Genomic DNA, 64,769 nt, shown 5'->3' with positions numbered 1-64,769 from the left:
GGCATTTTTTTACCTCAGAGCAGATCATGGAATTGTCAAAACAAAAATCTATTGTCGAATTCCAAACAACCGAAAATGTGTGGATCTGCAGTCGCTATTTTTTCCTTAAATGAATTCCAATTTTTAAAAATCGCTACTTTTTAAATCTCTTTCTTGAGACGAATTTACAAACACTACAATTTTGACAAATCGTCGCCTGAGAATTGTTTTGTCGTATACGCCAATTTTGGAATTTTGGGAAATCGCATTTTAAGGTTTGAGATTTTATTAAAAAAAAACTGGCCGATAGATTTTTTTCAATTTTTAATAAAATATTTTGTGCGATATTTTCTTCATATTTATGTTGTCAAAATTGTCACATCTATTTTAGTCTTCAAATTATCAAGGTTTTTGTCCAAAATCAGTTTGTCGTAAACGCCACCAAAATCAACTTTTTTTTCCATCCCATACACGTACGACAAAGTAGGCGCACGTACGACATTCCAATACTAAAAAATAAATAAAACAATTTTCACAGTTCGTTTTTATTTATTAATTAAACATTTAAAAAATAGTTTCTTATTACATAGAAGTAGTATTGGTTTGACTTAGAGGCTCAATTATCAAAATAAATAGATTAAAAATAAAGAAAAACCAAAAAATATGACCATAAACATAAAAAAAAATTTAAAAAATGTCTTAACAAAAAATAAAAGTCATCCTATGGCTATGAAATATGAAAGAAATAAAATAAAAATAAACCAAGTTTGGTTAAATTAATAAATTAATATATGGTCATAAATAAAAGTAAATTAAATAAATATCAAACTAAAGAATTTATTCTAATTTTTTGATTTGAATAACGCTTCATAATATTCTTGGTCTGATTTAGGCATAAATGTGCCCTTAATTATGAAAGTGGACTAAGTCACTCCTAAAAATGGCATCAAATCTAGCCTAAAAATAATTATTGTTTAAGGGGTAAAGTTCATTTGAAAGCGAAATTGCAGTAAATAATCTTCTTTATTGCTCCTCTAGTGATTTCATAAAAGAAATATAATTAAATCGTTATAAGAAAATTATTATGTAAGTTTTTCTTCAAGCAATGCAAAAAGTGACTTAGTCACTTTCATAATCATGGGCACAAATATGAAAAGGCTTTTACTATCAATAATCTTATCCTTAGTTATCGAGTTAGATTTTTTAGTAATTTGAAGACATTGGCTCAACAAATTTACAGGAGTTGCTATGGTAGACTTTTTATATGTTTTAAATATTGATGAACTTTTATATTCCACTTTTCTGCCGCTCGCTTTATAAAATACTGTAAAAGTATCATCAGTATCATCAATTTGCAAAACAATAACGCAAATTTAGCGAAGAACAATGGCGCCTTAAAAAAATAATTTTCGACCAGCAGGTGTTTTTTGCGAGCGGGTGCAATAACAAAACTCACAGCAACCCTTTTTCGCTTAAGCAATAAAACAGCAACCTTTTTTTCACTTTACTTCGTTGAAGACAGCGCGCGCGAACGAAGTGACAAGATCAATAAGTGTACAACAATAAAACAATAAAACTGCGACCTTTTTTCACTTCGCTCAAGAAAACGCGCTTGAACGAAGCGGCGCCCGATAGAAGATCAACAAGTGTACATATTTATAAGCGGTACTTGCGTACTAACGGCAGGAACAAACGACAAGAACCATGACAAAATTAAATACAACATTTGAGATGTCCCTCAGATGCACTTTTTTCTTCCTTGCACCTCTAGGAATTGTGCAAAACCTCAAGTAACGCAAAGCTTAATGCAGGCCTTAGTTTTTAAATTCGTTGTCCTTATAGCATTGAAGTCCTTATTTTCAATAAATACTTTTCTAGTAGGTTTATTATATTTGTTTATATTCTATTTGGGTCATATACCTACATACATGTAAGACAAAACAAGTTCGAAATTTTCTACCGTATCTGTTTTGTACGACGTACGACAAACCAATACTGAAGAAAAAAAAGCTGAAAAATACATAGAATTTTTGTCGTAAACGCCAAAAGTTGGCGCTTACGACAAACCAACGCTAATCCGATGCTTATTTTGTGGATATACGACAAAATGCACACTAATTATCTCAGTAACGGTAAACGATAGGACAATTCTGAAATGAAAAGAGAACGTTCTAAAACCTATTACTACATATCCAGTTTAAAAAAGTGCATTTTGGCGTTTACGACAAAACAACTCTCGGGCGACGAAATGCAAAACGTCAAACCAAACTATAATATGTGAAAAAAATATATATATAAAGCAAAGAAACCTTAAGGTCTAATCATATCTATTAGATGGAGTTAGTGAGCTTGCTGGAACACTGCTGCAAGGAGGGTAAGAAGTAAGCTTTTTGTGTTTTTTTTTATATTGATTGTCTTCTTAAGGATTGTGAAAGTTTATATTTAGGAAAAACTGCCAAATTGATCACCATGGTGTATACGTACTTTTTTGTTTTTTGTATAACTTTTTTTTTAAGTCGATTCGTAACATCCCCCAACCTAAATCTTCATGTTTAAACGCTGTAGTTGAACATTTTAGTTTTATTTGTTATTATTTTACATGAAAACAGATTATTTTTTTGCATCTTTCTTATTCTAATTATATTTGAATCTTAACATGACGTAAAAAATTAATACTGTATTCTTCAATAAAGAAGAAGTACCTAAGAATATTTGCTTTACAGTTTTTTTCATTACAATACCTTTATTGTGATAATGTTATTTGTTTGTAAGCAGTTATTCTTATGTTTAAAAAAATAATAATTTTTTGCCAAATATTTTTTTTACCAACTGCTTTGATTTTTTTCATGAAACAAAAAGGATTCAATTTTGATAAGATTTTGTGCAAATGTACATTTTTATATTTCAAGTAATCCTTTATTTTTGTTAAAGGCAACATATTTATTATTCAATACCTTGTGACTTTTTTTTTACTCGGTACAACATTTTTACAAAATAAGTCGTAAAAATCGAAAAGTTCATATTTTGCTGTTAACAAAAATTAAAGATTATATGAAATCGGTTACATTTTTGTTTAAAAATAAAAAATATTTTTGAGGTTATGATCGCAATAAAATTTGTAAATATTTAAACTATCTACAACGTTTATATAAGATAGATCTACTTCTACCAGCCATCTTAAAAAAAAAAATGTTTACCCATCTCCTTTTTTCTCGTTTGAACTCAATTAATTACTGTACAGCGAATCATCTTGAACAAGTCATCTTGAACAAATCACAGGAAACATTATTCATGAAGGGAAACATTTTTTTTTAATAAAAAAACAACATCCATAAAAAAGTGTGACTTTCAAAAAGAACATTCAAATAAATTATTATAATTAATTTGTTACAATCGAATCTCAAGAAAACTTTTCTTATGATGGGCTGCCTATGATGAGTTGTAATATGATGATATGTGCTGTGATATGTTGATATGTCCGCTTTTTCCCTCTTTTATATTATGTGGCTTTTAAAAAAAGCTCAAACATAGGCTGAGTTCATTACCACTTCAAAAACTTGCATCAAAAATATTTCTTTTAAACGTGGTGCCTTGTAGGTAAGGCAGTGTTTTCTTTACAAAAAAGATGTGTTGTAAAAGCAGCTATGCGTTAATGAATTCAGCCACATTAGATAAAAAAAATATTGGCATAAATATATTCTAAACAAATGGGGAGGGCTCAAAGAAAACCATAATCCATAACTGGACAAATAAAACATTTGAGAATTTTTTAAATTACTACATGTTCGTAAGTATCTTAAATCAGAAATTATAGGGCTTTTCGACTCCAAGGCATGACTGAAGTTATTCAATTATAGTAGGTAGCATGCGCAAAGATCTAAAATTTATTAATTTGATTATAAGATACCGGAACAGCTATGTATGCTACGTTTTTGGATAGGAACAATTTATTTTTGTCTACAAAATAATTTTATAATTTGTGCATTGCATGTGAAGGTGGTGCACTGGTGACGTATGGAATTTGACGTTGCATATCGATGCACGCAAATCCAAAAAGTATAATTAGTTTACTATCATCACAACAGTTATCTATTTTTAATATATGTAAATTGAATGTGTATGTATGTCTGACATATTATTAATTAAAGAATGTCCTTGAGATTGAAAAACTCTTGTTAAATGAAGAACATTGCCTTAACACGCAAATCTTCATTCATTGAAAAATGCCATGTAATATAAATAGTGGAGTAACTAAAGCTCAAAAATTGGCAATATTAGGGAACCCTGCCGAACAGCTTAGATTTTGATGATCTTTTTTTTCAAACGTAGGTAATTAAAAATACTTTAAAGTCTATAGATTAAAAATTGCCGGTGTTGCCGTTTTGATTTTTTAAATTTAATTGAAGATTTTTGTGAACAAAAACAAATTTTTTTCAAAAATTTTTCTTAAATTTCATAAATTAATTGAGGCCAAAAGATTGTCTAAGAAATTCAAGGAAAAAAATATATGGGAGGGAGGGACAATCTTCCATAGTTCAAGCGATAGATGCAATTTTCTTATAAATTGACTTCAAACACAAAAAAAAAATATTTGAACACAACGGCAACACCTACAATATTCAAATATGCATTTTTAAAAGCTAGAAGCTTAGTCATATATGAAAAATTAAAATTAAGTTAATTGAATTAACGGCTTTTGAAAGAATGGTAATTGAAAAAAAATTATTGAAAAAACTTTAACATGTCGTTTTTTAAACTTGGTCGTAATAAAATGCATTTATTTTCAAATTTTTTTGGCCGCATTTATTATGATTTCAAATTATAAAAGGAAATGTCAATATGTATTACGGTTTATAAAAAAAAATAAAAAGTATTTCATTTTCGAAGAACTTTTTTTAATAAAAGTTTTGATAAAAAAATGTAACTTATTTTTTTTTTTTAAGTTCAACATCATTTAATAACCCTTACTGTTGAAAGTTAAATAGCAAAAATTTAAAGTTCCTATTTACCACAGTCTTTGAGAAAATTAATTATTTCAATGCAAAAATTGAAGTAATTTTTCATTTTTTTTTAAAGTGTGATATATTTTACCTTTTTTGCTTCGAAATTCAACTGATAATATTTATGGCCAAAATTTTTTTTAAATAAATTCATATTTTATTAGAAAAAGTTTGGAAAAAAGTCATTTCAAATTTTTCTAATAACATTTTTTTTTTTAATTCTGAGTTTGAGGACCATTTTTTTCAAAAAGTCTTGATTAAATTTAGTGGATTTAAATTTAAGAGATAAGAATGAGCTTCTGGCTTTTTAAAAATGTATTTTAAAATATGTTAGGTGTTGCCGTTGTTTTCAAAATATTTTTTTTGTGTTTGAGGTCAGAATGTTAGAAAATTGCATTTATCGCTTAAACGATGGAAGATTGTCCCTTACTGCCTTTTATATATTTTCCTTAAATTACCTAGTAAATCTTTTGCTATCATTTATTTTATGGAAATTAAGCAAAAAAAAATGGTTTTGTAAAAAAAAAATTAATTTTAATTTTAAAAAACAATACGGCAACACCGGCAATTTTTAATCTATAGGCTTTAAAGTATTTTTAATTACCTACGTTTGAAACAAGAAACCGTCAAAATCAGAGCTGTTCGGCCGGGTTTCCTAATAATTTGCTTTAGTTACTCTACTATAAGGATTCAACATTTTTTTTAAACTATTTTTCCATTTGTTTATTAAGGATAAACTATGCAAACGAAAATCTTTGATTGCCTTAGTGATAATGTTAATTGATATTGCAAGGGATAACGTAATTAGGTATTTAATTACATATTTAATTTGATTTATTTAGTGTAAATGTTAATGTTGCCTTAAGGCCTGTTTTGTCAGTTAAATTTTGAATCCAATCAAACGTAAAGCATCTACAAAGTATCGCTAACTTATAATTTCTGCTTCATTATGTTCATAGGCATTCATTCTCAAACGTAAACATTTGCCACATTTTCGTGACACCACAATTTAATTTCTTTTATTACGTAGGTACCTACATGCTTAATAACGCACAGTAGAACAATTTGTTTAACATGTACATACTTAAAAAAAGAGTGAAGAACCTATTTTTTCTAGAATATTTGAAGACTTTTAGTCCAGTAATTTTAGGTTTTATCTGCGGAAAAATTCCTACTAGGCTGAATTTTGGTATACAGCTTAATGATGGCTTTATTATGAAGATGTGAAAAATCGACATTGATATCGTGTCCGCGTTAAGAGTTATAGGGGTCAAAAGGTCACAAAAACTGGTTTTTCACGATTTTCAGCAAAACGGTAAGTCTTATCAAAAAATTTTCAATGCAAGAATTGTAGACCAGATTATTATATATAAAAAGTGTCATGACACTTTTTTTCCTAAGACCCACCGTTTCTTAGGTATAACGATTCAAAAAGTTGAAGTTTAGTTGTAATCGTCATAATCCTATTCCTGAAAAAAAAACTCCTAACTGAAAAGTTCCTGAAATTTCATTATTTTTTTAGCTTGAATTTCGTTCCTCAACTGTTAAGAATATGGGGAAACCAAAAAAAATGGAAATTTTCACCATTTTTCCGATTGGGGCCCTTCTCCCGAAACCATTTCCCTGGGAATTTTTGTTTAGAATATGTCTGAAAATATACAGGGTGTGCAATAGAGAATGAACAACCCTAAAACGGCTTATAGCTACACTTATGATTGTTCTTAAAACAGATAGAAAAAAGTTCTATCGCAACCAGTTCATAAAATATGGACTTTTTTTCGTTCAGTGTATTTTAAATTTTATCATCTTATGTTTTCTTTCACTACAACCACGAATGAATGAATTTTATTTATTTCTTTTTTTTTATAATTTTCTACAATAATTGGATGAGTACATAAACACTTTAAAAATTTCATAGCTATTGCACATTTTCGTAAAAAAAATTTTGAAATCTGTTTTTTGATGCAAAATGTAAAAAAGGTATTTTATGAAAAATTTTAAACACCTGTGGTATAAAATAAATCTATAGAAACCTAGGTGGCCATCTTTCTTAAAAATATTCTCCTTATACCAGAATATTTTAAAGAAAGTTGGCCACCTAGGTTTCTATAGATTTATTTTATACCACAGGTGTTTAAATTTTTTCATAAAATACCTTTTTTACATTTTGCATCAAAAAACAGATTTCAAAATTTTTTTTACGAAAATGTGCAATAGCTATGAAATTTTTAAAGTGTTTATGTACTCATCCAATTATTGTAGAAAATTATAAAAAAAAGAAATAAATAAAATTCATTCATTCGTGGTTGTAGTGAACGAAAACATAAGATGATAAAATTTAAAATACACTGAACGAAAAAAAGTCCATATTTTATGAACTGGTTGCGATAGAACTTTTTTCTATCTGTTTTTAGAACAATCATAAGTGTAGCTTTAAGCCGTTTTAGGGTTGTTCATTCTCTATTGCACACCCTGTATATTTTCAGACATATTCTAAACAAAAATTCCCAGGGAAATGGTTTCGGGAGAAGGGCCCCAATCGGAAAAATGGCGAAAATTTTAATTTTTTTTTGGTTTCCCCATATTCTTAACAGTTGAGGAACGAAATTCAAGCTAAAAAAATAATGAAATTTCAGGAACTTTTCAGTTAGGAGTTTTTTTTTCAGGAATAGGATTATGACGATTACAACTAAACTTCAACTTTTTGAATCGTTATACCTAAGAAACGGTGGGTCTTAGGAAAAAAAGTGTCATGACACTTTATATATATAATAATCTGGTCTACAATTCTTGCATTGAAAATTTTTTGATGAGACTTACCGTTTTGCTGAAAATCGTGAAAAACCAGTTTTTGTGACCTTTTGACCCCTATAACTCTTAACGCGGACACGATATCAATGTCGATTTTTCACATCTTCATAACAAAGCCGTCATTAAGCTGTATACCAAAATTCAGCCCAGTAGGAATTTTTCCGCAGATTGGGCTTAAAAATGACTAAAATGACTGGGCTATTTATAAACATTTGAAAAATAAAAAAAAATTTAAAAAAACCATATTTGATTACTTTACTCAATGAAAGAAATTTATAACATTTGGAAGTTAAGGAAAAATATTTGTCAATTTTATTCTGAATACATTGTAACTGCACGGTGCACGTGCTGTGAATTCTGTCAAAAAAATGCATAGGTACTATCCCACAAAGCTAAGGAGAAAGGGGTTGGGGTCAAAATTCTGTTTTTCAAAATTCCGTTTTACAAAATTCTGTAAAAAATTCAAAAAGGGTTGGGAAATGTTAAAAAGCGCACTTTTTAGATTTTCCGAAACCCTTTATTATTTTTTGCAGAATTTGCATATGCTATAAAAAACAGAATTGGCAGAATTTTTCTGTTCAAATTATAGAATTTTGAAAAGCAAATTTTTAAAAAGCAGAATTTTGAAAGATAAAAGAGATAAAAGCAGAATTTTGACCCGCTTCCGGAGAAAGTTATAGCGATCAGGAAAATAGAAACAGTATGAAAATAAGCCCGTTTTTTGATAACTTACTACTTACCTCAGTAAACATTTTACACTAAACACAACAATAAACGATTGCTTCTATTTACATATTTGTTGAAGGGCCAAAAACTTATTACTATGTAGTTAAGCAAAAAATTTACTGTCTAAAGCCTCGAGCTAAATTTTAGCTCCCATACAAAATTATCTCAAAAATTTAACAGAGTTGTTGTCTGGGGTCTATTGCTTAATACGAAACGGGCGGCAAGTAAACGATACTGAAATAAACGATAATCACGACAAAGGGCGATAATGTATAACGAGAGAGTCCTAACTAAACGGAAAAAAATATTTTTTTGAGCCTCAGATGCACGAAAACGAGAGTCAAATAATAGGCAAATGGTAATCATTTTGCAAAATATGTCGAGAAAAACAGAAAAACTAAAATCAGCTAAAATTAAGCGCGATCTGCGTACTAGGCTTAAACCACACCAAACAAAAAATTTTGTATATCTTTGGCAAACGTTTATTGTTGTTTACCAAATAAAATCTTACTAACTTTAGAATTTACATAGTTACTAAGTAACACGGCTACATAAATTTGTCAAACACTTGGAAGACAATGGTTCCAAAGTTATAATAATAATAATAATTTTATTTTTAAAATGTAAATGTTTTAACAATTTTATATATTCGAAATAAATTATGGCCTTGGTTTGAAACCGTCTGCCAGATGCCAACTTTTTTTTTTTCTGTTTAGAGTTATATTTCTTTATATTTGTCATTATTTACACTTAATTTTCATAGTGTTTAACTTTTTTGTTTCTAAATAAATACAAACATATGGAATTTTATTCTTTTTTTAGATACATACAATTTATTATTAATTTCCAAAGTATTATTCCACGTTTATAAACTTTCTACCCCAATATGAAACGTTAAAAAAGGGGTTGTTATTTTGTTCTTGACTGACTTGAGTAAACTTAAGTGCATTAACTACTGATTTTTATAATAATTTTTGTAGCTATATCTCATCAGTTCTTAAACAGAATTTTTTTGATTCGTATAGGGTAAAGTTAAAAGTATCATTGTAAGAAATTGTCTACTTTTTGTGGCAAAGCTTAAAAAATTTATAATTTACATGTGTGTTCCCAGTTTCAATAAAGCAACATGATTGAAATGAAAAAAATTCTCTTCAACTTAGACGGATTTAGTCGATATCAAAAAATTTTACTACTCTTGTTTTGTATCATAAATGTATTGTCATCAATTCATTACTATTCTCAAACAATAATAAGTTTTGTTCCGGATTTTTGGTGTAAAGATCACAATTACGAAAATTCAAATGAATTAATTTCGAAGATGCGTGGGAATATGTCTTCATGTTATTCGTACTGGGATAGTGACAAAAATGAAACATGCACGGAATTTGTTTATGATCATTATATGGGATATAAAAGTCTTACAAGTGAAGTATGTATGTTTTATAAGGAAAATAAGTGTGATAAATTAATTAATCATTCAAATCAAAAGCTTAATTGGATCTGTGGAGCAGCTTGGAAAATTACTCTTGGACAATCAATGTTTTTTGTTGGATCTGTAGTAGGGACATTCGGATTTGGAATATTAGCTGACATTTTTGGTATGACTATTCACAAATATTATTTGTTCAATATTTGGAAACTTAACAATTTTTTGTACCTAGGTCGTGTACCCATTTTAATTATATCCAACTTGACTGCCATGATGGGAAATCTATTTTCTACTGCAACTTATTCATTGGCTTCTTTCTGTATGTTTCGATTTGTATCTGGACTAGCAACGGATACGAATTTTGTGATGATGTACATTTTGGGTGAGATTTAGCGATTTTTTCACATAATTCATACAAAAGGGCACACAAATTGAACGATTTTTCTATGATGATGGAAGGGAAGTTGGTTACAAATGAATTAAAAAAAAATATAGTTTCTTTGTTAAAAGCCATTTATTCAAAGTAACTTTATTACAAATAAGTCATATTTAGGACTAGTTAGTTAGTACTCGCGTATACGTACACTGTGGCGTATACGTACTTTTTATGGGATATTTTTTAAGCAGCATAATTATTAAAGAGTAGGGGAAAAGAAGCTTACAAAAATTAAGGAGTGAAATGGGGCCGAAACAACCATTCTAAAAAAGTTTATAATTGTTTTTATAGAAAGATGCAACAAGCTTAAACAAAAAATAGATACCAGCTAAAACAAACACTGTTCCTCTTAGAACTAAGAGTTCCATGAAAGCGAAAAAAACTCGTCTTTTAAATAGCTATCGAATAATCTCCTTCAGTTCTAAATTAGAGTAAAGGAAGTTTGTTCTTAGGAAATTGCAAAAAAAGCACTTTTTTGTTTTTTGAAAACCAAAACTTGTTTCCAGATTTTGGTTCGCAGATCTACCTCTGAATTAAAGAAAAAAATGTTTGGATGCAAATAACTCAGCAACTAGATCTCCAAGAAACGTTTAGTTTTAAGTTATAAATAAAGCTCCAAAAGACTTTTCTTTTGATGTCTCACTCGATGAGTTTGGAGGAAATTAAAAAAAAAATTTTTCGGCAAGGGGTTAACCTTGATTTTTTCTGGAAAATAAAAAAAAATCATATACATTTTTTATGGATTCAAATAACTGAGCAACCAGACGGAACCAGAGGAAAATTTTTAAAATTCACTTTTTTCGACAAGGAATTAACCTTGATTTTTTCTCGAAAATCAAAAAAAAAATTATATTTATTTTTATTGATGCAAATAACTCAGCAACTAGACCTCCAAGAAACTTTGGGTTTTCAGTTATGAATAGAGCTTTCTTTTGATGTCTCACTCGATGAGTTTGGAGGAAATTTTTTAAAATTCATTTTTTTTTTGGCAAGGGGTTAACCTTGATTTTTTTTCTCTAAAATCCAAAAAAAATTTATATAAGTTTTTTGGATGCAAATTATTCAGCAACTAGACCTCGAAAAAAACTTTTGGTTTTCAGTTTTGAATAGAGCTCCAAAAGACCTTTCTTTTGATGTCTCACCCAATAAGTTTGGAGGAAATTTTTTAAAATTCATTTTTTTTCGACAAGGGGTTAAACTTGTTTTTTTTCTCGAAAATAAAAAAAAAAAAAATGTGGTTTTCAGTTTTGAATAGAGGTTCAAAAGACCTCTCTTTTGATGTCTCACTAGATAAATTTTTGAAATCCTTTTTTTTTTCGGCAAGGGGTTAACCTTTATTTTTTCTCGAAAATATAAAAAAAGGATATATTACACGTTGTAACACTCAAAATATACGCGGGTGGAGACCTCTCAGGTTTTGTAGAGCTAGTCGCACTGAATACGAAACGGTATTTGAAAATCCCCTAACACCCCCAAAATCTGGAGTTACGGGCAAAAAACGGTTTTTCGGACCTTCACCCATTGAAAAAATTCTAGCTTCGACAATTTTTTACCCGATTTTTTTACAGTTTCTGATAGAAGATAAATATACCTTTTTAACAATGTATAAAACATGTAACTCGGTTAAACCACTTAGAATTTATAAGCTGTCAAAGTTCAAAAATTCAATTTTTTTTGTCATTTGCCCAACTTCGGCATCAATTTAAAGTATATGTTTTCAAAAAAACATGCTATTTAAAAAATATATTGTAAAACTATATCTATTTCCCAATTAATCGAGGTATTAGAAAAAAAAATTTTTTCAATTTCAACCCAGATACAGAAATTCGAACTTTTAAGTATAGAACAAAAATGTTGTTTCGGCACGTAGTAGGATAACTTGGGCGCCAAGATTTGATAACGGGTTTTTGTAGAGGAGCTCAATGCAAACATTTTTTTCTTTGAGAGGGGGGTCTATCTCTCCCCGTTTAGGTGGGAGGGGCATTTTTCTAAAAAAAATGTATCAAAATAAAAAAAAATTATTAAAAAACAACGGCAACACTTACAGTAATAAATGATACCATTTCCGAAAGGCAAAATTGTACATTTGATTTTAATTTTTAAATCAATATAATATAACCAATAGTTTTTGATATAATTGATTTCAAAGTTAAAAATAGGCGAAAAAAAAATTTTTTAAACTCATTTTATACTATTTTTGCCCAGACTGTGAATTTTAGTAAAAAAAATTACTCACTCAAAAAACTGCCTCAATTGATTCCTTATCGAACCGTGAAAACTATATGTTTCTATGTCTTCTAGTTTTTGAGAAAATTGAAAAATTATTTTATCAGATTTTTCTTTTTTCAAAATATTTTTTGTTTTTATTTGTTTTTATTTTTCAATTTTCTCATAAACTAGAAGACATAGAAACATATAGTTTTCACTGTTCGATAAGGAATCAATTGAGGCAGTTTCCTGAGTGAGTAATTTTTTTACTAAAATTCACAGTCTGGACAAAAATAGTATAAAATGAGTTTAAAATTTTTTTTTCGCCTATTTTTAACTTTGAAATCAATTATTTCAAAAACTATTGGTTATATTATATTGATTTAAAAATTAAAATCAAATGTACAATTTTGCCTTTCGGAAATGGTATCATTTATTACTGTAAGTGTTGCCGTTGTTTTTTAATAATTTTTTTTTATTTTGATACATTTTTTTTAGAAAAATGCCCCTCCCACCTAAACGGGGAGAGATAGACCCCCCTCTCAAAGAAAAAAATGTTTGTATTGAGCTCCTCTACAAAAACCCGTTTTCAAATCCTGGCGCCCAAGTTATCCTACTACGTGCCGAAACAACATTTTTGTTCTATACCTAAAAGTTCGAATTTCTGTATCTGGGTTGAAATTGAAAAATTTTTTTTTCTAAGCCAATTTTGAAGTGATTTTCATAAAAAAATACCTCGATTAATTGGGAAATAGATATTGTTTTACAATATATTTTTTAAATAGCATGTTGTTTTGAAAACATATACTTTAAATTGATGCCGAAGTTGGGCAAATGACAAAAAAATTGAATTTTTGAACTTTGACAGCTTATAAATTCTAAGTGGTTTAACCGAGTTACATGTTTTATACATTGTTAAAAAGGTATATTTATCTTCTATCAGAAACTGTAAAAAAATTGGGTAAAAAATTGTCGAAGCTAGAATTTTTTCAATGGGTGAAGGTCCAAAAAACCGTTTTTTGCCCGTAACTCCAGATTTTGGGGGTGTTAGGGGATTTTCAAATACCGTTTCGTATTCAGTGCGACTTGCTCTACAAAACCTGATAGGTCTCCGCCCGCGTATATTTTAAAACCTCATTTTTGTAACACCGTGTTATTTTCAAACAGTGACAACTCATGCTTATACAAAAGTTATTATTTTCAGTCATGGAGTATATCAATCCTGCTTTTCGGACAATGGGTGTAAGCATTTGCATTGGAATATTTTATTGTCTTGGATCAATAGCATCTCCATGGATCGCTGTACTTACACAATCTTGGAAGATGTTTCTAATTGTTACATCATTACCGTTTGCCATTGTACCATTATTCTATTTTATCATACCAGAAAGCATTCAGTGGCTTGTTTCTAAACAAAAATACACACAAGCTGCCAAGTCTTTTGAAAGAATTGCAAAAATAAATCATGAGCAGATTAGCAATTCCGAAATAAATAGATTCATTGAGGAGAGTCGGAAAACATCAGAAACTGAACAAAAAGTTAGAGCCAGTATGTTGGGACTTTTTAAGACTCCAAGGCTCCGTAAAAATACTTTAATATTATTTTTTAAATCGTAAGTCTTATCCAATTATATTTTTTAAGATTTTATTTAGTGATTCATTATTCAGAATGGTTATTACACTCTGCTATGATGCTGTATCACGAAATGTTCAAGGGAAAGGAGTGTCCCCATTCATAATGTTTTCTCTAAGTGCAACAACAATATTGCCAGCGTGTCTTCTTCTTATACTACTGCAGGACAGGATTGGGAGAAAGGCGATGTCATCTTTGTCACTTTTAACAAGTGGAATGTTTATTTCAGCAAGCGGTATCATACTAATGAATACAAACAAATCAGAAAATAGTAAGTTCTTAAAAAGACACCCTGTATAGATAGATTGGGTTGTTACGACTTTAGAGTACATTTTTTGCTGTTATTTCAGTATTTAAAGTTATGTTTTTTGTTTTATTTCTTTTGCAGACGCAACTTTATTAGTTTTTCTTGCGATAATTGGAAGATTTGGAGTAACAGTAGCATACAATTCTGGCGCCCAATACGCGACCGAGCTGATACCAACATGTGTTCGAGGTCAAGGCATTGCAGCTGTTCATGTTATTGGTTATGCTTTCACATTTTTAAGCTCATACATTCTGCATACTCGTGTCATTTATACTGCTTTACCTGAGATTTTACTTGGACTGATGTCGTTTCTTGGTGCAGCTTTATGTCTTTTTCTACCTGAAACAACAAATCGGTAATTGACACCCAGTAAATAAAATAAATAAAAAACACTAATTTGTATTATTTTAAACAATTTGATAGAAAGCTTCCAGATTCTTTGGAGGATGGAGAAAACTTTGGGAAGGGTGAAAAATGTTTTTCATTTATTTGCATACAAAATGTTTCATAGTTCAAATTTACGCAACTTGGTCAAGTCACGAATTAAAATCAAAATTTTAAGTTACTTTTTGATAATATCTGAAGATTCATTTTTCTAACCTTTGTGTCATCAAAGTAATAAGTGCAATAGAAATACAACTTATTAAGGCTAATATTTAAGCGTAGAGTAAATGTTCAAATAAAAACTAAAAATTATAAAATGTGTGTTTTTTACTTTTTTTCCCTGCAATTTTAAACATTGCGAAAAAATCTGCGACTCGAATCTGAGACTAAAATCTGCGACTCAAGACGGCGACTCAAGTCGGTGACTCAAGTTGGCGACTCAAGTCGGCGACTAAAATCGTCGATTAAAAGTCGTCGACAAAAGTCGTCGACTAAAATCGTCGATTAAAATCGTCGACAAAAGTCGTCGACAAAAGTCGTCGACTAAAGTCGTCGACAAAAGTCGTCGACTAAAGTCGTCGACAAAAGTCGTCGACTAAAATCGTCGACTAAAATCGTCGACAAAAGTCGTCGACAAAAGTCGTCGACAAAAGTCGTCGCCAAAAGTCGTCGACTAAAATCGTCGACTAAAATTGTCGACTAAAGTCGTCGACAAAAGTCGTCGACAAAAGTCGTCGACTAAAATCGTCGATTAAAATCGTCGACAAAAGTCGTCGACAAAAGTCGTCGATTAAAATCGTCGACTAAAATCGTCTATAAAAGTCGTCGACGACTTTTGTCGACGACTTTTGTCGACGACTTTTGTCGACGATTTTAATCGACGATTTTAGTCGACGACTTTTGTCGACGACTTTTGTCGACGACTTTAGTCGACAATTTTAGTCGACGATTTTAGTCGACGACTTTTGGCGACGACTTTTGTCGACGACTTTTGTCGACGACTTTTGTCGACGATTTTAGTCGACGACTTTAGTCGACGATTTTTGTCGACGACTTTAGTCGACGACTTTTGTCGACGACTTTTGTCGACGATTTTAATCGACGATTTTAGTCGACGACTTTTGTCGACGACTTTTGTCGACGACTTTAGTCGACAATTTTAGTCGACGATTTTAGTCGACGACTTTTGGCGACGACTTTTGGCGACGACTTTTGTCGACGACTTTTGTCGACGACTTTTGTCGACGATTTTAGTCGACGATTTTAGTCGACGACTTTTGTCGACGACTTTAGTCGACGACTTTTGTCGACGACTTTTGTCGACGATTTTAATCGACGATTTTAGTCGACGACTTTTGTCGACGACTTTTAATCGACGATTTTAGTCGACGATTTTAGTCGACGACTTTTGTCGACGACTTTAGTCGACGACTTTTGTCGACGACTTTAGTCGACGATTTTAGTCGACGATTTTAGTCGACGACTTTAGTCGACGACTTTAGTCGACGACTTTAGTCGACGACTTTTGTCGACGACTTTTGTCGACGACTTTTGTCGACGACTTTTGTCGTCGATTTTTGTCGACAATTTTAGTCGACGACTTTAGTCGACGATTTTAGTCGACGATTTTAGTCGACGACTTTAGTCGACGACTTTAGTCGACGACTTTAGTCGACGACTTTAGTCGACGACTTTAGTCGACGACTTTAGTCGAAGACTTTTGTCGACGATTTTAGTCGATGATTTTAGTCGACGATTTTTGTCGACAACTTTAGTCGACGACTTTAGTCGACGACTTTAGTCGACGACTTTAGTCGACGACTTTAGTCGACGACTTTAGTCGACGACTTTAGTCGACGACTTTAGTCGACGACTTTAGTCGACGACTTTTTCGACGATTTTAGTCGAAGATTTTAGTCGACGACTTTTGTCGACGTTTGTCGACGACTTTTGTCGACGACTTTAGTCGACGGCTTTAGTCGACGGCTTTTGTCGACGACTTTTGTCGACGACTTTTGTCGACGACTTTTGTCGACGACTTTAGTCGACGACTTTTGTCGACGATTTTAGTCGACGATTTTAGTCGACGACTTTTGTCGACGTTTGTCGACGACTTTTGTCGACGACTTTAGTCGACGACTTTTGTCGACGACTTTTGTCGACGACTTTTGTCGACGACTTTAGTCGACGGCTTTTGTCGACGATTTTAGTCGACGATTTTAGTCGACGACTTTTGTCGACGTTTGTCGACGACTTTTGTCGACGACTTTAGTCGACGACTTTTGTCGACGACTTTTGTCGACGACTTTAGTCGACGACTTTTGTCGACGATTTTAGTCGACGATTTTAGTCGACGACTTTTGTCGACGTTTGTCGACGACTTTTGTCGACGACTTTAGTCGACGGCTTTTGTCGACGATTTTAGTCGACGATTTTAGTCGACGACTTTTGTCGACGACTTTAGTCGACGGCTTTTGTCGACGATTTTAGTCGACGATTTTAGTCGACGACTTTTGTCGACGTTTGTCGACGACTTTTGTCGACGACTTTAGTCGACGACTTTTGTCGACGACTTTTGTCTACGACTTTTGTCGACGACTTTAGTCGACGACTTTTGTCGACGATTTTAGTCGACGATTTTAGTCGACGACTTTTGTCGACGTTTGTCGACGACTTTTGTCGACGATTTTTGTCGACGATTTTAGTCGACGATTTTAGTCGACGACTTTAGTCGACGACTTTTGTCGACGACTTTAGTCGACGACTTTAGTCGACGACTCTAGTCGACGATTTTAGTCGACGACTTTTGTCGACGATTTTAGTCGACGACTTTTGTCGACGACTTTACTCGACGACTTTTGTCAACGACTTTTGTCGACGACTTTTGTCGACGACTTTTGTCGACGACTTTTGTCGACGATTTTAGTCGACGATTATAATCGACGACTTTTGTCGACGACTTTAGTCGACGACTTTTGTCGACGACTTTTGTCGACGATTTTAGTCGACGACTTTTGTCGGCGACTTTTGTCGACGATTTTAGTCGACGACTTTTGTCGGCGACTTTTGTCGACGAATTTTGTCGACGACTTTTGTCGACGATTTTAGTCGACGACTTTTGTCGGCGACTTTTGTCGACGACTTTTGTCGACGATTTTAGTCGACGACTTTTGTCGACGACTTTAGTCGACGACTTTTGTCGACGACTTTTGTCGACGACATAGTCGACGACTTTTGTCGATGACTTTTGTCGACGACTTTTGTCGACGACTTTAGTCGACGACTTTTGTCGACGACTTTTGTCGACGACTTTAGTCGACGACTTTTGTCGAAGACTTAGTCGACGACTTTTGTCGACGACTTTAGTCGACGACTTTTGTAAACGATTTAAGTCGACGACTTTTGTCGGCGACTTTAGTCGACGACTTTAGTCGACGACTTTAGTCGACGACTTTTGTCGACGACTTTTGTCGACGACTTTTGTCGACGACTTTAGTCGACGACTTTTGTCGACCATTTTAGTCGACGACTTATGTCGACGACTTTTGTCGACGACTTTAGTCGACGACTTTAGTCGACGATTTTAGTCGACGACTTTTGTCGACGACTTTTGTCGACGACTTTTGTCGACGACTTTTGTCGACGACTTTAGTTGACGACTTTAGTCGATGACTTTAGTCGACGATTTTAGTCGACGACTTTTGTCGACGACTTTTGTCGACGACTTTAGGCGACTTTTGTCGACGACTTTTGTCGACGACTTTAGTTGACGACTTTAGTCGATGACTTTAGTCGACGATTTTAGTCGACGACTTTTGTCGACGACTTTTGTCGACGACTTTTGTCGACGACTTTTGTCGACGATTTTAGTCGACGATTTTAGTCGACGACTTTTGTCGACGACTTTAGTCGACGACTTTAGTCGACGACTTTTGTCGACGACTTTTGTCGACGACTTTTGTCGACGACTTTAGTCGACGACTTTTGTCGACGATTTTAGCCGACGACTTTTGTCGGCGACTTTTGTCGACGACTTTTGTCGGCGACTTTTGTCGACGACTTTTGTCGACGATTTTAGTCGACGACTTTTGTCGACGACTTTAGTCGACGACTTTTGTCGACGACTTTTGTCGACGACTTTTGTCGACGACTTAGTCGACGACTTTTGTCGATGACTTTTGTCCACGACTTTTGTCGAAGACTTAGTCGACGACTTTAGTCGACGACTTTTGTCGCCGATTTTAGTCGACGATTTTAGTCGACGACATTTGTCGACGACTTTAGTCGACGACTTTTGTCGACGATTTTAGTCGACGACTTTTGTCGACGACTTTTGTCGGCGACTTTTGTCGGCGACATTAGACGAAGACTAAGTCGACGACATTTGTCGACGACTTTTGTCGACGACTTTTGTCGGCGACTTTTGTCGACGACTTTTGTCGACGACTTTAGTTGACGACTAAGTCGACGACATTTGTCGGCGACTTTTGTCGACGACTTTTGTCGACGATTTTAGTCGACGACTTTTGTCGACGACTTTTGTCGACGACTTTAGTCGACGACTAAGTCGACGACTTTTGTCGACGACTTTTGTCGACGACTTTAGTCGACGACTAAGTCGACGACTTTTGTCGACGACTTTTGTCGACGACTTTTGTCGACGACTTTTGTCGACGACTTTTGTCGGCGACTTTTGTCGACGACTTTTGTCGACGGCTTTAGTTGACGACTTTAGTCGATGACTTTAGTCGACGATTTTAGTCGACGACTTTTGTCGACGACTTTTGTCGACGACTTTTGTCGACGACTTTTGTCGACGATTTTAGTCGACGATTTTAGTCGACGACTTTTGTCGACGACTTTAGTCGACGACTTTTGTCGACGACTTTTGTCGACGACTTTTGTCGACGACTTTTGTCGACGACTTTAGTCGACGATTTTAGTCGACGACTTTTGTCGACGACTTTTGTCGACGATTTTAGCCGACGACTTTTGTCGGCGACTTTTGTCGGCGACTTTTGTCGACGACTTTTGTCGACGATTTTAGTCGACGACTTTTGTCGACGACTTTAGTCGACGACTTTTGTCAACGACTTTTGTCGACGACTTTTGTCTACGACTTAGTCGACGACTTTTGTCGATGACTTTTGTCGACGACTTTTGTCGACGACTTTAGTCGACGACTTTTGTCGAAGACTTAGTCGACGACTTTTGTCGACGACTTTAGTCGACGACTTTTGTCGCCGATTTTAGTCGACGATTTTAGTCGACGACATTTGTCGACGACTTTTGTCGACGACTTTAGTCGACGACTTTTGTCGACGATTTTAGTCGACGACTTTTGTCGACGACTTTTGTCGGCGACTTTTGTCGGCGACTTTAGACGAAGACTAAGTCGACGACATTTGTCGACGACTTTTGTCGACGACTTTTGTCGACGACTTTTGTCGGCGACTTTTGTCGACGACTTTAGTTGACGACTTTAGTCGACGACTTTAGTCGACGATTTTAGTCGACGACTTTTGTCGACGACTTTTGTCGACGACTTTTGTCGACGACTTTTGTCGACGACTTTTGTCGACGACTTAAGTCCACGATTTTAGTCGACGATTTTAGTCGACGACATTTGTCGACGACTTTTGTCGACGACTTTAGTAGACGATTTTAGTCGACGACTTTTGTCGACGACTTTTGTCGACGACTTTTGTCGACGATTTTAGTCGACGATTTTAGTCGACGACTTTTGTCGACGACTTTTGTCGACGACTTTTGTCGACGACTTTTGTCGACGACTTTTGTCGGCGACTTTTGTCGACGAATTTTGTCGACGACTTTAGTTGACGACTTTAGTCGACGACTTTTGTCGACGACTTTAGTCGACGACTTTTGTCGACGACTTTTGACGACGACTTTAGTCGACGACTAAGTCGACGACTTTTGTCGACGACTTTTGTCGACGACTTTAGTCGACGACTTTAGTCGACGACTTTAGTCGACGACTTGTGTCGACGACTTTTGTCGGCGACTTTTGTCGACGACTTTAGTTGACGACTTTAGTCGACGACTTTTGTCGACGACTTTTGTCGACGACTTTAGTCGACGACTTTTGTCGACGACTTTAGTCGACGATTTTAGTCGACGACTTTTGTCGACGACTTTTGTCGACGACTTTAGTCGACGACTTTAGTCGACGACTTTAGTCGACTACTTTAGTCGACGACTTTAGTCGACGACTTTAGTCGACGACTTTAGTCGACGATTTTAGTCGACGACTTTTGTCGACGACTTTTGTCGACGATTTTAGTCGACGACTTTTGTCGACGACTTTTGTCGACGACTTTTGTCGACGACTTTTGTCGACGACTTTTGTCGACGATTTTAGTCGACGACTTTAGTCGACGACTTTAGTCGACGACTTTAGTCGACTACTTTAGTCGACGACTTTAGTCGACGACTTTAGTCGACGACTTTAGTCGACGATTTTAGTCGACGACTTTTGTCGACGACTTTTGTCGACGACTTTTGTCGACGACTTTTGTCGACGACTTTAGTCGACGATTTTAGTCGACGATTTTAGTCGACGACTTTTGTCGACGACTTTAGTCGACGACTAAGTCGACGACTTTTGTCGACGACTTTAGTCGACGACTAAGTTGACGACTTTTGTCGACGACTTTAGCCGACGACTAAGTCGACGACTAAGTCGACGACTTTTGTCGACGACTTTAGTCGACGACTTTAGTTGACGACTTTAGTCGACGATTTTAGTCGACGACTTTTGTCGACGACTTTAGTCGACGACTTTTGTCGACGACTTTAGTCGACGACTAAGTCGACGACTTTTGTCGACGACTTTAGTCGACGACTTTTGTCGACGACTTTAGTCGACGACTTTAGTCGACGACTTTAGTCGACGACTTTTGTCGACGACTTTAGTCGACGACTTAAGTCCACGATTTTAGTCGACGACTTTTGTCGACGACTTTTGTCGACGACTTTTGTCGACGATTTTAGTCGACGATTTTAGTCGACGACTTTAGTCGACGACTTTTGTCGACGACTTTAGTCGACGACTTTTGTCGACGACTTTTGTCGACGACTTTTGTCGACGACTTTAGTCGACGATTTTAGTCGACGATTTTAGTCGACGACTTTTGTCGACGACTTTAGTCGACGACTTTAGTCAACGACTTTTGTCGACGACTTTTGTTTACGACTTTAGTCGACGACTTTAGTCGACGACTTTAGTCGACGACTTTTGTCGACGACTTTAGTCGACGACTTTAGTCGACGACTTTTGTCGACGACTTTTGTCGACGACTTTTGTCGCAGACTTTTGTCGCAGACTTTAGTCGCAGACTTTAGTCGCAGACTTTAGTCGCAGACTTTAGTCGCAGACTTTAGTCGCAGACTTTAGTCGCAGACTTTAGTCGCAGACTTTAGTCGCAGACTTTAGTCGCAGATTTGAGTCGCAGATTTGAGTCGCAAATTTAAGTTGCAGTTACCTTTTGATTAGTAGGATGAAAATACATTCCACAGTTAAAATCAGCTTATGTTTCAAATAAAAAAGTTAATGGGTACTGAGACGAATTCACTATTCAAAAGAATTAATTTATTATTTTAAATAAAACGAAATTAAATACAAAAGTTTCATTCAATTTTTTTTTTACTATGTTCTTAAACTTATTTACATATATCTGTGAACGAACAAGGAATACATTAAATAAATTCGGCTTCTTAACGACGATAATGGTGTCCAAGGTGTGGTCCTGCTGGGTATGGAACTGGATATGCTGGAGGACCCGGATAGGTAGCAGGGAGATGAGGCAATGGAGGCGCAGGTACTGGGGCATAATGCAATGGTGCAGGAGCTGGAGCAGGAGCTGGTGCTATAGCCTTGGCAAAAAGCGGTTCTTTGCGAACAACTGCGTTAAATCCATTATGTGGATCAGCCGTATAATCAACAGTGCGCTTTGTACCGTCCGGGTCAACCAAGGAGTAACTTCCTTTAACAACATCACCATGACGTGTTTCATGTTGGCTTTTGGAATCTCCAGTGTATCCATCTTGAACATCATATGCAAAGGAATATTTAGGATTCACATCATAAGGTTCTGGAGCTGGAGCTACACAAAAGGAAAAAAAAGAAAATGTACTTCAATAGTTATGGCATTTTTAAAACGTTAAAATTGAAAAGGAAATTTTGTAAAGTTTATGTCTAGTGGTCAACCAAATTAGTATTTTTTTACCAGAAATATTAGATTTGCCTCCGTTTTTGAAATATTAGCGTTATTATAAAATGCAAGAAAAAAAGTTATTTTTACTGTTTTTGAGGTTATTCAACGTTATTTAAAACGGTGTCTATAAAGAAGGTTTTCTTTTTTTTTTCAAAAACTGTTTAGATATTATCAGATATCTATTTATTGTGCGAGATAGCGCATCTTTAGTCAATTAACCCAATACTATCTAAACTTAATCTAAAGTTTAAGCTTTTAAGCAAAGACTTACTTCTAGACATCACTAAAATACGACACATTTTATAACGATTTATTATTTTAAGTATAAATCATACCTGGACTTATATAATGTGCAGGAGCTGGTCCTGGAGCATAGTGTGCCAGTGGGGCCGGGCCTGGTATTCCAGCGTGGCCATATCCATAAGGTAAGACACCACAGTTTACTACGCTTACTAAACTTAAAATTAAAAGAAAAAGCTGTAAGCAAAAAAAGAAACAAAATTTTAAATTTTATATTTACAACTTGTGATGCTAAACTATAAAATTTAAAAATAAAATTTTTAAAAGTCCGCTGAAAACAAAATGAATCTTATAGTGACGATGACAATATTTCCTTATAATTGCTTAAATAAATTAACATATTGCAGGTGGCCATGGCACATAGGAAAAGGTGAAAGTAGAACCGGCATCGTGAGTTCAAGCCCAAGTCGGATCAGAAGGTTTTCTAAATCGCCAGCTTAACTGAAGCCACTTTTGCGATAACTTGAGACAATTTTCAACTATGTCTCACCTATGTGCTACGTAGTTATGTGTTATATGTTCTTCTGTTTTTCTTCCTCTTCTTGGTCTTTCTGTGTTGCATTAATGAGTCGGATGCAATTAAAATGAGCTCAAGCTCTTATCTCAATTTTTAGTTCATTTTCTTGAGATCTAACTCATTTTCTTGAGATAGATTTTTCTTTGTAACAAAAAATTGTTGTATTTTACTATAAAAGTAACAGAAATGCTACATTCATGGACAGTATTTTCGTATAAATTTATATTAAAATTGACAAAAAATATCTGGAAATTTTTCTGAGTGTAACGTAATTTACCATGGAATTTTTTTCTTTTTTTTACCAACATTCCGAAACCAATATCTTTTGATCCAAGCTTCGAAATTGGTTTTGAATTATAATCAACAGCCCTATGCATTTAGGTAAAAATATACACATTTATATTATTTGGATTTTCGAAAAATATCCACATAAAAGTACATCTTTAAAAATTTCTTCCAAATCCGTCGAGTGAGATATCAAAAGAAAGGTCTATTCATGACTAAAAACCAAAAGATTTCTGGAGGAACATTTTTTTTTTTCTTTTTCGAAAGGCGATATCTTTTGACCAAAGTCTCAAAACAGGTTTTGAGTTAAAGATATGTACTCATAACACTGGTTTACAGCCAAAATGGACACTCAATCCCACTATTTTTTCTTACGCACTTTGACCTCTGGGACTCGCAAATCACTTTAAATAAAATTACTAAGGATACGTTTTCAAGATATGATTTTTCAAAGTTTTTTGTCGTTGTTTTTTCCAGCCTACTTAGTATTCGGGCTATATATTGAGTAATAAACGACTAATCTGAACAGAAAAGCTGGCGACTGAAAGCTGAGTAAATAAGTAACAAACGCTAGAACAACTTTTCTGGGTCACTCCAGATGTTTAAGTGCAATGTATTAAAACATTTTTAAAAAATCGAGTTTTTAAAGAAAATTTCTGCAAAAAAAACTTTTATTTATTATTTATTTTTATTTTATTACTGAAAGAAAAAATCAAAATCTTTCAAATCCTCATAGTTTTAAATTTTTTGTGTATAGTACTCTTTCTGGTAAAAAGATAATTTTCTTCAAGTTCTATGGATAAATTATAAAGATATGACCATTGTAACGATCAGTATTTTCGACTTTTTCTGTTACTTTTTGAGTTTTTGTCTATAACTTAAAAATCAAGCCGAATTTGAAAATTTGTTGTAATTTCTTGTAGATTATTGAATTTCCTATCGAAGTGTATCCTTTAAAAAAAATTAAAATTGAACTATTGTAAAAAAAAACTTAAGAAACACTGTTCATAAATGCGAGTAGTCTATTTTTATCATTTGAGCATTTATACATAAGATATTGAACATGTAAATGAGAAAAGGAGATACTTTAGTTTTCAACATAATGGTCACAAAAATTGAATACGGCTAAAATTGGAATGAAGATGGACTTTCAAAATCTACTGTTTTTGGTCTTTTCTGGTCAGATTAGTCGTTTATTACTCAAGATATAGCCCGAATACTAAGTAGCAGCGTTGCCACAAAGTGCCCGATCGGGCCATTTGGCCCCCTATTTTATAATTTGGCCCTTTGCCCGGGCCAATCAGAAATGGCCCACGAATCCAAATTTTAGTAGATTTATCTTCATATCGTGCTTAGTAATAATTAGAAGGCCTTACAAAATTAAATATAAATCATCACTATGCATCGAAACTACAATATGTTTCCACTACAAATAAATAGGTATGTATTTGTACACTCAATTCATTAATTTATCTCCTTTAGTAATTTGATTTTTCTCAAGTCACGCATAGGAGTATTTCGATCACAAACCTGGACAAAATTATTTTTTAAAGTAAAACAATTTATTTTTGCTAAAAATTATTATTTATGCAATGAAATGATTTTTTTTGTCAGCAAAACTTTAAGAACGCTTGTGATAAGAAAAACTGAAAAAATAGTATGAAATTTCATACACCCAATATGTGAAAAATTAAAATATCTAAAGTATTAGAGCTTCTAGAAAGGAACCATTGTGATTTTTAGGCTTAGTGAATCCAAATGCATTAAGTTCAATTAAAAACTTTCTTAAAAATGTTGACAACCAGTAAATAAAAACGTAGGGCGTATGAGTGATTTTTACTAAAAGTGAAAATTTCATTTGCAAATTATTTTGTTAATCGCAAAAATTCGCACCCGAATTTTGATATTAAATTAAAAAAATAGTCAATGTTATCATAAATCTATGTTTCGAAGCAGAATAGTAGGGTAAACTATAACAAAGCACTTAGACTTAAAAAAAAGCAATAAAAATATCTATATGTGGCAGACTTTTTTCTACTGTCATTTAACTGAACAAAAAACATGCCATTAATGCATTAAACAAACAAAAAAAAATGAACAGAATTTTAAATAAATTGTAGATATTTTGGCCCACACTTTTGTAAAATGGCCCTCAAAAAATTCCGAAATGGCCCTCTCTGCTTTTTTCTTCGCGGCAACACTGCTAAGTAGGCTGGAAAAAACAACAACAAAAATCATTTCTCGAAAACCTATCCATAAATATTATTTTAGATAAGATTTTCGAGTTTTCTGGGCTCAAATCTATAAGAAAAGTATAAAGGCACTTGGTGTCCAAAAATTTTTTATTTTTTTTTTTGTAAACTAGTGTAATCAACAGGCCAATGACTTTTGAAAAAAATCACATATTTTCAAAAATTTAATCCAAATCCATCAAGTCAGACATCAAACGAAAGGTTCGATTAAGCTTTGTTCATAAATAAACCCAAAAGTTGCTTTGAGAAATATCAAATAAAATTACCAAATTTTCTTTGAGAGGCATACTTGTACAAGTGACAGAGGCGTACGTTGAGTTGCAGGGGCCCCGGGGCAAGACTAAATTTTTGCGGCCCCTTCGATATTTGAGGCTCCTTTGACGTAGAAAGTAAGAAAAAAAATACGTATACGCCATATACGCCTTTTTCTGAACCGTTTTCCTAAATAAAATAATAATGGTTTTTTGATAAAAACTTTAAAATAAAGAGGTTATCGGAAAATATTTCATGCTGACTAGTGACTATATACCTAACATTTAGTTGTTTTAAACACTAAATTTAATGACACTTTTTTATCCATAAGGGTCATAGTTATGAGATATAGCAACATGAATAATTTTAAAAAGTTATGGCCTTGATGGTTTTAAAGTATTATGAATCAAGCCAACAATTGAAGATACAAAGGCATTGAAAGCATAACAAAAAAATTTTAATCGAAATGACCATTCTAGTATATGAGAACTTAAACCGTTCCATTCCAAATCTTATTCGACGAAGTGGGTTAAAAAGGAGTACAAAATTATAAATTAGTTAAGAAATTTCCTTAATTTCGATATATTATTATTAATTCATAGTTTTAATATTCAATTCAATTAATCACTAAAAAAAGGAGTCCCAGTTTTCTAAAGGATACTTGTTCACAAATTTAAAAGCGCAGTGTTTAAAACAATTGACTTGTCGGTTATAATTCACTCCTTTCCTGTTTCAATGTTTTTATTGTTTTCCACTTTTATTTAAACAAAGATAACTGTAACATTAACAATAAAATATGTTCAACTGCTTAGATGAACTAATGTAGCTTATATTGTAATTATCTGAACCAGCTTCATTTAAATTTGAATTATATTCAAATCACTCCACTTAAAACGAAAATAATTTTCATTATTTTTTTGTTCGTTTTCATTGAATTACTTTCAACTTAAAACTAAGTGACCAGGCATTTTGAAGATTTAAAATCCTTTTTTATGTTTTCACATATTTCACAATTATTTAGAATTTTTTCTTGCACATAAAAAAAAAATTAAATTATGTTGTCTTGATTTTTTTTTTATTCGCACCTGAACTTGCATCTTCACAGTAAATGATATATTCCAAATAAACGGCAGAATTACCAACTACCGATAGAAAGTATCGCAGACTGTAATTTAATTGAAAAAATTTTGGTCTTTTTATACCCACATCAGTTAAATGCATTATTACGACAACAAAACAAGAAGTCTGGCTCAAGTTTGTGAATGAAAATATGTATCCTATAGCCAGTGTATAAAAATAGCTCTCAATTGTTGCAAAAGATTCAAAGAACCAAAGAGTCTTACTTTAAGTAAGTTAGTAGTATTATAGACTCCCACGATTTTACATAATGTTAAAGGTTAAAAAGACCGAAGTTTTTCGCCACTAAATATAGTTAACTGGAAGAGTGAATAACCTAACTTGCATTTATATCTACAGGGAATAAGCTGCAGTTTAAGACCTTTAGGGCTTTTGAGAATGGTTTGATCTCGATGGGCAAAAACTCTAAGAAAAACTTTGGTGAGAGTGGTTAATTTGGATAGGCTCAACAAAAAAAAGAAGAAACATTTGTTGTTAAACTTCGTTGTCAAATGTCAACTTTAAAGGTTACTGCAGCAAAGGTCAGTTAATATATTTTTTTATACAATACTGGTTTTTGTTCCTTTTTAAGAGCTGTGTGTAGATAGTTTTATCAATTCAATTGTTTCTCAGAAAATGAAATGGTTCCTACATTTCAAAAATATACGTGCCTATTATTACACCTCTTTTTCATAATCTGCTTTTATAATCAAAATAAAGAAATTAACTTAAATAAAGAAATTAACCTTGAATCAGTTCCTTTTATTATTTTAATAGGAAAAATCAGACTGTTTTTTTAATACTAGTTCCTACATGTTTTTAAATGTGGAATATTTCTAAGATAAATTATTTAATAATCTCATACAAATTTATTCCACATCGGTTTATTTATGATTTAAATAATACTACATTCAAAGTCAAAGCGTCATTTGACCTTGCAAAAGGACTATCCGAATAGACCTAGCCAATGGACTATCCTTTTTATCTTTTCTTTTCTTTTCACAATATTTTCTATCGTTTGGATGCAATTTTATTTCAATATAAAATGGAACCTTCAGAATTGTACAAGTACAAGTATGGAACATCTGATCTGAAAAAAAAGCTCTCACTTGCTTTTTAAACAATATTTTTTTGGTACCAGACCAGTTGAAAGAAGCATTTAGTGTTTCTAATTAATAAACAAGGTTGTTCTTCTGAGTACCAACCCTGCCATTATTTCACAAAAAAAGTTTATTTTTTAAAGTTATACTTCTTTTGCGGCGTTTGAGTATGAAAAATTACAACAAGTAGCACCATCTAGTGCTCATATTATGTAAATCAGTTTTGGTTATAGCATGAACCTACTTAGTGAATTTTAACTGTAGTGTAAAACATTAGGTCCAGAGATGGCAAAAATTGGATTTTTTTTGATTTCCTACATTTGTTACGTCTACTACATAAATGAGGTAGTTAACGTAGTTTAACGTAGTTAACGTAATTAAATGTAGCAGACGTAGCGCTAGACGTCAAAATGTAGTTTGAAATGCCAATTTTACCACCAAATTGTCAAAGTCTTATTCAAATCGAAATACATAGCTGTGATAGTGTAAATTTGAATAGAATATTTGAAACCAGATGGACTTGGGGTGGTTTCTTTGAAAAGGTTTTACTTTACGAAACCAAATTCTCACGAAAACACAGCTATTTATTTTTTAATATTTTTTAAATATAACGTTTTTTATGTAGTTATTGCACGTAGCAAATGTAGGTAGTACATGAAACAAATCAAGCGAGTAGTTTATTCGATTAACTACGCGTAGTTAACCGAGTAGATTACCTGACGTAATCTACTCTGCCATCTCTGATTAGGTCTGTTTGGGTTCTTTTTGTACAAAAATATGAAACCTGTCAAATTTTGAGGAGTGGGGATGAAATCCTCTCAGAGAAAGAAAAATTGTCAAAAAGTACCCAAACGCTTTTTGTTCAAACTTTTCTGCTTCCAAAAAAATAAACAAACAAAAAAAATAAAAACATTTTTTTTCAAAAAATTTTTTATTATTTTATCTTCAAATGTTAATATATTTTAAGAATTTAACCACTAAAACTTAATAAATTAAAATAAAAACACAAAAGAATCCACACCGCTATGTTTTTAGTTTGTTTTTTTTTTTCATCAAAAAATGTAAACATAGACCAGGGTCGATAATTTTTGAAACCAAAAAAAATCATAGTAGAATGAAACCCATTGGAAAAGGAGGTGAATATGATGAAAATTAAAGGAAAAATAAATTACGGGCGAGCCGAGTTCGGGAAGTGGGTGGGTTGAGTTTTTAATGGTAAAAAATGGTATATCTCGATTTCCGGCAAAACTACAAATCCTATAGAAAAAAAATGTATGGCAAAGTTGTAGGTAATAAAAAGATCTACAACTTTTGTTCCAACAATTTTTTCACATAAAATCAAAATTTATGTGAAAAATTCAAAAAACCGAGTTTTTGGTTTTTTATTTTTATCTTTTTCAAAAACAAAAATTTTGGCCTATTTATTCAAATTTATTCTTTAATTACTCAAAAAACGTAAGATTTCATGTAACATTGATTAATCTTACGTTTTTTGAGTAATTAAAGAATAAATTTGAATAAATATGCCAAAATTGTAAACAATGATAAAAATTTTTTTTCGAATTCAAGCTTTTTTCATTTTTTGAATTTTACTAGAACATGTTCTATAGTATACTAATGTAAAATTTTTTTACACCATCAGAAAATAGACATTTTAACGAACGTCATGCTCACCGAGTTTTTGAAAAAAGCTGATATTTTGACACGTGAATTTTCGATTGAAAATAAGAGTGTTTTTTTGGTATTAAGTCAAAATAAGGTGAACAAATTAATATTTTAAATCAAATAAATTACAGTATATTTGGGACATAATAAGGTAAGTTTTCACCAAATTTCGTAGAAAAATTTTTGTTTTTGAAAAAGATAAAAATAAAAAACCAAAAACTCGGTTTTTTGAATTTTTCACATAAATTTTGAGGTTATGTTAAAAAATTGTTGGAACAAAAGTTGTAGATCTTTTTATTACCTACAACTTTGCTTTACAACTTTTTTCTATAGGATTTGTAGTTTTGCCGGAAATCGAGATATACCATTTTTTGCCATTAAAAACTCAACCCACCCACTTCCCGAACTCGGCTCGCCCGTAATTTATTTTTCCTTTCATTCTTATCATATTCCCCTCCTTTTCCAATGGGTTTCATCCTACTATGATTTTTTTGTACTTTTTAATGTTTTTGAAGGCATCGGCACTGGTCTAACAACACCAATTGAAAAAAAAAATAAATAAATAAAAAATATCAAAACACGTCAAACACTTTTTTTATAATTTTTACTTCAAATATTATATTATATTTTGATCACAAAGCCACTAAAACGCAATAAATTAAACTTAAAACACAAGAAAAAACCACACCGCCATGTTTATAGTTGGTTTTGTTTATATTGTCCGACAAGACCGAATATGTAAAACAGAGAAAGCACTACATTTTGACAGATTTCAGATTTTTGTCCGATGAAATTTTTTGGGCAGAAAATCAAAAGAAGGGGAAATTATTTTCTCTCTCGCGGCCATCTTTTTTGTGAAAAAATGCTCAATTTCAGAGTACCCAAACAGGAATTGGGTTAAAAAAGTTGAAAAAAGTAAAAAATATTTGTGTTTTAGGCAGTACCCAAACAGACCTATTATGTCATTACTTAAATTTTTTTAAAAGGGCAAAGTCAAAGAAATTGATGAAAAAAGAGAAAACCACTTTTTTCAGCATTGCGTATGTTTTCCTTTAGCTGCAAAAATGCTTTATTCTTTAAAAAATTCTCTTCATAAATGAATGAGTTGTTAAAGAGCTTGTATCTACTCGTAAAGATTCAGATACTCAGCACTAAGATTTTCCACAAATCAGTATATATAGGTTTATGCAGCTTTTCGCTTGAGAGTCTCCTACGTGAGTTATTTGTGGAATTCATCGCCGAAAAGTTAACAGGCCTCTTTAATCTTTAATTTTTCCTACTAAAAAAGGACCTGAAACTCTAGGCGTTATGGCAAAAAACCCAATTTCGAATTCAAGATATCAAGGCTTTCCCAAGCTCCTTTTTGTTTTGGCCATTGTCTTAGTTGTTTTTCTGAGCTCAAATCAAATCTTTTACCTGTGATAACGGAACAGCCCAAAATTGATAAGAGATGATTAATTTTTAGAATATTTAACTCTAGTTTGTAATACTCTAATATTCTTGAACGCCCAATTTGTTTTGTATTCTTTGTGTGGTTTGGATAACCGATAAATCTCCAAAATAAAACTGCAAAATTTCTTTATCAACGAAGGTGTTATTTTAGAACTTCGAAAGGTTTTGAGCGTTGTAGAATATGCGAGCAGAACAAATCAGAGTGTCTTATTCCAAACATTGAACATCCCCAATCGCTTGTACATGATGTTGTACACAAACACTATCTTTTTTTAAGTTTTATCTAAATGATTTTGTAATTTCCCACATTTCATAGAAAAAATGTTAACCAAAGATAACCGAACAATTTCTAAAAGAACACAAGGAAATCATTGCAACTATACAAAAAAACATGTTTTTTTCGAATATCTCGGCATCTATTCAACGGCAAAAAAAAATTAAATTATTTTTTATTGTTCAAATGTAATATTGCTATTAACATTCTTTTATTCTATTGTTTTTCTGTTTGAAAAATATCAAACCGTCTAAGAATTACAATTTTTAGTAAATATATAAGCTATTTTCCTCAGTATTTGCAAAAATCGATCATTTAATGAGAGAAAATGACAAAAAAAAATTGAACGCACACCCTGGCGTATACGTACGCTTTCTTAAATTTATTTTTATTTGAATGTTTTTCATTATTGGAATGCATTTTAAGTAGTGTAGTAAATAAAAGCACCGAAAATGCATCTTAAATAGGCAAACCAAGCATGAGGCCAACTTTTGGGTAGGCAATCCAAAACTCTTGGACAAAGAATCGACTACCCTTTCATTTAAAACAAAAATAACATTAAATAAAAGATCAGGGTATATATTGTTCATGATATGTTCATGATTCTACTAAAATAAAGCTTGAACCACTTTTAAATTTAAATTAAAAAAAAAAAAATATTATGTGTATTATTGCTTTCTTAAATAATTCTTAACTTAGAACACAAATATTTACACACATATGTACATATTTACTTAACTATCTTTATAATCTCCATTTAATCTTCATAAATTAAATTAATTTTATCAGTATACATTGTTCGTTTGTTCGTCCTATGTTGGGATACTGCAAATGTTAAAGTGTTATCCAAAGAAACATTTTGACATTAGATTGAACCAAAAGCGTCATTTGTTTGGGGGGGGGGATACGAAGAGACTGGAGCGTTTGTTACCCCTTTAAACGAGCTGATTTTATATTATTTCTTATTCTGCAGTAAAGGAGTCAATAAAGATTTAAGAAAGTCTATTTTAATATTCACGAAATAAGGTTTTTTTCGGGAAATCGGAGGACTTGAAACTAGTACCGACAAAACTTTGTAAAAATAATCCAAAAACTGTGGAATTAGGTGAAAGTGTTGGAATAGCTTGTTGCAAAATAAAAAGATGGATTTTATAATTCAAGTTTTATTTCAGCATTATGAAAGGGTATTGAACATTGCATGCGTCATAATTGTACACATTACATAGTATAATTATAAAATTATTGTAATTATAATTATATCAAATCTAGGAAACTTTTTTACCTATGGGCGGGAACGGGCGCCCATGTTATTTTCTGATATTAAATATCTATTAAAAACGTAACTCAGCATCTTCTTTGCTAAAAATAATAAATAATAATAAAAAATAACAAACAAAAAAAATTAAAATAAGCAGGTAAACAGTGATAAAGATTTAGAAAAACGTTTGGCAAATATTGTATTTAAAAATGTATGCCCAAAGGGAAAAAAAATATTCGTTCTATCAAAGTCTTAGCTCCCGTTCAAGATTAGAGCTAACTTAACTTTGAAACATAGCGGGCAATATTATAAATGTTTAGATAGTTATGGAATTTGAAAAAGTATTGAATAAATGTGGCGATTACGGTAGATATCAGTTTTTATTATTGTCTTTGTTTGGCTTGTTGAATATATTCTCGGCATGGCATTATTTTGCCCAAACCATTATAGGATTTACTCCACCACATTGGTAAGATATTTTTTGAGTTTTTCCTAAATGTTAGCAAACAATAACAAATTATTGCTTTCATAAGTAATCGATTGTTGCAGAAAAATAAATAAATACATTTTTGGCACGACCGGCAGCTGGTTAAAAACCAAGGCCTGAAAATATTTTTTTCTTTTTGTATATTTAAAGGTGCTACCATGATTCGATCTCTAACTTATCATTTACGGAAATTGAAGAGATATATTCAAAATTTGAAAAACCGTCTTGCACTAAGCTCCTCAAATTAGATGAATTTGGATCATTCGGTGCTTCTGATGAAAAATGCACGGAATGGATATATAACTATGATTTTGGCTACAGGAGTATTTCTGCAGAAGTAGGTACATACTTATGTTAATGTCACACTTAATTGAAAGTACAGGTCTAGGGAACTAAGTCCACCGAGGAAATAAGTTCTTACTCAGTGGGAACAAAATCCACTTTGGTAAAGTGGTTTTGTTCCCATGCAAAAAGAGACTGAACTACTATATTTAAGGAAGTTAAGACCAGGCAAAATAAGACCGACTTTCATAAACTCGTCTTATTTCATTTTAAAAAAAAATAAATCAATTTTTGGTCTTATTGTGCTTCTCCGATAGATTTTGGCTTAGTTTCATAAAGAGCAATAAGTTTAAAAAAAGCTGTCTCATTAAATATGTAGCAATTTATTTAAGTGGTCGCTGCTGGTGTGCTCCCTTCACACTTTAAAGCAATTTTTCCTATATTGTCTTAGAGCCCACAATATAAGAGTCAGATATTTGAAGGGTCCAGGGGAAAAACAGCACAAGTCCATTCCAACTCATTTCGAAAAAAACGCACTTTAAAATTTTGTTCTCCATACGACTTAAATTTGTTTTATAAAAGTAAGGATGCCATCAGATAGTGCTCAGGACATGTGCCGTTTTTCCCCTGGACCCTTCATTTGGTTTCCACTGGTAAAATATGTTATCTATGCAAGACCTAGTTGTGGAATTTTAGTTTGTGTTAGAAAGTGAACACAGGAGAATTTCAGTTCTTTTTTCTTTACTTTTAAGTCTGATACGTATTTTGTTGCCTATTTTAGAAGTTTGCTAAGAACAGTTTGCAAAAGTTCTATTATATTTGGTGATGCCTTTATGATACAACAATAGCAATGTTGCCATAATTGCACCCTTAATTCTTCTATTTCTAAACTAAATATATTTGTAACAAAGACTCCTGAGTCCCTGGTTTCAAAGCACCACATGTTCCTCATTTTTGTAGATTCGGACAAGAAGGGACACCGAAACATGCCTTGAGTGGTGAAGTTTAATCTATAGCTGAAACATGATCAATATTGATAGTTAGATCAGCCAGCCGTGAGTCGTCTATTGATCAAAGGCTATCATTTCTGTTTTTCCACTTCAAAAATTACAAAAAATAATTTTTTTTTTGTTCAGTGTAAAAATTGTTGGTTTTGCACTGTGGTTCCTTTAGCTCAGGATAACCCAACTTTCTTTTTTTATTCCACCATTTTATCAAAAGATACAATAAAAAACTTTTTTCATATCAGAAACCGAAAAAATTATGATTTTTTTTCCTGTGTTAAAACCGTGGTTTGTTTGTCCAAGATTAGCCCAGGATAGCCCAACATTTATTTTCGATATACTACCCTTAGTTTAAAAATTATAGAAACATTATTTTGTGTTCTCCTCGAAAAAAAAATAGTACGCATACACCACAGTGACCTTTTTAATTATAATTTAGAAAAAGTAAATCCATTGGTGTGGGCTCTGCGAATCAAATGTTTTTTATTTGACTTAGAATTTTTACTTGATTGAATGTAGTCCATATAACATTCCTCTGTTAAGAAGCTTAAGTTGATTTGTTTTAGTTCACCTTAAAAACCACAGAACACAAGTATTTTTTTTGTTATATGTTTTTGACCAATTCTTTGTAAATTCTTATTGATTTTTTTATATTAGGCTCTTCTCTTTTGGTCTTTTTGGTTTTGGAATGCAAATAAAAATAATAATTTTATTCCAATTTTTCACCCAACGTATCGTAAGAATTCTTTAGTTCTTCAGGGGATTTTGTGGTTTATTCAAGTGGTTTATTCAATACTTGTACTAATTCATCATATTAAAGTTACTACTCCAGTATTGCATCATCCCGACGACGGCTTTGACACAAAAGTGTAAAAATCATTGATTTTTTGATTCGCTATTTGAGCACATAGAAAAACTACATGCTAAGTATAATCTATCCAAACTTTTCAAAAGTAACAACAAAAATAAAATGGTGTGTGAGGTGATTTATTTTTCAGTACATAAATAGTACTTTTTTTGTACTTCCTCAACTAACCATGGTTAGGTTAGGTTAACATGGATATCAGCAGGTAACTAACCATGGTAATTCCAACTTTTTTCAAATTACCAACCTCTTTAAAATGAAATTTTTTTTTTTTTCAGTGTAAAAATTGTCCTTTTTATACTTATACTTCTTAATTAACCATGGTTATTCCAACAAATTACATCACTTTTTTCGTTAGCCCATCCATAGAGCAGGATGCGTTTCAAATATATGATTTTCAGCTGTTGACAGCGCATATAAGCTTCTCTCTTGTAAATAAACCAGCAAGTTTTTAAGTTTTTCGACGCGTTTTTATACACGTTTTTATAATTTCTTCTTACTTATTAAATAAATTAGATGAACTGGGTGTGTGATGATGCATACAAGTTAGCTGTTGGCCAATCACTCTTTTTTATTGGATCTGTAACAGGGACGGTTTTGTTTGGATTATTAGCTGATCGAATAGGCCGGCTGCCTACAATGATAATGTCAAACCTTTCAGGTTGCATTGGAGACTTTGCAACATCATATACAAATTCTTTGCCAGCATTTGCTTCATGCAGGTTTATTTCTGGAATGGCAACCGACACTTGTTTCTATCTCATGTACATAATGGGTAAGTTTGTTTCATTATTTTAAACATTTTTTACCGATTTTAAATGCATTTTTTTTAAAAGACTCGAATCGATATGCCCGACAAACAATTTTGGTTCTATAAAGCTTTACAGATGCAATTGTTGCTTCTGTGAAGCATTATAGAAGCAAAATTGTTAGTAGGGTGGTATTTTTAAAAACCCTTCAATGTTTGTACATCTTTTTAAGTTTTTGAATACATACGACCATCGAAAAGAACATTTGGATTGAATATTATAACTGGCGTTTTCTACTGCTTTGGTTTGGTCATAATTCCATGGATGGCAGTTTTAATGGGAAATTGGCGTAGTTTTTTGGTTCTAGAATCAGTTCCAATAGCTACCGTTGCCTTGTATGCATTTTTCCTGTGTGAAAGTGCTCAATGGTTGATCACAAGAAAAGATTACGATGGCGCTGTTAAATGTTTGAAACATGTTGCAAAATTCAATAAACAAAATGTCGAATCATCCGTGTTTGATGATTTTGAAAAGTATTGCAAAAACGTTGCGGAAAGTAAAGCAAATGAAAAACATCGAGATGAAAATTTCTTTGGAATGTTCCGTACACCATATTTACGAAGAGTGACATCTATTCTTGTGATAAAATCGTTAGTTTAAGTTTAATTTAATAAAAAGAAAATTTTTATCTATCTTTTTCCTTACAGTATGATTATAACAATTTCCTATGATATAATTGGAAGAAATATGGAAGGACTTGGAACATCGCCGTTTATTTTATTTTCATTAACTTCGTTGGCCAATCTTCCAGCGGCGTTGTCTATAATCTTGCTTCAAAATAAAATTGGACGAAAAGGAATGGCTTGCATTTCATTATTCGCGTGTTCAGTTTTCACCATGACGATAGGAATCACTGTATCACATTTAAATTCTGTTGAACATGCTATGCTTTTAGCCATATTAACTGCAATTTCTCGCTATGGAACTGTGGTAGCGTATGATGCTGAGGCACAGTATGCAGCAGAACTCATTCCAACAAGCGTTCGAGCTCAAGGAGTTGCTATCATACATGTCGTGGGATATCTCTTTAGCTTCCTAAGTGCATACATTATTTATATGGGAAGCTTTTATAAGCCATTTCCGGCGTTGTTTGTCAGTGTTATTATGCTTATTGGATCATTTTTGTGCTTATTCCTTCCTGAGACTGTTAATAAGTAAGAATAATAATAATTTCATATATATTTTAACTTTTAATTAATATAACTTCTTTCTATTTTTTTTTTCTTTTAGAACGCTACCTAACTATCTTTCAGAAGGAGAAGAATTTGCACGTAATGAAAAGTGGTTTCAATTTCCAAAGCCAACAAAAAGAATAAAATAAAGTACCTATCAAAATATCATTTAAATGGACTTTTTTCATATTTAGTTATGGAAACTAAATGAGTTTAAATTCTCTTTCTTAATTATACACATTTTGGTAACTAAAAAAATATATTAAGATTTTCATGAATGCAACAAAATACTACAATTTACTTCAAATATTTGTTTCATAGTAAGACTATACTTTTATTTATTTTTGGAATAACATTGAATAGGTACAAATAAGGATTTTGAAAAAAAAAAATTGTTAAATTTTTTTGTTTTTCAGAGTTCATATAATTTTTTTTTTTAATTTTATTTAAAGCTTAGTTTTTTGGCTATATTTTGTTTGAAAATATTGTGTTCTAATATTCTAATCTCTTTTTAAATATTCCAAAAACTGCAAGCTGTACTGAAATAAACTAGAACTTTTAGATTTTTTTTTATTTTTTTTTTTTTTTGTTATTTTTCCTATCAATATTTTTGCTATTACTTGCCAATAATTTTTGAAAAGAAGTCTGCTTTGCTCTTTTTAATCAGAATTTCATGGAATGCGCATTAGAACCAAAAGTAACGAATAGGTACTACATGTGGGTATATACATACATATGTATGTGAAGTTGGCACCCCCAAGATTTGTTTTCGCTGGCCCACCATTTGTTCTAAAATTATAAAGGAATTATTTTTTTTTTTCCTTAAAAATAACAAAAATTAAAAACTGTTGGTTTTGCACCATGGTTCGTTAACGTAAGCCCAACTTTTTTTTTTTTCCACAATTTTTCAAAAGATACAATAAAAAAACTTTCTTTCAATCAGCAACCGAAAAAATTATGATTTTTTTCCTGTGATAAAATTGTTAGTTTAAAACCCTGGTTTGTTAGCCTAAGATAGCCCATATCCTACCTTTAGTTTAAAAATTATAGAACCATTATTATTTTTTATTCATATAAAAAATAGTACGCATACACCACAGTGACCTTTTATAATTTAGAAAAAGTAAACCCACTGGTGTGGGCATTGCTCCTCAAATGTTATTTATTTGACTTGAATTCTTACTTGATTGAATGTAGTACATATAACATTCCTGTTAAGAGCTTAAGGCCATTTTTTTCACTCGGAGTTGAACATAACTTGATATTTTTTATCCTCAACTTCCGAATTCGGTTTTATTCACTCCAAGTTGACGTTTTCAACTTTCAATTTTTAACTCGAGAGTTGATCAACTTCCAATTTTCTCAACTTCCCTAAAAAGTACATAGAAGTTTGCCGACCAAACTTGAGATTTTGCTTCAGATTTTATTTTTAAATTTTTCTGTCAAAATTTTGTTGGTAGTTATTTTTTCAACGAATTAATATTCCAAAGCAAACAAAAATCGAAAAATTAAACACAAAAAAGAATACAAATATGCTATGGATATGACAAATTCAAATTTTAATTTAAATAATTGACAGTTTTTGTTTCATATTTCATAAATATCCCAAGGATATTTTTCAAACTTGAAGTTGACCAACTTTAAATCTTCAACTGGAGAGTTGAGAAAATAAATTAGTGAATAAAAAGAAATTACAACTTGCGTTTGAACTCTCAAGTTAAAGTCAACTCTCAAGTTGGCAAACTCGCGTTTGCTTCAAGTTAAGGAATAGTGAAAAAATGGCCCTAAGTTGATTTGTTTCATTTCACCTCAAAAATCATTGATTTTTTTGGTTTGCCATATAAGCACCTAGCAAAGCTAAGCTACATGCTTAGTAAAATCTATCCAAAAATTTTTCAGAGTAACAGTAAATGTGTATAACATGGTGTGTAAGGTGATTTCTTTTTTAGTACACGAATGGTCCTTTTTGAATTCAATGTCTATTTTACCTGATATATAATAACTTATTGTAGATCCAACCACCCAACTTATTTTTATCAAATGATCAAGAAATTGTTACCAGTCAAACAAATTGTAGGTATTATTTAAGCAAAAAATATTAAAGACACATGAATGTATGTAAATTTATTTCGTTGGAAAACGTGTATCACATTTTTATTGTGTAGAGTTATTAGATATTATAAAATACAAAAAAAAATATAATGTTTTTAAATTCAAGCAAAATGGATACAAATAAAAAAAAATAAGGAAAATATATTTGCTAAGGAATTTTAACAATTTAATCATTTAATCTATGAGCATTTTTCGAGTTGCAGCTTTAATTATTTTATTCTTAATATTATTATTTTTTTAAATATCATACTAACTAATAAATAAAATATTCTAAATACTTAACAAAATACTGTTAAACAGATGTTATGTCAGCTTCTGAATGTTCTGGGGAATCATTAGTATCTTTATTACGTTTTGAAAGGCATGGAAAATCTAATAAACGCTCTCCTTTACCGAATTCTTCACCTTCATCCAACGATTTAGGAAGAGTTCTTGGAAAATATATATAAATATTGTCAAATAATGCAAACAAATATAAAAAATGGACTTCTAACCTGTTCAAAGTTTCGGGCAATAACAGGCAAACGAAAGCTCCACTAAAGAATAAAACACCCAGTATTATCGATGGTGCTGCCTTAAAATATGTTCCTAAGTATAAAATGTATGGCGCCAGAAATGAAGCCGCAAACCCAGCTACATGTACAGCAGCAACTCCTTGTCCACGAACACATGTTGGTATTAGCTCGGTGGCATACTGCGATCCAGATTCATAAGAGATTGCAACTCCAAACCTGGCAGCAATTGTAAGACAAGCTAAAAGTGTTGCATTATGGTTTTGTTTTTGGTAAGCAATTGCAATCCCAGCTGCTGTTGTGAAAATGCCACCAACTAATAGCGATGAGGAGGCCATTCCTTTGCGACCGATTTTATCTTGAAGCAATATTAATAGTACACTGGAAGGTAGAACCGCTAATGCGCTAAGTGAGAACATGACAAAAGGTGATAGTCCCATTCCTTCCACATTTCGTGACACGGCATCATAACACAGCGTTATGACCATTCTGAAAAACAAGAATATTTTTTCAATAAAGCTTATGCCAAACAATTTTTGTTTGTATGATACAATGACAATGTTTGCTCTCAAACAATATAGGTAGAAATGTTGTGCTGTTTGTGTTTTGTGTACAGCTAGTTTTACGAAAGGGATGTAGAACCAAAATTTTTATTTTAAAATTTAAAAAAAAAAACATAAAAAATAAACCAAACCAGAACTGGACGAAATTGAAATGGGACACGAGCACTAGCTTTCGAATACAAAAAGAATTATCAAAATTGGTTCACCCAGTCCAAAGTTATGAAATTTATTAGGTAAAAAACATAAAAAGAAAAAAATACAGAATTGATAACCTCCTTTTTTTTGGAAGTCGGTTTTTCTGTTTCTATGTCAATAGCTTCTAAGCGTTAAAAACGATTTTATAATTTTTTTTTTTTTGAATCCTGTTCATGGGTTAAAGATGCTCTTTTCACAATATCCATCATAATTGTTTGTTTCTGACACAAAATAATTCAAAACACACTTCCAGTTAAGAAAAAACACACAAACGTTTTTTCCTAAATTTTGATGCTTTCTTCATTCCAGAGTCTTTGAAGCCGTCAATTATAAACAAGATCCCAATAATTACCAACTCATTATAAAAACCATAATCAAATTTCTTTCCCTACCTGTCATTTCAGAAACTCTTGCCTTAATAACAGGATGAGCTGCATTTTCAAAACCAGGTTGCAAATTTTTGACTGGCGCGGGCGCCTGCTTAAGATGCGCATGTTCTATGGTCAGATTGATAGCGTTTCAGTGAAATTTATACGCAGCCTGGGACCTGTTTAATAAATGTTCATATATTTTGGTCTTGCGTTTAAGAACCATATTCGAAATTTTTTGCAATTTCGGTTATGAACAGCTTTTGTATTTTTTTCCCTAATTGATCTTGAGAACTTTTCAATCTTATCTCTGTAATTTTTTCTCAATTTTATAAGTTTTGGTTGTGTTTTTTTTTTAATTTATTGTTTCCTTAAGTGCTTTTCTTAATTCTGACAGTGTTACCAACAACATCTACACTCACACTTTATTTAGTCAGCCAATCATGTCATCTTGTCCTGTCGGATAAAATAAGATCTCAATGTTGTTGACACCAACTTTTGACGGGACAAAGTTCACGCAGATATTATAAAAAAAATTACACTTAAATACATTATTTTAACCAATAACACACTTCGGGAACATCAGAGTAGGTACCCAGTTTTATAATAACGTTAATATATTTGACAAAAGTAGTAAAAAAAAGTATACTTACGATTTAAAAAATAATATAAGTGTATGTTTTCTCATCCTTGGCGTTCTAAACATATCAATTAAGTTCGATTGCTTCTCGCCTTCTTTCGTCCTTTGTTTCTCACAATACTTTCGAAATTCATTAAAATCTTCATCCGATACTTTTTTTCCATTAAATTTTGCAACATTCCTTAGACGTCTTATAGCACCGTCCAAATCATTTCTTGTTACTAGCCATTGTGCACTTTCTTGTATAATAAAATAAAATAAACTTATGGACAAAATTGGCAATGAAGTCATTTTCAAATAGTGCTGCCAAGTTCCGGCAACAACTGCCAGCCATGGTGTAAAAACTAGACCTAAGCAATAAAATAGGCCTACGACTAAATTGAGACCCAAAGTACGCATTGATGGTTTTATGTATTCCAACACTAAAATATATAAAATATACATTTTTAAATAAATTTTTACTATATAAACATTAACTTTAAAAAAATTACCCATTATATACATTAAGTAAAAGTTTGTGTCAGCTGCTAAACCGGAAATAAATCTGCAAAGTGTGAATGTTGGCAGCGTTGCTGTGAAAATTGTAGAAAAATCTCCAACAAATCCAGATAAATTAGATAATATCAGTGCAGGTAATCGACCAATTTTATCTGATAAAAGACCATAAAATAGGGTCCCTACAACTGATCCGACAAAAAACATTGATTGTCCAACTCGTGCTTTATAAGCGGAATCACATACCCAATTTAACTGAAATAAAAAGTAATATTTTTGGTTCATTAATTAAGAAATTTATGTTTATAAATAATTCAATAAATTTATAAAAAAAATTCGCATTTAAGTTCATTTAATCCAAAGATTTTCTGTGTTTCAGAACGCCTCGGGAGCTGAGAGACCCGCAAATTTTAATTTAAGTTAAGTGCCAACTATGTATTTCTATAATTTCTGTAATGTTTTTGTCCCTTTTCTACGTAATAATGTATAATAATTATTTTACTTACCTCTGTATTCATACTTCTATAGCCATAATCATAGTCATAAATCCATCTTGTGCACGCTTCCGTGCTTACAGTTACATTGTAACCATCAATATCCAGTAATTTTGTACATGATGGATTTTCGAACTTTGAGTAAATAACAGCTATTTCCGTAAAGGATTTGTTTTCTAGTTTCTCATGGTAACACCTTTAAATTTGAAAAAAAAAAAAATGGAAAAGATAAGTATTGTAAGTATACTTTTTTCAATGTGTGTACATGTACATAATTCCTACAGTAAAATACAAAATATTGGATCCTGGTAAGTTGATTTTCACACGGAGAAAAAAGACCACCTAAGACTTAAAAACAAATGGATTCTGCATTAAATTTAACGGATTTCTGCATAGTTATGTATTTGCCAAGATGCCTTTCATCTTAAATTAAGCGGACAAATCTTCTTAATTTCTTGAATGTGCTAATTTAAGAGAAATCCACTTAATTTAAGCGGAAAATCCTCGTATTTTTATGGGGAGACATTAAAAAAAAAAACTGGCGGTCGATTTACAACTGTGGGGTCACTTTTAATTTTATAGTTCTCTAAAATGAACATTCCTATTAAAATGAAATGAAGTTCAATTTAAATTTAATTCGTCCACTCAAAAAAGATTAGGTTCTTTTTATATTGTGGAAAACACCATAACACAGGACCAACAAAAAAAGGATCTTGGGAACGTTTTGATTTTATGAATTCGGATTAGTTTATGAGTTTCTAAGATTCTACATTTATGAAGGATTGGATCCTTGCCATTAAGTTAAGAGTCCCACATTATTCCTCAATTAAAAAATTGAAGTATTGGACTTGTTTTGTAATTCTCCGGGCATGAATTCTTATAAAACACATCTTTAAGAACTTCTTAAGAGAAAACTTGAACGAAAGCACAAAACTACAACTTAATCATGTTTTAAAAGAATTTAGAATGAAAACGCTTATTGCAGCAAAAGGAAAACATACAAAAAACTTCATTAAAGTGTTTTTTTTTTCTAAAAATATCATTTCTTATGGGAATTATATTTAACGTCAAGTTGAAAAAAAAAATCTATCTCAAATATAAAGTTCACGGCTGACTGCCAGGTGCTGCAACTCCATGTGTAATTACTTATGATATGACCCTGTGATCCATAATAGATCATCATTGATAATAAAACTATATGGATCAATAAAACAGTTTTGTATATTCATTTTTTTCTTCATAAGTATTTGGTTCTATCTACAAACGGAATGAAGTCATCTGTTTATCAAAATATTTTGTATGTATTTTCTTTATTTTTGGTTGATTGAAAATGACCCCGATATAAAGTAGGACTTATGTCTAGTTTTTTTTTTATGTGCAAATTTGATCCAAGTTTACATGAATAAATAGATGCGTTTTATTATGACTAATGAACCATAAATATCATCAAAATATAGACAAAAAAATTCTATATTTATATTTTTTTTTTCGCTCACATTTGTTTATGCTACTCCAACACACGATCTATCCTTTATCAAAAGTCATCTTCAAAACCTTCCGCTGTTTCTGTTAATCAAAATAGGGACTAAATTTTGGTTTAATAAAAATGATCTCGATAGAAATGTCTTACATGATAAATTGATCCAGATCAACACGAATGATAAAACAATCTCTCAAACTAAAAAATTAATCCGTAATAAAATGCACGACTGGGTCGCTCGAAGTTGTTCTTAGAGTTCCAATTACTACATTTTTTAAAACTTTTTGTACACAAATTTGGTAAATGTATGTATGTATATGAAATAAAATGCACGACTTGGGTAGCACGTACTTGCTCTTATGTTAAAAGTAACTCTAATGTTAAAGCTTTTTATTCAAGGAAATTAGGAAAAATTTGAAGTTTGATATTTCCAAGAAATTTCATAAGTACCTAGTGTAAAAAATAAAATCTATTTTTTTTTTATTAAACACCGTTTTAAATGATGTTTTACAAAAAACCAAGTATGTAATTTTATTACTTGTATAAAAACGTATTTTTAGAAAAAAAATTTCGAAAAGCGTTAGAGTCGTTTTTTAAAAAAATAATATTTTATATTTAAAAAATTTCTTACATTTTTCAAAAAAAAAGTTGGTATGCCATTTTGAAGAATAACTAAATAACTAATTTACACATAAAACCGAAATTTCAAAATTTTTCACAAACCCGTTTTCAAAAAATTGATTTTTCAAAAAAAAAATTTGAAATATTTTTAACAAATCCAAAAAAGCGTTTTTTGAAAATTTCCTAAAATTTTAATATTACCTTTATCTAAACGCTTTTGCATAAGAATTTTCATTGGAATCGGGTTAATTTTGTACAAAATATTCAGAAACCAAAAAAACCGTTCTATGACAGGTACCGTTAATAACGGTACCAACATGTTTTTTTATTTCTAAAGTTGTCTCTTATGTGCACACACATAAAAATCTTAATCAAAATCGTTAGAGCCGTTTTTGAAAAAAATTAACTTTTCTATTTCCGTTATATGGTAGGTACCGTTTGTTTTGGTCATAAAAAAAAATTTCAATTTCCCCTCTAGGGAATCACCAAACACTGGTAACTACCAAGTTTGAAGAAAATCACTTCACTCGTTTAGGCTCTAGCTCAAGGTATATACAGACAGACAGACAGACAAACAGAATTGCCGGACCCACTTTTTTGGCAATCTCCATCATCGTAATGTCATGTAAAATTGTTATCTCGAGTTCGATTTTTTTTACGAATCCTAAACTTGCCCTATAGTACCTACCTATATCGCAAGTAAAAAAATCTACATTTCGTTCTTGAAAAAAAAAACAACATCTTAAATGAATTTGGGTTCAAAAAAAAAGTAGGTACGCGATTTGATTTCTTTTGTTAAGATAGTGTTATAGAAAATCGTAAGATTGTAAAGTTTGGAAACCTGAAAAGGAAAACAAATTTTATAAAGAAAATATATTTACCAGTGATTTGGTACAAAACTAATAATAGTTTGTGTAAAATAGTGCATGGATATTATAACATTTATCAGTCCAAATAGCGCCAATATCATGAATTGGTATCGATTAAAGTCTCCACATTTTTCTAGAATTTTGTCGAAATCCATTTATCCCAATTTTATAAAAATGATTCTAACCACTGTAAGTAAAAAAGAAAAAAAATTTAAATTTTTAAGATTATTTCTTTTAAATCGATATTAAATTTATGAATTATATGGAACCAAAATTCATTACTTGTTTGATATTGGCCATAAACCTGCAAAATTATATTAAACAAAACACAATTTAAAAAATCTAATTTTGTATACGTCTCAACAAAACACCCTTTCACGTTTAATATTTCAATAAACTTTTGTATCATACCAACAGAAACACTATCAGCGAATTTTACAGCTTTGAATTTTATCAACAGGGTGTTTCTAATTCCAGGTCCTCTCATTTACCTGGAAAAATATCTTCTTCTGTTTAAATACATTTTCTTGGTTCTTTATTTGTATGACAACAACAACGTAGCATGAATACGTTTTTCTAGACTTCCTATCTTTTCTAATCTATTAGATGCTATTTAAAATAAGAAATTAAAAATTTAAGAAAAATGATTGGTCATTCGATAGAGTGTTTATAAATATGCTTAAAAACCCACTTAATTCTGAGACTATTAGTGAAGTGTTACCCCTTTTTGCATATAGGATTCATGTTCTTGATATTCAATAATAGATTGAAGAGCAAACCAACAAAACAATCTCCCGGCAAATTCCATTAATTCGTCAATTAAAAAAAGAACAAAACAGAAATTGAATCATAATTTCATAAAACATGTAAACAAAACAAGAGCTAACCGCTTAAAAGCAGTAAAGAAATTGCCTCATGGAAAATTTATGGAAGTGTGGAATACATTTTCATTAGACTTATTGACTGTCAAACGCACCAATGCAGATGCTGGTGGCTGCGGGTACAATTTTATATAAAACTCAAGTGAGAGCTACAGTCGCACAGTGGTGCCTTTAGAACTTTTTGGCGTCAATAAAATGTATTTGCACTGCCATTTCTTTACGAAAAAATTGTAAACTTTTTTAAATCAAAATGGCGGCTCCATAATATTGGACTTTAGAGCCTTCTTTAAAAAAGTATGTAAGCTAGAAATAAGGCTAAATTGATGTCAAAAAGGTGTTCGATTCAACAAAAATTTTTAAATTGCCGAAAAGTTTTCGTATTCCACATACTTATATGCTTTAGGCCCATTTGCTGAAACGAGTCTTAAATATTTATGTGAAACATAAACCCTTAAGTTATACATAGCGGTTTGCAAGAACTTAAAATTGTGTCATAAATTCCTCTAAGTTTAACATAACTTAGGGGGAAGAAATAGTAGAACTTAAGGATTTTATGATCAACTTAAAGTATTTAATTGACCAAAAAAGAAAGAACGTGGCTTAAAAAATTGATGTATGTTGTAGAAAAGGAAATAAATTATCAATTTAATATAAATTTACTCGCATTTATTAGCATTAACCATCTTCAGATGGTAAAATTTACAACACACATTTTTTAAACACTGTTCACTTTTTGTTTTTATATACCTCATATTTTTTTTGAAAAACAAAAATATTTGCAAAACAAATTCTGTCAAATGAATAATTTTTTTTATAAAATTAAACACACTTTTATTGCCACTTTCACTATTTAATACTTTTTTCTGCAACAAAAATTGCCAAATGGGCCTTAGGCCCATTTGCTGAAACTAGTCGTAAATTTTGATCTTAGCTAGGCCGAACATAGCTCTTATGTTTTACTTAGTTTATTCTAAGTTTCTTAAAAAAATTTTATGTTCAACCTAGCACTGATTGACTTTCATGCGAGAAATCCCTGAGAACTTCAAATTAATTTGTCAAATCGATATAAACGTCAGTTAGTTTTTATTTGTTTTTGAGAAATTTTAGCAATACAAATTGTTAAGAACGCCTTTAAATTAACGGAAAAAGGTAAAAATAGTGAAATAACGAAGAAAAAAATAACAAAAATAATAAAAATTATTTAAATTATTTCTATTTTAAGTGGAGCGATTGAATATAATTCAATTTTAAAGTTCAAGTGACCTCAACTCCAAATTTATAACTGATGAGCCCACTGTCGTACCTGGGCGAAACGCTTTATAAATTTGGAGTTGAGGTCACTTGAACTTTAAAATTGAAAAATAGTGAAAGCCCAGTAAAACTTGCGTTTTAATTAATAAATGGAATAATTTTAGTGAATGTGTTTGTGTTTTGTGAACGTACATATGTGTGTGTCAAAATAAGTGTTGAAAAAAAACAACAAAAGGGTGAACATTCTCTCAAAAAAATTTTCAGAGATGGTTAGAATTTATAAAAATAAGTCAACTCATATTGATATACTATAATTTTTGTCCATTTTGGTACCAACGCATCATTTTTTGAGCTATATTCTCTCTTTTTTCTCAAATAAATATGCTTAAGAAGAACGTGCAAATTTTTGGACTCCGAAAACCATCAAATGCACCACTGTGCGTCGCCGCCTGCCTGCTTCATATTAGTAGTTACGTTAAAATGTAAGATGCTTAATTTTGTGTGTGAATTTACACTTCTGTAATAGCCACGGTGACCATCCGTCTTCTTTTTGAGAAGAGTCTTGTTTTTATTTTCGTTGAGTTTTTCCTTAAAACCTAGTACGCTGCTCCTGCCAAACGAAATTTTTCGTTGAAAATAATTAAATTTCCCGTCTTTTATGTATTTTTTTTGGTATTTGGGAATTGCTCGTCGCCAAGAAAATATATGTATAGGTACCTTACCTTATCTCACGCTTTATTTTAACATAATATTAGCAGTGTTTTATTTTCCTCATGATCCAGATCATTGTATTTGCATTTCCTAAGCAACAACAAAGCAAAATCCTGCTTTTGTTGAAGCACAATTAAATAAACTTATCTGATCTGGATCACGTTTAAAATAAAACACTGCTAATTATCTAAGCAGAAAATGAAACCGAAGAAGAATAAAAATGGGAAATATGTTTAAAATTAAACTTTTTTGTATTTAAATTTTGGAAAAAAAAAATAAAGAAAAAATGATTAACATTGTGTCTTTAAATAACTTCTTCAGTGAACAAATTAAAGGAAAATGGTAAGTATTTTATACGAACTACTTCTTTGCAGAAGGAAAGTGCATGTTTTCTTGAATATCATCCACCTTTTTATTAATAAGAAGATTAATTAATATTTTTAAAAGAAATACCTAATTGAGGAAGTTCATAGCACCCGGTAGAATGTTAAAGTAGGACTTTTTAGGATAAGTAAAAAAAAAGTATAAGCATGTCATCGCTGATTACACTGGTCAACAAAATTTGACTTTTTTTTTGCCACAAGAACCAAAATATACTTTTCTAGTATTTTTCGGGGTGCTGAATCCGAATCTGAAGTCAGAAAAATTTGATTGGCCTCCGTTTTTGAAATATTACCGTTATAAAATGCTAAAAAACGTCATTTTGGCTGTTTTCGAGGTTCTGTTTTTATGTGGGGTAATTCATTAGAAACAAATTTTTAACGGTTATTATAAGAACTGATATTCTACTTTCAAAAACTGTTTAAATTTTTCCGATATCTTTTTTATTGCTCGAGATATCTTAAGTTTCAGTTAATAAGCCAAAGAGAAACTAAACTTAATTTAAAGATTAAGTCTCTGATCACAGAATTTTTGCCACAAAAACCAAAATACACTTTTCTGAAGGTTTTTGGGTTGCTGAGCACGAATCCGCAATCAGAAAAATTCTATTAGCCTCCGTTCTTGAAATATAACCGTTATAAAAAAAAAACCTTTTTTTGCACTTTATAACGGTAGTATTTCAAGAACTAAGGCTAATAAAATTTTTCTGATTGCGGATTCGAGCTCAGCAACCCAAAAACCTTCAGAAAAGTATATTTTGGTTCTTGTGGCAAAAAAAGTTTAATTTGGTTGGCCAGTGTTGTTTCTGATTCAAAGACCGCTGCTTAAATTTTAAATATCTCGGGCAGTAAAACAGATATCGGAAAGATTTAAACATTTTTTGAAAGAATAAAATCAGTTCTTATAGCCACCGTTACAAATTTATTCACAATGTATTACCCCACATAAAAACATAACCTCGAAAGCAGCCAAAATTACGTTTTTTTACATTTTCTAACGGTAATATTTAAAAAACGGAGGCCAATAACAATTTTCTGACTTCAGATTCGAGTTCAGCACATCAAAAACTACTAGAAAAGTATATTTTGGTTGTTGTGGCAAAAACCTTGTTGACCAGTGTTATTGATACTTAATCGATGTTCAAAATGTATCACTAAGAATGATAGTTCAATTATCTTCTAGCAAAGCTCTCTTTTTGCTCATTACTACGATCAAATTTCCATGCAAATGCATACATATCAGGACAATTCCTTTTACATGGCACTCAATCGTTATTGCATTTATGTATATTTTGCTATAATTGAATATATTTCGCATTTATTTGCATCCATATTTAAAAAAAATGGAAGAATATTCTAACCAAAAAGAATTACCGGTTGTTAAAAAAAAAAACTTTTATTTTATTTGTTTTATAAAGAAAAATATATTAAACAATATCTTCAGTGTTTATATCGTAATTTTTTTTATAATTTAAAAGAAAAATTAATTTTCTTTAAGATTCTGTGGTTTTAAATGCATATTTTAAGTGCACATGAAAATCCTATCCCTTACTCATTTCAAATAATGACATTTCAAAATAAAAATAGCAGTATTTATTTCTAATACTCAGTATCTACTCAATTTTCTACAAATTGAATTTTTTTTTGTATATGTAATTGAAGTAAAAAAGGTATTTAAATTATAAATTCCTCATTTTTTATAAAAATGTCTCATGTGTGAAAATAAAAACCATTCTTACAATTTAATCTATAATAATTAATAAACTCGTTTGCCTTCGATTTAATTTTACTTCAATTTGGGACAAATTTATTTACCTATCATTGGATTGTTGATTATTGTCATCATTCAACTTTGAAATATTGCAAATTTAATAAAAAAAACATGTCTAAGAAGATATGTATGTTTAACAAACTCATTAGCACCAAATGTTATTTTGTACTTAATCTTTCTTCAGATCAAGTATTGGTTCATAAAAAAACTTGATATTGATTATAATAATTTTGACTTTTATAAAAAAGAAGCTGTGTTTCAGATTTCTCAAAATTACAAGGAAATTTGTTTTTGATGGAGTATTTTTTTTTCCTAAAATAGCGAAACAATATTGCATGCATTTCTTAAAAATGTGTTTACAAACATTTCGAAGAATAAACTAATTTCTTGGTAACCACTGAAATTATTATTTATTGACATTAGGAGCGTGCGATTCAATAATTATTTTTTTTTCTCGATCAAATGACACAATGTTCTAAGTGGATACAAACTTAAACTAGCCCTTATTCATGAATCATGAAACTTCTGCGACATCATTTATACCAACCTAAGAAATGTCCGTACTTTTAACACGTTTTATAAAATATAGGTATTTTCAATAGTATTTTTGAGTGTTAATTAGAAAAATAAACAAAATATTTCTGTAATTTATTTTTTTTAATACTTAATATTTATTGGATAAGTAAATCACCGCTAATCTCAGTAAAAATCTAATGAATCAGCAATTAGCAATCAAACTTATTTATTAGACAGCACAGAGCACATCTATTTGGTAACACACATCGCGAGGTTTAATCCGATTTTTTTTTTTTTTTTTTCAAATATACTAGATACGTTATAAACATTGTATCACGATGCAGATTTCCTTATGTTTTTCTTGTATTATTTTTTTTTAACGAAAAGTTCATGTATCAAGTTCATTTAATTTATAGAAACAAATTGTTGTTGTTGGATAAAAATAAATTAAAATCTTACCGATATTTTAAATCCAAAAACAATTTTTGTCACACTTATTTTTTTTTTTTTTTTCAATTTGAACTAAATGTACGAGTATGGTTGATTGTACAAAGCGTTCACGAATTTATTTTTAATTATATAAATAAAACAAACAAAATAATATTTGACATATGCTTAAGCGTGCACCCGAAACGCCAGCCAGCATATGTACGTAGGTACTTCAAAAAATTTCTATGCTAAATTAAAATGTTGACAATTTTATTTATACTACAATAAGTTCTTATGTAAAAAAAAATAAGAAAAATTGTCAACATTGAAACTCTTTTCACTCTGTCTAGGTGTATTTGTTGTTTGTTAGAAATACAATTTAAAAATGACGTTCTGCATTTAGGGATGCATTTAAAGACGCACAAATAATGTTTGCCTCTTAATTATAGACGATATCTAATTAAAACAAAAAACACCGCAGACGCTTTTATGGTAGTTATGTATAAGTGCTTTGTACATAAATGAGCTCAAATAAATTAAATTATGCTTGCAACAAATTTTTGACGGTATCCACTTTAGCTTTCCATTTTATTCAATCTTTTGTTTCTTTTTTTTTCGAAACATTATTTTCTATAAACAGTCGGAAAATTATTTTTGTTTCGAAATGACATTACAAAAAATGAACCGAACGATCACTTGGCCAGTTTTTTCATCACAAAGAAAAATTAAGATCTTCACTTTTTTATGTTTGTCCAATAAAACTGGGCATTTTTAAATTTTTTGCTAAACAAAGAAATACTTACATTTTTAACATGTAGGTATATTTCTTATATATTTGCTAGCCTTCGAAATTCAGGAGCAAATGACTATTTAAAAAAAATTGAATGAGTCTATAACCGTTCAAGAACCGATAAGATCACACACTAAAGTGAATTTCTGTACTCGAAAGCAAATGTAGACTCTTCTAGAGATGGCCCTAACTTTGAAAATCTTGCCAATATAATAGACTCGGAATAAATGTCTCTTAAAGACGGAAATATATTCATGAAAATAACACTATGACATAGACATACATATGTGTATGTACATATTGGTTTATTACTCAACGAATTAAATCGATCAATTTTTTTATTGAAAATTGTCTTATCGCTTGCTGGTATGTAGCCGCATGTTGAGCTGTTATAAGGAATCTATCTTCCCTTATTATATTTTTCTTTTAGATTGGTAAATAAGGTTGAAATGATTTTTATCTAGATGTTAGTTATAATTATTGCAGATGGGACAAAATGCGTTGGAGCTTTCTTGGATATTTAATTTTTTTTCTTTAAAGCTTTTAATAATAAAAGTTTTTCAAAAAATGTTGATGCTTTGATACTTAAGAGAAAACACTCGTTATATATTTTGAATTAATAATTTTTAACCGACTTCAAAAAAAGAGGAGGTTCTCAAGTCGACTGTATTTTTTTTTTTTTTTTTTTTTTGTTACCTCAGAACTTTCGACTGAGTAAACCGATTTTGATGATTCTTTGTTTATTTGAAAGTTGGTGCTTTTGTTCTTTCAATTTGGTCCAGTTCTAACAATGGCATCTATGAGAATGAAGGTGGTTTTTGTTAAAAATATATTATTACTTGTTTCTATAGATAATTATTCTAACATAAAAATTTAATTTCAAAAATCAAACAATGGGCGATGTGCATGCAAAACAGATAATGCTTTTGCCAATAAAGGCCGATATCTCATAGCAAATTTTGGAAGTGCAGGTATAGTCGAAACGTAAGTACGCAGCTTTATAGCTACATTATGTAGGTCGTGATATTGGTTTAATTTGCAGGTTTTGGTATATAGGGTTTGAAATACTACTACATCAAGATACAAGCTTTTTAAATCAACCATATCGCCCAATTTTTGGAAAGTTTTGAATTCAAATAAATAAACAAACAATTTAAAAGAAAAGTTAAAACATAGCCACTTCATTGAATTCTACTAATTGCATCGTCAAGATTGAGGTCTTCAGGGTTAGGAAAAATAACAGAGGTTCAGTTTCTGTATCCCGAAAACCATATAAAACTCTATAAAATACGCTATGATTGAGGTTTATAGGATCTTGTATTCGATAGCCGAAATATCTCTGAAAAGGACTTTTTGGTTACTAAATTACTAAAACTATAACAAATAAACTAGCCATTTATATAAATTGTTAATAATTTTAGAAAAAGTTCAGCTGCCTCATAAATGGTTTCTTCCAGTAATAGACCGAGAGCCGACAGCATATTTTGGCAGTTTTGATATAACCGAAATTCGAGTGTGCACATATCTAGATATGCACCACAGTATATCAACGGAACAAGTCTGGCAGTGATCTTTTTCAGCTTTCCCTTGCCAGACGCATCCAAAGTGCAGCAAAAAATCAATTTTTGGCGTTTTGGTATAACCGCATAAATGATACACCAAAAAATCATAAAAAATCCCCTGATTTCGAATCTGTGGGTACCGCAAGTTTCTTTTTCAGCTTTCCCCCCGCCAGACCGCTTTAAAGCATTTTTAAGTGCATTTTTCTAATAAAAAACCTAATAGTTTACTTCTGTTGGGTATAACCGTATGATGGTAACAAATTAAAATTCTATGTCTATTCCTGGTTTAGAAAATATACGTTTAAGCCAGATATTTTTCAGCCTTCCCTCTGCCAGACGCCCTTAAAGGTTTCCCAAACAGGTTTTTCCATAGAAAAAACACCTAGTTTCTTTTTTTTTCTTATAAAATTGAAATAATATTTTTTTGTTTAGAGTAACCATATGATGGCCAAATATTAACTTTCTCTGAGTTTTCCTGATTTAGAAAATGTAAGTTTAAGCCAGTTTTGTTTCAGCCTACCCTCGGCCAGACGCCCTAAAAGGTATCTCAATAGTACGGGAAAGTTAGATTTTGCTATATGGAGCATGGGGGTCTGGGAAAAAATCCGAAATGCATTTTGACTTCAGGGCTCGAAAGGCATAAAGACACGAGTCGTAAACCAAATTTTGTTAAATCGCACTAAGAGTCATTTGGCCGCCATTTTTTTTTAAATTTAAATTTTGGTTTTTCACATAACTCGCGTATTTTTGAACCTACAAAAAAAAACAATGTATGAAAAACTTGAAATAATTTAATTTTCTACAATATATGTTAAATAACATTTTTCGATTATCCCTTTGGTTTAAAAGTTAGGGTGTTTTTTTTTTAAACACGTCAAAAAGTGATTTTCTTATTTTTGTCATATCTCTTTTCCTTAAGCGTTTTAAAAAAAATTTGTTCGTTGTAGATCTTTTAATTACCTTCATTTGTTACAATATTGGTTTTTCGATTTGACAGACCGTTTTCGATCTGTAGGCAAAAAACTTCAAAAAATTGCAATTTTTACTTGCGATATAGGTACTATAGGGCAAGTTTAGGATTCGTAAAAAAAATCGAACTCGAGATAACAATTTTACATGATATAACGATGATGGAGAATGCCAAAAAAGTGGGTCCGGCAATTCTGTCTGTCTGTCCGTCTGTCTGTCTGTCTGTCTGTCTGTATGTACCTCGAGCTACAGCCTAAACTATTTGAGCGATTTTGTTCAAACTTGGTAGTTAACAGTTTTGGGTGATTCCCTAGAGGACAAATTGAAATTTTTTTTTTAGGACCAAAACTAACGGTACCTGTCATATAACGGAAATAGAAAAGTTAATTTTTTTCAAAAACGGCTCTAACGATTTTGATTAAAATTTTTGAGTATAGTATTAGACATAAGAGCCAACTTTCGAAATAAAAAAAATATTTTTTTTACCTTTATTAACGGTACATGTCATAGAACGGTTTCTTTGATTTATGAATATCTCGTTCAAGACCAACCCGATTCCAACGAAAATTTTTATACAAAAGCATTTAGGTAAAGGTAATATTAAAATCTTAGAAAATTTTCAAAAAACTCATTTTTGGATTTTTAAAAAATATTTCAAAATTTTTTTTTGAAAAATCAATTTTTTGAAAACCGGTTTATGAAAAATTTTGAAAATTCGTTTTTATGCGTAAATAAATTATTTATTCAAAATGGCATACCAACTGTTTTTTTGAAAAATGTTAGAAAATTTTTATATATAAAAAATTATTTTTTTACAAAACGGCTCTAACGATTTTCGAAATTTTTTTTCTAAAAATTCCTTTTTATACAAGAAGTAAACTGGCATACTTGGTTTTTTGTGAAAGATCATTTAAAACGGTATTTAATTAATTATGAAAACAGATTTTTTTTTTAATTTCTTAATTTTTCTTAACTTTCTTGAATAAAAAGCTTTAACATTAGAGTAACTTTAAGCATAAGAGCAAGTACGTGCGACCCCAGTCGTGCATTTTATTTGTATAGGGACAAATAAAATGATTCTTGGTGCGGTTGTACAAAATGTGGTTTTAGACTCTTTCGATCCCTGGGTTTATGCTCTTTCAATCCCTGAAGACAAAATGCATTTCGGATTTTTTTCCAGACCCCCATGCCCCATATAGCAAAATCTAACTTTCCCGTACTATTGAGATACCTTTTAGGGCGTCTGGCCGAGGGTAGGCTGAAACAAAACTGGCTTAAACTTACATTTTCTAAATCAGGAAAAGGCAGAGAAAGTTAATATTTGACCATCATATGGTTACTCTAAACAAAAAAATATTATTTCAATTTTATAAGAAAAAAACAGAAACTAGGTGTTTTTTCTATGGAAAAACCTGTTTGGGAAACCTTTAAGGGCGTCTGGCAGAGGGAAGGCTGAAAAATATCTGGCTTAAACGTATATTTTCTAAACCAGGAATAGACATAGAATTTTAATTTGTTACCATCATACGGTTATACCCAACAGAAGTAAACTATTAGGTTTTTTATTAGAAAAATGCACTTAAAAATGCTTTAAAGCGGTCTGGCGGGGGGAAAGCTGAAAAAGAAACTTGCGGTACCCACATTTTTGAAATCAGGGGATTTTTTATGATTTTTTGGTGTATCATTTATTGGTGTAATACCTAGTAAAACGCCAAAAGTTGATTTTTGACTGCACTTTGGATGCGTCTGGCAGAGGGAAGGGTGAAAAATAGCTGGCTTAAAATTATATTTTCTAGACCTGGAATAGACATAGAATATTAATTTGTTACCATCATACGGTTATACCTAACAGAAAATAAGTAATCAGGGTTTTTATTAGAAAAATGCACTTAAAAATGCTTTAAAGCGGTCTGGCGGGGGGAAAGCTGAAAAAGAAACTTGCGGTACCCACAGATTCGAAATCAGGGGATTTTTTATGATTTTTTGGTGTATCATTTATGCGGTTATACCAAAACGCCAAAAATTGATTTTTTGCTGCACTTTGGATGCGTCTGGCAAGGGAAAGCTGAAAAAGATCACTGCCAGACTTGTTCCGTTGACATATTGTAGTGCATATCTAGATATGTGCACACTCGAATTTCGGTTATATCAAAACTGCCAAAATATGCTGCCGGCTCTTAGACTATAAGCGAATGAGTTTTTTTTATTTTTTGCTAAATTTTTCATGGGTTGTATTTATTTATTTTTTATTCCAGTAATAGCCCAGTAATTTTAGGCATTTTTTACCCCAATCTGCGGAAAAAATCCTACTGGGCTCGATTTTGGTATAGACCTTCGTTACGGCGTTTTTATGAAGATGTGAAAAATCGATTTTCCATAGACCCCTATTGACCTACGAGCAACAGGTCACGGGATATATGCGAAAAACTGATTTTCGTAACCTTTTGACCTCTATAACTTCTACGGACGCGATATCAATGTAGATTTTTCATATCTTCATAACAACGCCGTAACGAAGGTCTATACCAAAATCGAGCCCAGTAGGAATTTTTCCGCAGATAAAACCTAAAATTACTGGTATATAATATTTTAAAAGTAAGCAAAAAAAATATTTAAATTTTTTTTTTTAATTTTTTTTTAATGTTTATTTATTAACATTGACGACAGAAAGGGTAAGAATACTTTAAGTTATGAGTGCTAGTGTTTATTTAATGTCAATTAAGGTGTGTTTTCACCTAGAGTTATGGCAAAAGTTGTAAATCACATTATTTGCCCTTTATCCACGTGCACTGTGGTGTATACGTAATATTTATTTTTTGGATTTTTTTCACACACGAAAGAGAAGCGGGTAGAATATGGATGGTCAAGCACGATAAAAAAAATGGCCATATGACACAATAAACTTTAAAAATTAAACTTTAATTTTGCATCAAAAGGGTTACCTACAGTTCCATTTTCAAAATTAAGCCTGTAAATCTTGATTTTTAAAAATGCATATTTTCACAATATTTTTTAATTCAGTGTTATTGGTCATAATAATTTAACTGTATACCCCTTTTGATGCAAGGGCCTTAATTTATAATGCTGGAAGGAAATACTACTTATTTGTGTTTTATTTTGTTTTTTGGTATTGTCCATGAAAAAAAGGTTTACTCATGTTTTTGCAAAGCTTTGGTTGTTTGGTCCCATAGGCTGCTGATTGTCCACTTACTGAGGAGAAAAACAAACCTTGGTCAAAAAAAGTTTTGGCCTCTTCATGTGTAGAACTAGATGAGCAATCTTGAGTAATGGAATTATGTTATGTATTATTCGATGAATTTTAAAGATGCAGATTTTTTCTTGGTTTATGTTGTTAAACAAGCACATGATAACATTATGTCTTGCATGTATCTTCGATATGAATGTATTATATCTGGAATTCTTGCATTTAGTGCATTAACCATGCAGTTTTTTAAATAAGAATGAAACATAGAAAAAAGAAACAGTAATTGGTTTTTGTTCCAAGATACGAAAAATTTAAATTCTGCGAGCGTAAAATGCACTCGAAAACGCAAGGTGGATATTGCGTGGTTAGATAGTGATAGGTCAAGGAAGATATTTTTGGACATTATTTTTGTATCCTTAAGTTACCTGTGATTATATTTATGGATAATAAATCCTCTTTTGTTCAAGTAAGAAATTATTTTTTTAATTTAAATACCCAAACTTAACATAACAAAAATAATGTAATGCCTATATTGTTTAATACATACAAAGCTTGACATGTTATTTGATATATTCGAGCAAGTATGTGGACGCAGTTGTTGTGAATATTATTAATTTTTTTGAATCAAGGTAAATAGAAACTTTATTTCAATTGCAATTATCGATAAGATGCTAAAACTTCTTCACACGATTAAGCAAGCAATGAGCTGAGCATAGCACACTTTCAATCATTACTGGATGACTAGTAACGACAACTATATTATTTTCTATTTCTAAATTCGCATTATAATATACCTAGGTACCAATTTGTACAATATTATTCCAAGGAATAGTAATGCAATGACTCATATTGATCACACATACAATATGTACAGTAATAATTATCATCTTATCATCATCATCACTGCTTTGATAGAGTATAGACAGCTTTTGAGTTTCTTTTATAATGAAACTAGCCAATAAGAACTTATTTTGTCCAAGAGTGCGTTTGCAAAATAAGTACATATGTATATGCATGTACTAGTACTAGGTGTTTATATTTTATTTAATTAAATGCACAAATAAATAAAAGTTAATTGTTAGGGTGTGTTAGAACCTAGGCTAAAGTTGTAACTCACAATATTTGCTCGTTTTCCACGTACACGGTGGCGTATACGAGTTATTTTTTTTTATTTTTTTGCCTTTTTTTTAATCTTTTTTTAAGTTTAGGGGAGGGGGAGACCATTGATCAAGCTAGAAAGTTAAGGTTTATGCAATCTCGCCATATGACACATTATTTTAATGTATTTTATAATGCCGAATGGAATGAGAACCGAAACGACTACTTCCCAAATGGCACTAATTTTCCACTTATAAACAACAGACTTTGGTCAAAAAATATACCAATCTCAAACAAATTGGGGGGGGAAAAAAATTAACTTCTTCGTCTGGAGAACAAGATTAGCAATATTTATTCCTTTTTTGCTATGAAACCTTGTTTTAAATGTTTGATATGTAGATACAAATACGGTGCAGGGAACTAAGTCCATTGAGGGACTTTGTTCTCATTGAGTGGGAACGAAATCCACTTTAGTGAAGTGGTTTTCTTTCCCATTCAAGGTGGGATTGAATTCCACTCTCTAATGGGAACCTAGTTCCCGTGGACTTAGTTCCCCGCACCTACAAATACTCACAAGGATCCTGTTCAGTGCGGTCCACCGTCCACTTATATTATTGCATAAACTGGTGACACAGGTGAAGGATCTTATTTCAAATCATTCAAAGAAATGATCTCTTTTGCAAATACAATTAGAGATGCATTTCCCAATATTTTTTGACAGAAGATCAAAAATAAATGATTTTTTGTGGCAAATGGAAATTCACCTAAAACGTGGTCATAAATCAAATTCTCAAATTTCGATTGGCTCTCCGGAAGAGTCCACAATCATTTAGAAGGAAGAACGCTTCTCAGAATAAAAATTCTCTCTTGATTTCAAAACAGAATTTACTCAAAATCACTAATATTTAAGTAATTAAACGTCAAACCAAATTTCCTAGTAGAAAAGCAAAAAATTTGTATTTGATCATTCACCAATACGGATATAAAATTTCAGAATTGAGAAGAAGCGATTCAAACTGTTTTATTTTAAAACGACATTAATAAAATGTGGTCTTTAGTATTTGACAAGAAACTACCAGGAATAATGATTAAAAAAATGTCCATAATATTGCAAAATTTTATCAATTAAAAAACGAAAAAAAATGTCCAAATTTCATTTTTAAAACTTTATTTCTCAGAAACTATTTAATGACATAATTTGAAATAAAAAACAAAATAAGGAATAAATTATAAGCTTTAAGAAAAGTTATAACCCAAGATTCTTAGGTCCATTTTCTTCACTCGGAGTTGAACATAACTTGAGAATTTTTAATATAAAAATTCTCAAGCTTTTTTCAACTCCGAGTGAAGAAAATGAACCTTAAGTGCTTTTTTATGTTTAATAATTTTTTTTATCCCGGCTTTTCGGGAGGTAAGTGGGTAAGCACTTAAGTGGGTTTTACTGCACAAAGAAAATGAAATTTTTTGGTTCCAAATAACTTTTTAGTCATTTGGTAGCGTTTTGATGTGAAAAATGTTCTCAAATTTTGTTAGGCCTGTTTTAGACCAAAATACCGCACTGATGTGCGACGCTAGAACTTTTGCAATGGCTGAGGGCCAACAAAATTTGCTCTATTTAAAAAAAAAAAAAAAAAAAAAATATGCCATTTTTCTATGTTCCATTTTCCATAAGCCGTTTTCTTACTCTTCACGAAAATTTCTATATGGAAGCGTTTAAGTAGCCCTAATTTCGGGATTTAAAAAAAATTAATTTAACGATCTGAGCTTAAAAAAGCTGAAGGTTTTTTTAAGTTTCTTAAAATTAAAAATTATGTACATAACTCCATTACTCCAAAATAAAATTAAAACTAAAAGAAAATTTATTTTGTGTATCAGTCCTTGAACATTTGTATAAACTCTTTTAATTCTTGGTTATCACATCAAATATAATACTTTCACTGAATTTCACAGGTGTTGCATTTTATTCAAACTCTTGCATATGCGGTTTAAAAAAAAAGGAAAAAAGAGTACGCATACGCCATAGTGCACGTCGACAACGTGCAACTAATGTGATTAACAATTCTGTTCTAGATGCTAACATACTCTAATCGAAATTATATAAACAATTGCACTCAATAATTGACCAAAATGTTCATCTCCTTGTCGAAACTGTTAATTAATAAACGAAAAAAAAAATTCTTTCAAAATTTAAAATATTTCAGCCACGTTAATAAACATTTTTAACTGTTATGTTCCATTTTGATTAAATAAGAAATTGTGATTTTGAACAAAATTTATTTTGAATAAAAAGGATTTTATAACAATTTAAAAAAGTTCATTGTATGTGATAAAGCTACCGAACACGGTTTCTGTTTCTTGTTCATCCTGGAACGTTGTCAAATTTTCATCCTTAACATAATACATCCTTACTTAACATTACTTTACATTACATTACATGATATGACAAGAACAAGGAATCGTGCGTACGCGCATGCATGTGTAAGGTATATTAAAGTTTATAAGCAACAACAATTATTATGAATCGATATTATTTTACAAACTAACTTTTATTTGAACAAAAAATACTTAATAATGTGAATTGAAATTATAAAAGCAAAGCTTTAAATAAGCTTCAGATGTGATGCGAATAACATGTGCATAAGCAATAATATTACTAACCTATTTTTTATCGAGTTCTTTGCAATTTTAGATGCCTGCTGCGAGGTTTAATTCTACTCAAATATTTACAAAACATAAAACAACAATCAAATACATTTATGCGTTAGACATCACTAGACAAATAGAAACTTTAGAATTTAGATACTATAGTAATAACTACTTTCATTCACTAGCGGTAACCACCACAACGCACTTCTTATGCATAAAAAAAGAACTAAATAAATCCTTTGTATAAACCCATCATAATAAGACCGAAGGAAGTTTGATGGTGGTGTTTTGACATATTAACAGCTGAGAGAACAAAAAGTACCCTAACTTCATAGATGTAAAATTACTTCATATGTAGACCTATGTAGACAGATATATACATAATTGTATCACTACAAAATAAAACCCTTAAAAACTTTACTGTGCATGAATATTTTTGAAGAAAAAACAAAACAAGCAATCGTTTATGTTATGTGTTAAGGGTTTCTTAACAGCTGACATAAATTTTGTTTATTTTCTAAACTTAATGGAAAAATTTTTTTTGTTATAAGAACTAAGAATCTTAAGAGTAAGAGTGTTTTTTATATGAAAGGGTTTATTTTTTAAAGAAGTAAACAAAGAACTATAAAAAGTTTTTTTTTTTAATTATAACAAAAATGATACCCCAATAAATTTTTTTTTTAAATGTTTCATTTACAACAAAACCAAAAATCAAAGCTGTCTATAAAAATATTTAAAGTGACAGGGTGTTTTTTTTTACTAAAAATAAAATGAAATTAATGGGTGAATGGGTTTTTTTTTTTGTGAATGGAAAAGTAACTATCACCCCTATTATACGTATGTCGTTTGTACTAAAACAACAAGACAGCAATTTGAAGTTCCCTCCGCTCTTCGCCCTTCTTCTTTTTGACATGATATTTGCTTTACTTAAGCCTAAATTTTGGCTTCCGTTCCATCGTTTTTGTATAGTTTTAGTTCAAACAATAACCGCAATAGCGGTCTGTTCCACAAACAATTTTGTTAACTGTTTTTGATGACCTTCACCGCCGCACTCACTCCCGTAAAAAAAAACACCCTTCTACCCAAATTTTCTTTATAGACTCTTTTGGTTCTTGGTTCTCATCATCATTGATGATTTTACCTGTATTAAAAAAAAAAAGTTTCATCGTTTTGTGGGATTTTTTTTTTTCCTAGAATGGGAATTTTTGTACGTTGATCCAATTTTTAAGAATGGTCTTAAGCATTTGGTGAAAAACTTCAGACCTCTAACGGATCTCTCCAACACCCCGCCCCCGGCGCTCGTGCCCAAATTGTTCGGAAAACTTGTTTGGTCACCATAAAGCGGTGGTAACCACGTGATTTTTGGGTTTGTAAAAATGAGAGGAACGATATGGAATTAAAATTTTTTTACAACCAATCAAGAATCCATGGTCTTCATTTGGGGCGGTGACTGTGGACACCCTGTATATGCCTTAATTCCATATGAACTACAAAAACAAAAAAACATTTTTTATAGCCGACCAGACCATGTTGAAATTTAAAACTGGAGGGGTCAATTACGCAATACGAAACGATACTGAAGTAGACGATAGTCACGACAAAGAGCGATCATGTAAAACGAGAACGTCATTTGGCCAAACTAGACCGAACAAAATATTTTTTTGAGGCTCACATGAATTCTACCAGCAAACGCAATAATATTGTGAGAGCTGAACGAAAACGAAAGTTAAACGATAGGTAAATGGCAGTCGTAAAGATTAACGAGTATCGTTGAAGTAAAACGATTATCGTAATACGTAGTCGCATTTCAACGAAAACGAAGTAGTTTTAACGATAATCGTTTTACAAAATAGGGCCCGAGATTACGTAACTTCCTATACTCGTAGTTGGTCGTTGCAAATGATTTCCACAGGTATTTTGTGAAAATTTTGCACTTTTTGAATTAAAAATTGTGTGGCTTGTAAAGCAAGT

The 64,769-nt window shown here is 31.3% G+C and overlaps 4 protein-coding genes across 6 annotated transcripts; 2 read left to right on the top strand and 2 right to left on the bottom strand.

The window, feature by feature from the left end:
• The first annotated feature begins 9,555 nt into the window (after window positions 1–9,555).
• On the top strand, window positions 9,556–15,203 carry LOC129914597 (organic cation transporter-like protein). Its single transcript, XM_055993921.1, has 7 exons — window positions 9,556–9,945; window positions 10,006–10,114; window positions 10,178–10,327; window positions 13,794–14,202; window positions 14,258–14,493; window positions 14,611–14,884; window positions 14,953–15,203. The coding sequence occupies exons 1-7, from the start codon at window positions 9,643–9,645 to the stop codon at window positions 15,038–15,040; spliced, it is 1,569 nt and encodes a 522-aa protein (XP_055849896.1). The 5' UTR covers window positions 9,556–9,642; the 3' UTR covers window positions 15,041–15,203.
• A 7,351-nt stretch (window positions 15,204–22,554) lies between these two features.
• Window positions 22,555–27,933, bottom strand: LOC129916358 (larval cuticle protein A2B). The gene is made up of 3 exons (XM_055996234.1): window positions 27,842–27,933; window positions 23,486–23,627; window positions 22,555–23,039 (listed from the first exon to the last, which is right to left on the bottom strand). Exons 1-3 carry the CDS (start codon window positions 27,851–27,853, stop codon window positions 22,651–22,653), a joined length of 543 nt encoding a protein of 180 aa, XP_055852209.1. The 5' UTR covers window positions 27,854–27,933; the 3' UTR covers window positions 22,555–22,650.
• A 5,925-nt stretch (window positions 27,934–33,858) lies between these two features.
• Window positions 33,859–38,414, top strand: LOC129916606 (organic cation transporter 1). Its single transcript, XM_055996645.1, has 6 exons — window positions 33,859–34,090; window positions 34,259–34,445; window positions 36,776–37,034; window positions 37,241–37,658; window positions 37,716–38,222; window positions 38,299–38,414. Exons 1-6 carry the CDS (start codon window positions 33,948–33,950, stop codon window positions 38,387–38,389), a joined length of 1,605 nt encoding a protein of 534 aa, XP_055852620.1. The 5' UTR covers window positions 33,859–33,947; the 3' UTR covers window positions 38,390–38,414.
• Window positions 38,415–40,359: 1,945 nt separating this feature from the next.
• Window positions 40,360–63,053, bottom strand: LOC129914608 (organic cation transporter protein). Of its 3 annotated transcripts, none has more exons than XM_055993941.1 (7): window positions 62,811–63,053; window positions 46,602–46,776; window positions 43,632–43,815; window positions 43,122–43,380; window positions 42,644–43,052; window positions 40,847–41,353; window positions 40,360–40,783 (listed from the first exon to the last, which is right to left on the bottom strand). In XM_055993941.1, exons 2-7 carry the CDS (start codon window positions 46,742–46,744, stop codon window positions 40,645–40,647), a joined length of 1,641 nt encoding a protein of 546 aa, XP_055849916.1. In that variant the 5' UTR covers window positions 46,745–46,776; window positions 62,811–63,053; the 3' UTR covers window positions 40,360–40,644. The 3 variants fall into 3 exon arrangements, with proteins under 3 accessions (XP_055849916.1, XP_055849913.1, XP_055849915.1); XM_055993938.1 differs by lacking the exon at window positions 62,811–63,053 and adding an exon at window positions 53,332–53,493; XM_055993940.1 differs by lacking the exon at window positions 62,811–63,053 and adding an exon at window positions 52,559–52,674.
• Window positions 63,054–64,769: the final 1,716 nt, after the last annotated feature.

The sequence above is a fragment of the Episyrphus balteatus genome, chromosome 3 (genome assembly GCF_945859705.1).
Source record: "Episyrphus balteatus chromosome 3, idEpiBalt1.1, whole genome shotgun sequence".
Taxonomy (NCBI): Eukaryota; Metazoa; Arthropoda; class Insecta; order Diptera; family Syrphidae; genus Episyrphus; species Episyrphus balteatus.
The sequence above is the reverse complement of the archived record's forward strand: the minus strand, read 5'-3'. Positions and strand labels throughout refer to the sequence as shown.

Coding starts and splice junctions, on each gene's coding strand:
- LOC129914597 (XM_055993921.1), top strand. CDS start 9,643: ATGATTGAAATGAAAAAAATTCTCTTCAACTTAGACGGATTTAGTCGA. Junction 14,203..14,257: donor TTAATATTATTTTTTAAATC/GTAAGTCTTATC, acceptor TTCATTATTCAG/AATGGTTATTACACTCTGCT. Junction 14,885..14,952: donor CTACCTGAAACAACAAATCG/GTAATTGACACC, acceptor ACAATTTGATAG/AAAGCTTCCAGATTCTTTGG.
- LOC129916358 (XM_055996234.1), bottom strand. Junction 23,040..23,485: donor TGCACATTATATAAGTCCAG/GTATGATTTATA, acceptor CCTTTTGTGTAG/CTCCAGCTCCAGAACCTTAT.
- LOC129916606 (XM_055996645.1), top strand. CDS start 33,948: ATGGAATTTGAAAAAGTATTGAATAAATGTGGCGATTACGGTAGATAT. Junction 37,035..37,240: donor CTATCTCATGTACATAATGG/GTAAGTTTGTTT, acceptor CATCTTTTTAAG/TTTTTGAATACATACGACCA. Junction 37,659..37,715: donor TCTATTCTTGTGATAAAATC/GTTAGTTTAAGT, acceptor TTTTCCTTACAG/TATGATTATAACAATTTCCT.
- LOC129914608 (XM_055993941.1), bottom strand. CDS start 46,744: ATGGATTTCGACAAAATTCTAGAAAAATGTGGAGACTTTAATCGATAC. Junction 43,816..46,601: donor AGTTTTGTACCAAATCACTG/GTAAATATATTT, acceptor TCAAATTTAAAG/GTGTTACCATGAGAAACTAG. Junction 43,381..43,631: donor ATAGAAGTATGAATACAGAG/GTAAGTAAAATA, acceptor TTTTTATTTCAG/TTAAATTGGGTATGTGATTC.